Source organism: Akebia trifoliata, chromosome 4 (assembly GCF_017979445.1).
Source record: "Akebia trifoliata isolate Shusen 1 chromosome 4, ASM1797944v1, whole genome shotgun sequence".
Taxonomy (NCBI): domain Eukaryota; kingdom Viridiplantae; phylum Streptophyta; class Magnoliopsida; order Ranunculales; family Lardizabalaceae; genus Akebia; species Akebia trifoliata.
This window is the reverse complement of record NC_141378.1, coordinates 42,651,511-42,711,721: the sequence shown is the minus strand read 5'-3', so window position 1 is coordinate 42,711,721 and position 60,211 is coordinate 42,651,511. Positions and strand designations below refer to the sequence as shown.

Sequence of the window (60,211 nt, the reverse complement as noted above, 5' to 3'; positions counted from 1 at the left end):
GGGAAATGTTCAGCAACAAACATTTTGGCAAAACATTTTTCAAAACATGGGTTAGAGGTTTTGGAATGGGCTGATTTTTGGTGAGGATGATCTCTACGGTGAGGAGATCATCATCACCAAAAATCAGCCTATTCCAAAACTTCTAACCCCATCAAAAATGGTTTACAAAAAAATGGACGATCCATGATTTTTCAACTTGTAAACTGGGGCTAGAAGTTTTGGAATGGGCTGATTTTTGGTGAGGATGATCTCCTCACCGTAGAGATCATCCTCACCAAAAATCAGCCCATTCCAAAACCTCTAACCCATGTTTTGAAAAATGTTTTGCCAAAATGTTTGTTGCTGAACGGGACCATATATATATATATATATATATATATATATATATGGGTCCCGTTCAATGACTAACTTTTTGGCAAAACATTTTTCAAAACATAAGTTAGAAGTTTTGGAATGGGCTGATTTTTGGTGAGGATGATCTCTACGGTGAGGAGATCATCATCATAAAAAATCAGCCCATTTCAAAACTTTTAATCCCTTCAAAAATAGTTTACAAAAAATGGAGAGTCCATGATTTTTCAACTTGTAAACATGGGTTAGAAGTTTTGGAATGGGTTGATTTTTTGTGAGGATGATCTCCTCACTGTAGAGATCATCCTCACCAAAAATCAGCTCATTCTAAAACTTCTAACTCATGTTTTGAAAAATGTTTTGCCAAAAAGTTAGCCATTGAACGCTACCCTATATATATATATATATATATATGGGAAACGTTTAGCAACCAACCATTTGCCCAACATGTTTTGTCCTACATGGCGCAAAAGTTTTGGAATGGACTGACTTTTGGTGAGGATGATCTCGACGGTTAGAAGATCATCCTCACCAAAAATTAGCCCATTCCAAAACTTCTCACCCCATGTTTACTAGTTGAAAAATAATGGACCGTCTATTTTTTGTAAATTATCTGTGATGGGGTTAGAAGTTTTGGAATGGGATGATTTTTGGTAAGGATGATCTCCTCACCATAGAGATCAGCATCACCAAAAATCAGCTTATTCCAAAATTTCTAACCCATGTAAGACAAAACATGTTGGACAAATTGTTAGGTAAATGGTTGGATGCTGAATATATATATATATATATCATCTTCACCAAAAATCAGTCAATTCCAAAACTTCTAACCCATGTAAGACAAAACATGTTGGGCAAATTGTTGGGTAAATGGTTGGGTGTCAAATATATATACATGAGAAATGTTCTGCACCCAACCATTTATCTAACCATTTGCCTAACCATTTTTGTCCTACATGGCTTAGAAGTTTTGAAATGGGCTAATTTTTGGTGAGGATGATCTCTACGGTTAGAAGATCATCCTCACTAAAAATCAGCTCATTCCAAAACTTCTAACCTCATGTTTACAAGTTGAAAAATCGTGAACTGTCCAATTTTTGTAAATCATTTTTGATGGGTTTAGAATTTTTGGAATGAGCTGATTTTTGGTGAGGATGATCTCCAAAACTTCTAACCCATGTAAGACAAAAATGGTTGGGCAAATGGTTGGGTGTCAAACGGGACCATATATATATGTGTGTGTGTGTGTGTGTGTGTGTGTGTGTGTGTGTGTGTGAAGTATTCATAGGCTCTAAAGAGAATCTAATCTTGTGCCAAGCATTTTTGAAAATAGGGATTGAAGAATCGTGGACTGTAAAATTTTTATAAATCACTTTTCATGAGGTTAAAACTTTTAAAATAAACTAATTTTTTGTGAGGATGATCTCCATAATTCTAAAATCTTTAACCCATACATTGAAAAAAATGTTTGGCACAATGGTTTGACTCTCTTTAAAACCTCCAAATGTCACCTTATATATATTCATAAAATTATATTTTTATTTAAAAGATAAAATATTTAAATTATTAAAAGTAACTATTTTTTTAATAACCGGGTATCCTTATAGGCAGTGAAAAATAAAAAGAAAAACAAGTATTTTTATCAAAAAATTAAAAAAAAAAAATCAGCTGGCTGAATAGTGGCGTCACCCGAAGATGTGTGCTAATTCATTGGTGAGTTACCTATAAATTGAAGTAGCGTTAGCAAAAGAAGATGTGGCGATAGTATCTCTCTTATAAACAGCTGAATTTCTAACCTGACTCTGCGAAACTCAGAGTGACTCGTCCGAGTTAACTGGTCGAATTTGTTCAACGGGTTATAGGCGTGACCGCCGCCTGTGAATGAGATAGATAGATAGAGAGACGCCGCCACCTCTTCTGTTTTAGTGAAATTTGAAATACCCCCACCTTTAGTTTCAAAATGATTTGAGTATCCCTTGACTATGGTCTTATATGATAAGCTAATTGAAATGGACAAAATACCCTTGCCTTCTACCTCTTACCCAAACCATTATTATGTAGTCTCTGATAGAAGTTAAGGGGTATGGTAATGATTTGAAAATGTAAGGTATTCATCAACTATAGGGGGGTATATCTATATTTTATTTTATTTAAAAACTAATTATTATAATATAGAAATGGAAGTCAAAAGTAGTAGGTATGTTTTAATGGCTAAGAAATGGACAACAATGCCAAAGATGAATTAAAATAAAGAGACAATAAAGTCCACTCTATTTGATAAAATGTGTGAAAGCTCCTCCAATATTTCTCAAGAACAAGAAGAATCCAAGGTTGTAAATGGGAAACTTGCACCTAATGGAGCTCTCAAGCCCGACCCATTTATTATTGATATTGGATCTTCCATTATAATAATGAAGAAATTTGAAAAAAAAGTAATTTATGAAGAAATTTTCCGTGTAAATTAATCAGATAAGTTAATGCCATTGAAAAGATTATAAAAATTCTATTCAGACCAAAGATATGGAAGGAGACAAACATAAATATTATATGATCAAATGTTTGAATATTTGAAGATTTGAAGAGTCACCAAGTGAAGAAGAAAAAAAATGTACCACTTTCATAAACAGCACAAACTTCTTGGTCCCACTTGACCCTGGAGGTCCCGATTGAAGTTTTCTTACCATTGGAGTTGAGATTTATTCATTATGGATAGAAAACTAAACTATGGGCCAAAATATGAAATTTGACGGTTAGAATTTTGAATTACACCAACTTGTTTATTTTCATTGATGATAAATAAGTTGTTTTACTTATGAAATTACCTCAATAATTGGACTTGGAATTTAAAAAAAAAAATCAAAATCATTGTATATAGTAGATTTTTATTCTTGGTATTTGGATCCAAGCCAAAAATTTTCATCAGTTTGTAATATAAATTTTCAATCATGTAAAGGTCATTTTTGTGATTGACCTTGAGATTTAATTTTTAATAAGATCATTTACTAATAAATCATAAAAATAGTAGAAAAAATAACGAAAAAGAGAAATAACACAAAAAGATTTTTTACGTGGTTCAACAAACATGCCTACGTTCACGGGTTCGGGGAGCCGTTTAACTAAAGATCTCACAGTTATATAGCCTCATCCTCCTCTTCTTCCCCACCGTCCCCCCCCCCCCCTCTTTTTTTTTCCTTTTATAATGGCCTCAAGACTTTTAAATAGAAAATCCCTAAGAAGAATCCTAACCCTAATTAGATTGCAATTGACCATATTACCCCTATCAATTACATAAAAAAAGGGAAGAATCCTTTTAAATTGAGATTTTTTCTTAATAAGATAGAAAGAATATTCTTTAAATAATATCACGTGTCTTTCTCAGAATGCGTGTTGATAGTACAGATGAACGATCTGGATGATAGACGATTTTATTGCTCCACACATACATCTTGTATGGATAAGGAATGCAAGGATCACGGACTCACTAGAAGATGGGTCTATCTATCTCTTCACACCTAGGACTGTCAATGGATGCTTATCGGTTCGGATACAGTAATATTTGAATCCGATGGATGTTCAAAAATTCTATCCGAGTTCAAATCCAATTATCCTATCGAATATCGGATAATATCTAATTAGAATTTGAATAATTTGTATATTAAAGAAAAATACAAATTTTCCTTATCCAAATGATTTTTTATTATTATTAAAAAAACCTCTTATATATTATATTATGTGTATAATAAATAAATAAAATAAAATATATTATTTATATAAAAAATAAATCAAATAAAATAATAATATATTATATATTATTTCAAATTGGATATTATCGAATTCAAAATGTTAATATATGAATCCGTATCTGATAAGGATTCGAATATATAAAACTATTTGAATTCGAATCCAATATCCAAAATTTTCAGATAACATCAGATTTTTCAAATTCAAAATTTCTAGTATCCATTGACACCCCTACTCACACCACTTATCAGAAGGCCCAGGCCAAAACATTTAGAAAGTTTGAAATGGGCCCAACCAAATCCACCCTTGTGTTATAGGATACTGGGCTTGATCCTATCCTGTACCCTTTGAAGTTGTCCAGCCCATAAATAATGGCCCATACAAAGAATTTCTAGGCCCAAACCCACACCAGTGACAAACCTAAGCTATGTTTCCTTTAAAGTCCAAACCTGTTTGTCAGATTTTCTCATAATCACTTTTTTGGGTTCAAAAACTCAAATGCATAGCAAAATCAAATGTGATCACTTATAACATTAAACTATACATCTTCACTAACTCATTTCAAACATTAAGGTTGTAACTTATTTTCTTTATTTCCAACAAATCAATGTAATATTACGAAACAATGTAGATACTTATGAGATTTTAATTTATTTCGTGGTCAGAAAGAAACAGAAATAAGTTCTTGGTTCTTACTATTTTTCCAACATAGTTACCAAGTTTTGTGTGGCTTACATAGTGATGGGGTTTGATCCTTCGTACACATATTGACACAATATGGAGTTCACACTGCATAAAACATGGCAAAAAAGTACGATAAATTAGCTAAGTAACCAGACTTAGTTTTAAAGGGGTCAAGTGCCTTACCTCAACTAAAAGGATGGAGGGAGTGTGGAAGTACTTTGTAAGGGTTCAATTTCCCATTGAGATCTAATAACTTCTTGATGGAAGTCATAATTTGTATATGATCCAAACATACCACAAATGGCTAAGATGCATGCCTAAAAAGCTCGAAACATTATCACGGAACAAGCCTAGAATGAAACAACACTATTCTTTCAAATTCACAATTCCTTTTGAACCAACAATTAGCAATAATTGAATTGAGAAAAATCTAATGTCTTGATTAATTACAAAGTCTTAATTAGGCTTTAAAAAGATTACAAAGCCTAATAAGTGGAAAAGACAAAAAGGACAAAAAAGACAAAAGACATAAAATACTAAATAAAAATAGTTATTCAACACTCCCCCTCAAGTTGATGTATGGATATCAACAACGCTCAACTTGGACAAGACATCTTCAAAGACGGTTTTGCTAACCTTTAGTAAGAATATTGGCGAGTTGCTCAGATGTAGGAACAAAGAGAGTACAAATCTACCCAAAAATAATATTTTCTCTAATGAAATGTCGATCAACTTCGATATACTTCATTATGTAATGTTAAACTGGATTTGTTGATATGTTAATAGTTGATTTATTATCACAATATAGTGAAAATGGGGCTATTACAATAAGACACAAGTCAGCTAATAAAGTCTTGAGCAACAACAACTCACACACTCCAAGTGTCGTAGCTCTGTATTCTGACTCAGCACTGGACTGAGAAACAACATCATACTTCTTAGTACGTCATGTTACCACCAACTTTAGTACAATACTTAGAAGTAGATCGCTTATCAGTCACTGACCCAGCATAATTTGTATCTGTCAATACCTCAACGTGAAGGTGACCATGATTACTAAACAAAATACCTCGACCAAGACATCCCTTAAGATATTTAAGAATATGATAAACAACAATAAGATGAGGTGTTCGAAGTGAGTGTATAAACTCACTTACAATACTAACAGCTAGGCAATGTCGAGGCGAGTCATAAATAAGTAGATCAAATTTTTCACAATACGTTGATACTAACTAATATATCTAATAAACAGTCATCCTCAGAATCAGCCAACCTATGGTTCTACTCAATAAAAGTATCGACAGGACGAAAATCAAGCTAACCGGAGTCATTGAGTAAATCAATGACATATTTACGCTGAAAGATAAATATACCAGAATGGGACCGTACAACCTCAATATCCCAAAAATAACGAAGAAGTCCAAGGTCATTAATATCAAATTGACGTCCTAAGTAAGATTTTACCTTGGTAATGCCAGTACTGTCATCTCTAGTAATAACAATATCATCCACATAAATAATTAAAGCGACAGTTTTGCCCTATGAGCGACATAAGAAAAATGTGTGATCAGTTGAACCCTAATGGAAATCAAACTAATGCATTATCCTAGTAAAACACTCAGAGCATATGCGAGGAGACTGCTTCAGTCCATAGAGAGAACAACGAAGACGACAGACATGTGTAGGAGAAGCAGGTATGAGAAAAATCAAGAGATTGGACTATATAGACTTCTTCATGAAGATCACTATTGAGAAATGCATTCTTGACATCTAACTGAAAGAGATGCCACCCTCTAATAACGGCAACAGAAAAGAGAACTCGAATGATAGTCATCTTGGCATCCGGAGTAAATATTTCCTGATAATCAATCTCATAAGTCTGGACATAATTTTTTACCACTAGACTTGCCTTATAATGAGCAATAAAACTATTAGGATTATGCTTAAAGATGAAAGCCTAGCGACATCTCACGGTCTTCCTCCCAAGTGGAAGAGGAATAAATTCTCAAGTCTAAGTCGTTTCAAGAGCATTCAACTCATCAATCATAGTTGTTCACTACTCAGGATGGACAATAACATCTGCAATAATATTAGGAGGAGAAACAACTAAAACAGAAGCAAGAAAACTCTGATATGATAGTGAGAGGGCAGAATCAGATATATAATTAGAAATAGGTACAAGTATGCTTATCCTTGCGAATGGTGATAAGACGATAATCACAATGGACAGTAGGAGGTAGAACTGGAGACAAGGAAATAAGCTAGTCTGGCATATAAGTGATGGTAATATTGCGTGGCTACTAAGAGTAAACCTGCAATAAAGGAGGTAGAGAATGAGGAACAGGCATGGGAAGAGGAAATAACAAGGGAAATGGATCATCATTGAAAAAATCTATAAGAAATCACTCGGACTGAATACCAACTGACCCATTGTAGTATGGGGTATGCTAAAAAAAATGAAACATCCCAAGAAATGAAACGTCTTCAAGAAGGAAGATGATAACAGCGGTATCCTTTCTAAAGAGAGGAATAACCCAAAAAGATACATTTTACGACATTTGGATCAAGTTTAGTATGAGTTTGGTCAAGAATTTGAACAAATCAGACACACCCAAACACACACAGAGGAAGTGGAAACAAAAGACGATCTGGATGGAGTTAAGAGAAAGGCATGACAAACTAAAAAACCTTGGGCGGTTCAATTAATAATGTAAACAATAGTAAGAACTGCATCGGCTTAATAAGATTATGACATTTTCATACCAATAGAGAGGGTAATTCTAGAATATAATGATTTTTTCCTTTCTAATTGATCATTATGTTGAGGAGTCTTAACATTGGACATTTGATGTTCAATGCTAGACTCTAAACAAATCTCCAATACCTCACTATAGGTGTACTCAGTACCATAATCAGAATGAAAAGTCTTGACGGTACAACCAAACTGAGTATGAACCTATAAACACCCCATTTTCGTACTCGCTTGATTAATCAAATCATCAATCTGATTGTGACGGTTCTCAATGATAGATGAATATTCCAATGTTTTTTATTTGTTACTAGATATGTTTCAGAAATTCAAATGAGGTATCTCAAGCAAGTAAAATTTTAGAAACTACGCTACGTTAGGAAAATATGACCCAAAACATAGAAATCATTATTTTCAGACAAAAATAAGTTTTACAAGAAAAATTATAAAAAATGATTAAATTATCAAAATACCCCTGATATCAAAACATCCTTAGAGCCTACATTACGCTTAGAAAAATTCTTTCAAACACATAAAACAACAAACTAAAATCAAATAAACTATTTCGTCAATTTTCACAAAATTCGATAAAATTACGAAAACGTCTTAATAGGACACAATCATTTCATGCCAAAAATCTATGAATGATACAAACCAATACTCCCATTGAATTTCTTACGAAAAATAGATTTCAAAACGTCGAAAATCAACATCTCAACTCAAAAGCCCTTTTTGAGGGCAAAATGATAGTTTTTCGACCCTAAAATTCAAAATTTTGAAATTAATAATTAAAAGATTAATTAACGTAATGTGAAATATTAATAAGTCAAATGAAAAATTTTAAACAAATAAAACTAATCAATTAAGCCCACGAGTCAAATTTTAAGTAGTGACCCACTTATTTAAATGGGACCTACATATAAAAGACCCATCCACCAAGGGTTCTAAAGAATTCAAAATATAAGTAGGGGCTTTTCTAAAAACTAAAAAATATTCTCATTCTACGTAAGATTCAAAACCATAATTAAACAAATTAAAAAGACCTAGTCAAATTGAAAAAATCCCAAAAAATTCTATAAAAAGGAGCATCCACAACCTAAATTCATAGGTTAAGAAAAATCCTAGGAAAAAGAAGCCAAAAACTCTCCCAAGCCTTCCCAAAATCCTAAATCTGAAACCTCAAATCCCTATCTAACACTTAAACCCTATTTTTTACTCAAAAAACACATATAAATCATTAAAAAACACTTAGAAACCTTTAAAACACCAAAAAAAGAAAATATTTAGATCTAGGAGAAGAATATCTCATCTCGAAGATTGGAAGCGGATCTAGTGACGGAAAAAAAAATAAGAAAACTCACACGAGGAACGTTCTCCGCCAGTCTCTGAGGAAATCAATTGTTATAATCACCTAGGTAACAATGGTAATATTTTTTTTTGATTTTTAGATCGTCATTTTTACAATGTAATTTTTTTGGAAAAGTAGAGATCGGCATATGTCGAGTAGGATTAGTGCTTAACACCTTCCAATCTTGTAATGTGATCCCCAGACCCATTCTTTTCGTATATCAGTATTTTTTATCTGTTTTGAGCCATGTTTCAATTTCTAGATCGTAAAACTAGGTGGTGATTCCCAAAAATCAAAAGCGGATCTACACACGTGGATCGAGGACACTTTCAGAATCATAGAAAGAAATTACTTAAAGATCCCATATACTTCACTCTTGTATTTCATAAGATAGACCCAAATGGTACGACTATGGTCATCAATGAACAAAATAAAATAGTAAAAATTGATAGTGAATATGACAAAGGAAGGACCCCACACATCAGAGTGAATTAGGTCAAACATAGCAAGTGTAGTAATATTTATACTACTAGGATAATGAGAACGCACATGTTTAGCTAATTGATAAGTTTTATACAAAAAAATCAAGTAAATTATTATTATTAAATAAAGTAGGAAACATGTGTTTCAAATATCCAAAGGAAATATGACATAAGTGTAAGTATCAATGCATTACAAATGCCTTACTAGATTGACTATTACTACTAAGCTGAGAAACAGAATGAGTGGTAGGTAAAGCAAGCGTGTCCAAGAAATACAAGTCATTCACTTCATATCTAGTGTCAATCGTCATTTTCGACTATAGATCCTGAAAGACATAATGAGATGGATAAAATATTACACTGCAATTCAAATGTTTGGTAATGCTACTAACATAAATAAGATTAGCAATAAATTGAAGAACATGTAGTGTATTAGTTAAGAATAAAGAAGGTGTAATAGAAAAATGACCTTGACCAGCAATAAAAGATAAAAAACCATCAACAATGTGAATCTTGCAAGGACCAAAGTAAACACTATAGGTTTTAAACAGGAAAGACGTATAGATCATGTTATCTAAGGCATCATAATCAATAATCTATGGTGAGGAAGTGGTGGAAATACTGTATGCAAATGCAAAGGTACATAAGTGAGTAAAAATAGTGACCGATTGAAATGAAGTCTCCATTTGATTGAAAATTTTCTTGAACTTGTCAAACTCAACTTGGGAGATAGATACCTACTCCGATGAGGAAGTAGTAGTAGAAGAGAATACCTAATTAATAGTCGACTAAGAAAATACATGAGTAGGATCGATTAGACAGTTGACATTATTGATCAAGACGACCATGAAGTGCATACCAACAGGCCTTCATGTGACCCAAATTTCCACAATGATCACACTTGTGTTGTTGATGTGGAGGCAGAGATTTGCTAGAAGGCTGTGGAGGAGGTATGCGAGTAAGCATAGCAGAGTAGTCTCTTGAAAAGTAAAATAGGATAGCTGTACGACGACTCTCATCAGTTAAGACATAATAATAGACAGTCTGTAAAGACGGAAAGGGATCCATACCCAATAAATGAACTCTCACATACTTAAATTCATCTCGGAGTCCGGTTAGAAATTGAAAAACCTGATTCTTATCTAAAATCGATTCATATAATGCCTTATCAACAGAGTCCTTCCAAGCATAAGACGATGAGTAGAAGGTCAACTCTTCCTATCGAGCACGTAGCTGTGATATATAGGTGGTGACTAAAAAGTCACATTACGAAAAGTAAAAAATCTCACACTTTAAGTTAAAGATCCGAACATTATTTTTTATTGAAAGAAACAAAAATAATAGGGAAAATGAGAAAAAAAAGACTTATGTCTGACAACAATGATCGTCGAAGAAACAATGTACCAATATCGATGTGCTTAGTGGAGATCTTGAGCTCTAATTCCATGAAAAAATATGATTTATTGACTATTCTCAGATGATCATTACATGAACCATACTGGGATATTTATAAAGATTATATCAACTAAGATATTGAAAGTGACCGAATATAGAGATACCCATTATCTATAATAATTCATAATATAAAATATATTTATAGATATTGCTAAATATTTTATTCTCCATCACAACTTTTATTTTGTGATGAGATACATGCATCATAATATGATGCATCTTATTCTCTTACAATAAAGAAGAACTGGTTTTATTAAGAAATCTTGGATGAATATTACCATGAACCTTGATAGGATATTTTACAGGGATTACATCAACCAAGATAAGGAAACTAGTCTAATATAAATATCATAATTTATTTGTACTTCCTAATGTAGAATATTATAATTGATATTGCTACATATATTATTCTCCAACAATACCTTCCTTTTGAGATGAGATACATTGATAATGATACAATGTATCTCATGCATCATAATATGTTGCATCCAATTCTCTAACAACATCTAGATCAACATGGAAAAAATAATTTATTCAAGCATAATAATAAGCTTCGCATCCCATAAACATACACATATGACTAAGGATCGAAAGTAGAGATAAAAGAAAGTTTTTCAAATATATAATACCATGAAACATAAAAAACTAACGATAGACATCTCAATCTAAGGGAAATTTTCTTTGTCTCATAATAATCAACAAGAATCATATATTATTAAACAACAGAAATTTTGGTGAGAAAGGATAAAATTTCGTTTGTGACTTCTTGGGCTCTCTCTTGTTGTAAGAAATGGTGACCGTCATTTATGATGACTACTTCAAGATTAGGTACCAAGCTCTTGAAAATATCTCCCTCTACGTAGTCCTTAATACCACCAGATTGAAACCCAATGTCTCTATCACCAATTATGAATTTTGTTGGTACTGTAACTTTTGATTCATCCCATGGTGCAAGAAGCTCCCAATTCCTATATTTATAAGATTTAGCTTAGATTAGAGTGTTAATAGAAGACGTGAGTCTGGACAGAATTGAATGAAGGAATATGATTCATTCAGTTAACCCAAATCATTGATACAAAGATTCGATGATGTTGAATTTCAATGATGTTGACTTCAGGTATAAGCATGGTTTAAAGAGGGTAGCAAATCCTCTTTTTTGTAGCCCTATCGCACTTTTTCAATGATTGTGAGAGTATCACGTAGAAAAAATCTTTTTTAACTTAATCAAAGGCTTTGGAACTAGACAACTACTCTACTCCCAAATTTAAACGAAGTGACTTTGCTTTTTAACCACTCTCTCTCAACCCTCAAAAAAATGCTACAAGATGCTACGGGGAAAGACTCCCCCCCCCCCCCCCTCCTTTCTCACAAAGGATGTGTTCCCTTAAAAGGGGTCGTTATAATGGTTTTACTTATATCGACCTTTGTTATTTACCTAGTACTATTAGGGTTGTCAATGGAATGAATTAGATACAAAACCCGATATGTTTCAATCAGTAACTTCATGTCAGATCAAGGATTTGGGCTCCTAGAAGAGCTCAATCCAACAAAAATTCAATTTGATAACTTATTGGATATTTTTTGGATCATGCATGTCCCAATCCGACAATATGTTTGATAATACACAAATGATGTATTATATATATATTTAAATGAGCCGTACTAGAGTTACCTTGGGGGGGGGGGGGGGGGGAACCTTGACGCACGCATGTCCATAGATGTATCTCAGAGAAAACACATCTATGGGCATGCTCGCTATCATGTTAATATGTCTCCCGTGTCCCCCGGTGAGGGGGGGGGGGGGCACCTTGACGTGGTGACGCACGCATGTCCATAGATGTATCTCGGAGAAAACACATCTATGGGCATGCTCGCTATCATGTTAATATGTCTCCCGTGTCCCCCGGTGAGGGGGGGGGGGCACCTTGACGTGGAGACGCACGCATGTCCATAGATGTATCTCGGAGAAAACACATCTATGGGCATGCTCGCTATCATGTTAATATGTCTGACGTGGTGACGCACGCATGTCCATAGATGTATCTCGGAGAAAAGACATCTATGGGCATGCTCGCTATCATGTTAATATGTCTTCCGTGTCCCCCGGTGAGGTCATTTCAGCATTAATCTATTTAAATATATAATACATATTATATTCTATAAAGTAATTCTGGGGTGGCATTGGGATTTACTGCGATGCTCACATTTCTAAAGTGGAGGTGCGCACATAACCGTATACGCTTTTACTCATAACTCGAGGAAAGACATCTATGGCTATCACATCAATCGTGTGAGAATCACAGTGAAAAACAAAGCACCCCCCAGGATTTTCCTATTCTATACATACTTTTATCAACTTGAATTGAGTTAATTAGTATCAATCCAAAATATCGAATTTTTGGATTGAATTCAGAACAACAAATATTATAATTGATCAGTTTTGAAACTTCAATGGACAGATCCGATCGGGTCTGGACTGGGTTTGAGTCTAATAATTTTCTTATCGGGACCAATAGCGATTTTCTACCAATCCAATCCGAACCGATCCATTGACAACACTACTATAACTGTATAAGATATAACTAGGGCTGTCTTAGGATCGGTCAGAACGAATATGTGTAGGGTCTTAAATGGGCTGATATTTAAGTGGCAAAATCTAGTTCTAGACCTGAATTCATTTGGGCCAATTTCTAGGCCTAGCCAAGCCCCATTAAATGGTCTGCAAAGACTGGACTCTTGGTACGACAATGGCCCAACAGACCCGTACTCCTAAGTTCTAATCCAAGCCCAGCCCTCTTAATAAAAGGGTTCACTCAAACTTTCTTTGCAAAAGCCTAACCCAAACTATAAGTTATACTTACAAGTCCATGGCTCGATAGTAATTCAAGGGACCTGTGAATCCTGATTCTAGAAATTTATCAGCATAAAATTGGAGTTCTTCCTCAGTAATCCATGACGGGGACGATGATGGGGTCTCAAGAAAGTCAACAATCTCCATGCCAGGAGGAGCAATCAGAAGATCATCCTTGTTGATCAACATGAATTTCTTCATCACTGTTAAATAATCATATCGTGCAAAAGCCTTCTCTGCCCGTCCAGGTTCCTATCCAGCATCACAATTAACCAATTCATATTAACAGAAATACATGCACGCATAGATAGCTAGAAGTTGGATACGAGTCCTTAAAAATATGGTTCGGTCGAATCAAGTATATAGTTCCAAAAACCTTGACTGGTTGACTAAATGGCAATTTCAGACCGATAAGCAGTTAGTGCCCATAAGTCATGAGTTCGATATCTAGTATGAGCATTAATTCCTCATGGACCACCCCCAAGGGCACACTTTCACATACCTGGAATTCCTCATAAATTAATTTTTTTTGGTCAAAATTCTTATAATTTTGTCCTTCATAACCATGTTGCATCAAATCATGCTTTTTGATGCCACAATTTGATTCGGCTAGGATCCACTCCAAGGTATATTAAATAACAAATTAACCTTATAAATTTAAATTTTATGACGTGGATCCCCACTTCAAGGTTTGCTAGGTAACAAACTTGATAAAGTAAGGTTCGACTTGTTTGAATTCCAAGGGAGTTTTTGTAATAAAAATGCAACAATTAGGTCTGCCCAGTAAATCTCTCATGATATAATAGACGTCAAATAAAATAAAAGGGACACAATTTTAACTAATGAAATTATATGATCTCTATCATTGGAATTCTCCAAAATGGTCATTCATTTTAATTGGTTGTTTATGATCCTTGGATTGAACCTTCTTTATTTTTAAATTTTTTTAGGGACAACGTATCTTTATTTGATAAAATAATTAAGGGTGAAGATTGCACTGTCTTCAACCTATGAACAAACCTTAAATCCACAAGTAAAAGAGATAATACTTCTTTTGTTTATGTGCACGCCACCACATCATTTTTGTCACTTTTGTTTCTCCGTTTGTGTCATTCCAGCATTTTCCGAACTTATTAAGAAGAGAGATTTACTGGGCAGACTCATTTGTTGTATTATATTTCAAAAACTCCCTTATTTTATCAAATTTATTTCTCAACAAACATTTTTTTTTTTTCGGGAAGGGAGAAAGAATTACTTAAAGGACTCTCGCGGAAAGACTTCTTTCTAAATGATCCCTAAGTTTTGGTTGGTCTCTTCATAATCCATTAAGTAAACTTTTCGTTTCTTAATAGTCCTTGGACCTCATCTCCTACATTTCTCAGGACATTTCTTAGGATTGAATGTCCTGATCGTACAAACTCATCATTTTCATAAATAAATAAATAAATAATGATTTTTAGCATCTCAATTGAATTTCGAAGGTTCCATTCCTATATAAAAGATTTAAGAAAGAAGCTGAAGTCATTTTCAAGGTTTTTTCCAAACATTTTGAAGATATGTAAAAACTAGGGTTTTTTCACTCTTTTTTTCTTAGTTTTTGGATGAAAATCAATTAAAAGTTATTTTTTTAGGGTTGAAATCATCTAAACAAGTCGTTATCAATAAAAAAATGTCGAGTTCGATAGGAAATAAAAGTGGTGAACTCAACAATAAATAAATAAAAGTGGTAAGTTGGCCAATAATGAGAGACCATTTTAAAAAGAAAAATTTACTAAATGTCCCGCCAAGCTACCGTAGAAAATTTAGAGACTATTTAGAAAGAAGTCCCTCCACAAGGATCTTTTAAGTAATTTTCCCTTTTTTTGCCTTCTAAAAAATAGATTAACCTGAATCACTTAATAAGATTTGAAATCTTACTAAGGTTCGCTGGGCCTAGGGTTAGCAATGATCTGGTATCTAATTTAATCCAATCCGAAAAAAGTGGATTCGAATATAGAGTTTGGGGGAGATCGGGTTCGGTATTAAATGTAGAAATCTATTATATTTCGGAACGATTTTAGATTAACTTCCATTCGACACAATAAAACTCGATCTGATGTTTCAAATACAAAACCTCCATCTCTTAGAAAAAAACAAGTTTTCCAACCTATCGACCTCTATAATAACTAGGGTTTCTTCTCAAAACATATATTTTTCAAGCCCCTCCATTGCTCCACACACGCTTGATGTCTTTCTCTCTCAGTGGCCATGTATCACGGTCGTGTTCTTTCGAAATGAGGTAGTTCGGCGCAAGGGATGTTAATCCACAAGCAAGCCTATAAAAATAATCTCACACTATACAACGTAATTAGCAAGCAAGATAGCAAAGGTGACACGAGGCAAAGTACGGAGGCAACTTTGTTGATATAATATTCAAATTACATGGTGTAATATGTTACAAAAGTAAATAGATGTGTTACAAGCAACTGATGATCTATGACATGCGGGACTCCACGTAGCTTAACACGGGGGACACTAGACACCCTTCCTACACCCACATTGACTTCAAGCTCTTGCACCAAGTTATGTGGAGTCCCGTGTATCATAGATCATCAGTTGCTTGTAACACACCTATTTGCTTTTGTAACGTATTACATCGTGTAATTTGAATACTATATCAACAAAGTTGCCTCCGGACTTTACCTTGTGTTGCCCCCGTTTTCTTGCTTGTTAGCTACGTTTTGTATGTAGATATAATTTTTACAGGCTTACTTGTGGATTAGCACCCCTTGCACCGCACGACCTCGCTTCGAAAGAACATGACTGTGACACCATGGCTATAACAACTACTCCTCAAATTTGCAATATAGAAATGGAGATTCTTAAAACAAAAGGAAGAAATAGAGATTGAGAGTGCTCAATCATCTTTTTTCGTCCCCCCTTCTAATCTTCAAGATCAATGCCCAATCATCTCTATTATTGCTCTATTTCTTTTGACCCCAATCAATTTCTTGATATTTTATCCGAGTAGGAAGAGAGGGTCATTCTCAAAGAATACTAAAACCCTAACCCTTATCTTTCCATTGCCTTCTTAGATGATTCATTGGATTCCTCTTCATGTTTTCTTCCAGTTCCCTGGATCTTCAAAAGTGTTTTAAGATCAAAACTCTAACGATCTCCAATGTTCATAGCATTGGATTGGATCGGATTTGTCATAGATTGATTAAACTATTAAGTGGATTGAATCATATTTGGATCAAATGTCAAAAAATTTAGATCGGTAATAGGTAGGTAATGATTCGATATCAAACTGATCTAACCCTAATTGGGCCCAAAAAGATTATTAAATTGGAAATCCAATGGCACAACCTTCTAGATTTCATTAGAAAAATTATATTCAAAAGAAAAATCTTTTTCGAGTTTGATCCATGATGTTGAAAATGGACGACTATAGAACTCTCAAATTTAAAATTGAAATCCAATAGTGAAAATTAACTCTTTTCTTTTTAAGTTTTTAGAATTTTGTCTTCTACAACCTTGTGACATCAAATCATGTTTTTAGATGCCAACAATTGATTAGTAAGGAAGTGAATACCAAGGCATCCCTTCAAAAAGGTAAAGATTTAGCCTTACTTACCTGGAATGTGTGGCTTGTGGGGATATTGCATGACTCGAGGGATTTCGGTGAAGTTATGGTGGTCTAAGAGGCCAACTGCCTAGTCCCTTACGATTCAAAACCTCCGTCATTAAAAAATAATAATAAAAACATCTTAGTAAGGAAGTATTTTTCTTTCTTAACAAACGTTGAAGTGTGACCCACATTTATTTTAAGTTAAATATTTATAATACCCTCGGTAAATTAGATATATGATTAAAAGAATTGAGGGCATTATAAGTACTTACTCATTTAAAATAACGTGAATCTCACTCAAGGTTGTTGAATAACATTCGAAACGACTTTTCCAGGCCTTAAAATTAGCACTAATCAGCATCAATGATTACAACTAGATAATGTTCATAAGAGTAAACCGTATTCTTCTCAAAACCTGAGAAACCATATTGACCTCACTTCACGCTTTTCAAAAGGTATGACCATTTGAAGTTTTATGCCCTCATTTTTTCTTGGTTTTGGCCTCTTTCAGTCTTGGACCTATTGGGGTTCAAGATTTTGTTCCGTGAATTGTTCTACGTAGGAAAGGGGGGAGAGGTGATATCAAAGAGAAGAAAATCATCAATTAGACTGATTTTTGTTGTATAGGTCTGTGATATGATCTCATTCAGCCTTTGCCCCTTAGTTTATCATGTTTGGTGAGAAAGAAATAAACGACTCTTCGAAGGTCAAGAATCATCACCTGAAGGTATTCTTGATAGAATATCGGTTGAAATCAAATTATTCTTTGATGAGATAGAAATTTCAGATGACATCTCTAATGCAAGTGCTCATTTTCTTCGTGTGTGGAATCGCAATTTCTCTTGGAAGCCTAAACCTCTAAGGTGCACCTTTTGGTCGTGCCCAGACGCTTATGTTATCAAATTAAACATCAATGGATCTCTTTCTCCTATAGGTGGTGGTTTCGGCTTTATAGGAACGAATCATGAAGGTTTGCTAAATTTTGCCAACCCATCTGATTCAAATTTGAATGATATCATTTCTTTGGAATTGACAGCCATTCTTGAGGCCTTGAAGTGTGCAAGATCTAGGGGCATCTCTCACTTATCTTTGTGTTCAGACTCGCTCTATTCGATTAATTGTATCAACAGCAAATAGAGCCCTTCTTGGAAATTGATATGCGGATCAGTACATGTCCTATTAGAACTCTTTTTTAGGAGTTTATATTAGTAGGAGTTGTTCTTCAATTAGGAGTTTTTATTATTGAGTTGTTCTTCATTAAGGAGTTCTAATTGCTATTTCTGTCGAGAGTCTATATATTTCTGTAATCTCATTGAAATGAATCAAAGAAGTTAGTAATTTTTCAGTAAATATTTAAGAGGGTTTCCCCCTAGATCGTACCTGGAATTGACAAATGTAGAGTCCATCCCCAAACATTTGACTCACATGGCCAATGGTTGAAGTTGGTGACCGTGGTGAGAAAGGGACATTCAAATTAACAAGTCCTCGAACTCTGTCCGGCCTAAATAGACTGAGATACCAAGCAGCAACAGCTCCCCAATCGTGTCCAGCCACAAATGCCTACACAAACAATACAAAAGAATATATTTTTAACAGAATTGAAAAGTTTTAAGATAACTACCATAGTTTCATTAAATAGTCGTGCTGGAGTGAGCTTAAGATTGACCTCACTGCACACTTTTCTTATCTGGAGGTGCACACAAAACCATAGATGTTTTTCACTCATATCCATGCTTTTCTTGATGAAAGCATCTATGGTTAGTACCCACCTCCACATCAGAAAAGTGTGAAGTGAAGTCACTTCAGCATTGTTCTTCATTAAATAAAGAAGATTAATGTTGAAGTGGCCTCAAGATTGTACCTCATATCTCACTGTCCTGATGTGAAAGTGTGTTGGAACCATAGAAGTTTTTTTTATCAAGATACAACTGAAAAAACATCTATGGTTCCTACACACTTCCACATCAAGAAAGTGAGATATGAGGAACAATCTTGACATCACTCCAGCACGACTCAATAAAGAAACTTGCAAGGACTATTAACCACATTTTTTTGTGGGCCACAATGCCTACACATTTTAAGTATATTAATTGAAATTGAATATAATTAAAAAATGTTGATATTTTGGAAAATTCTAAAACGTTGGACTTAAAAAGAATCCTCGTTAGAGTTTTATTAGAAAACCTTGATGATGAGGAATCCTACTAAACATGAACTACGGTACTCTCATCTATATAAGAATGGAATGGCCCTCTATTATAGCAATCGACTAAAATTGTTGGAGCATTAATTCTTGTGACTTTAGTCTTTATTCATCAGGAACAGAAAAATCCTAGTCGATCCAAAGAATAGAGAGAGAAAGAGAAGAATGTGAGTCTAGTATTCAAGAAACGAGTTTATTCGTTCCCACAAAGGGGAGATTATTTTTTTTACTGATTTTCTCTAATACAGATTATTGATCTCAATAGCATAAGGTACACTTCCTTATAACCGTTTAAATTTTAGATCATAAGCATGATGAGATCTTGAGATATTTTATAGATTCTAGACGATGAAATTTATGTTGAATGAATTTTGTAATCAATAAAAATTCTAACAAGGACAGATAGCTACAACTATCCTAGCATAATTATCAAAGTAATAATCCTAATCTTCATCAAATATGATTTGATATATATATATATATATATGACAACGATTTTTGTCTTATATGAGTTAGAAGTTTCAGAGTGAAGTAATTTTTGGTGAGGTTGATCGCCTCACCATGGAGATCATCCCCACCAGAAATCAACTCAATCCGAAACTTCTAACCCCATCAAAAGTATTTTACCAAAAAATTAGCAATCCACGATTCTTCAACTTTTAAATCAGGGTTAGAAGTTTTGGAAGGAGCTGATTTTTTGTGTGGATGATCTCTATAGTGGTTTACAAAAAACCGTTATCATAAATCTTGTCACAATTATATATATGGTTCGGGTTATTTTAACAAAATCCTAAACAACATTCTAGACAAAGTTATGACTTATATGCCTAAAAAATTTCGAAATGAGCTGATATTCTTATGAGGATGATCTTTATAGTGAGTAGATCATCCTCACAAAAAATCAGCCAATTCTGAAACTTCTAACCCCATGAAAAGTGATTATAAAGTAACAGTAAAAAATTGACGATTCACGATTCTTCAACTTATAAACTATAGTTAGAAATTTCAGAATTTGTTGATTTTTTATGAGGATGATTTTCTCACCATAGAGATCATCCTCATAAAAAGGCAGTTCATTCAGAAATTTTTAGTCCATACAAGACAAAATGTTTTTTCTAGAATGTTGTTTGGGATTTTGTCAAAAAAGAACATGTGTATGTGTGTGTGTAATTTACCATTTTGTTTCAAGACATTGAAGGCAGGGGTACTTTAGTCATTTCAAATGATATATCATTGTAATTGATGAGATTATAGAGGAATTCACTACAAAAATCGAATTACATTACAAGGATAAAAGATTAGAGGTGTTAAAAGTCCAAGAGCTTTAGAATTAGTGTATATGGAGTCGTAAATTTAGTACTAAAATTCAGGAAGAAGTATATATATATATAGATGAAAAAGAGAAATAAAAAAATTGATGGTCTAGAAATGATTCAAAATGATAATTTTTGTTATTTCGATTCCATTATATCATTCAAATTGAAAGAAAAATTCTATTAAACGATAATAAGATTACTTATGATTTATGAAACTAAATATTGGATAGTAAAGAAGCATCACATTCAATCAAATCGAGTCGTCAAGTTGTAAATTAAATGAGAGAACGAGAGAGAGATGACCTGTTGTTCACCGAGTTCATCGAGAAGGCCAACGAGATCGCCGACGAGATGAAAAACAGTGTACGAGGAGTGATGAAGAGGAGAGTCTGTATCACCATAGCCTCTCATGTCAGGTGCAACCACATGGTAACCTTTGTTGGCTAAATGGGTTATTTGATGTCTCCAAGAGAACCATAGTTCAGGGAATCCATGAAGAAGAAGAACAAGAGGTCCACTACCTTTCTCTGCTATATGCATCCATATTCCATTAGTTCTCACCCTTCTATGATTCACATCCACCATTATTTCCATTCTCTCTCTCTCTCTCTTTCTCTCTCCCACCCACCTCACTTTTGACTATATCTACTTCAATTGCTTACACGGGACGAAAGACAGATTTGACTATTTTGAAACTCGACTCGTATTCCACCGAGTCGAGTCAACTGTTTGAATCACGCATTGGTACATAATTTTGAAACTCAATATTTCTCCTCGTCTCATATCAAGATGTCGATGTGAATCGGCCAAATTATTTAATTGTATATGATATAAATCATTTAACTCGCAATTTATATATATACAAAATTATATTTTACTTTGTAAAATACAATGGATTAAAAGATTTCCAGACACAAAATTATATTTTTATTTAGAAAATAACAAATATAGTGGACAAAAAAAAACACCAGTATTTTTATCAAAAAATCAGCTGGTTGATAGTCTCGCCACCCCAAGATACGTGCTAATTCATTGGTAAGATGCATAAAAATTAGGGTGGCGTTAGCAAAAGATGATGTGGCAATAGTATCTCTCTTATAAACAGCTGAATTTCTAACCTGACTCTGCGAAACTCAGAGTGACTCGTCCGAGTTAACTGGTCGAATTTGTTCAACGGGTTTTAGGCGTGACCGCCGCCTGTGATTGTGAATGAGATATAGATAGATAGATAGATAGACGCCACCTCTTCTGTTTTAGTGAAATTTGAAATACCCCCACCTTTAGTTTCAAAATGATTTGAGTATCCCTTGACTATGGTCTTATATGATAAGCTAATTGAATTGGACAAAATACCCTTGCCTTCTACCTCTTACCCAAACCATTATTATATAGTCTCTGATAGAAGTTAAGGGGTATGGTAATGATTTGAAAATGTAAGGTATTCATAAACTATAGGGGGGTATATCTATATTTTATTTGAAAACTAATTGTTATAATATAGAAATGGAAGTCAAAAGGAGTAGGTATGTTTTTAATAGTGAAGAAATGGAAAACAAAGCCAAAGATGAATTAAAATAAAGAGACGTTGAAGTCCACTCTGTTTAATAAAATGTGTTAAAGCTACTCCAAGAACAAGAAGAATCCAAGGCTGTAAATGGGAAACTTGCATCTAATGGAGCTCTCAAGTCCGACCCATTTATAATTGCTATAGGATCTTCCATTATAATAATGAAGAAAGAAATCTTAATAATGATTTTTATCTTTTAAAATTCTTTTTTTTTTTTTTTAAAAGGAAATTTAAGAAGAAATTTTCGGTGTAAATTAATTAGATAAGTTAAAGGCCATTGAAAGATTATAAAAATTCTATTCAGACCCAAGATATGGAAGGAAACAAACATAAATATTATATGATCAAATGTTTGAATTTTTGAAGATTTGAAGAGTCACCAAGTGAAGAAAAAAAAAAAATGTACCACTTTTATAAACAGCACAAACTCCCAGGTCCCACTTGACCCCAGAGATCCTGATTGACGATTTCTTGTCATTGGAGTCAAGATTTATTCATTATGGATACAAAACTAAACCATGGGCCAAATATGAAAATTTTACAATGATGAATCTACACTACACTAGGTTAGAATTTTGAATTCCCCCCAACTTGTTTATTTTCATTGAAGATAAACAAGATGTTTTACTTATGAAATTACCTCAATGATTGGAATGGGAACTAAAAGAAATCAAAATCATTGTATATAGTAGATTTTTATTCTAGGTATGTTAATAATACCCGAATAGGATCCAAGCCAAAATTTTCCATCAGTTTGTAACATAAATTTTCAACCATAAATCTTGTGTGGACAAGGAATGCAAGGATCAAGGACTTACCAGAAGATGTGGTCTATCTATCTCTTCGCACCTATGGCTGTCAATGGATGCTTATCGCTAATCGGTTCGAATACAGTAATATCTGAATCCAAAATTTTTATCTGATATCCGAATTCGAATTCGAATCCAACGGATGTTCTAAAATTCTATCCGAATTCGAATCCGATTATCCTATTGGATATCAGATAATATCTGATTAAAATTCGAATAATTTGTATATTACAAAAAAAAAAATACAATTTTTCCTTATCCAGTTGCTTTTTCATTATTAAAAAAAAACAACATATTATATATTATACTATGTATATAATAAATAAATCAAATAAAATAATATATATTATATATTATTTCGAATCAGATATTATCAGATTCGAAATGTTAATATCCGAATCCGTATCCGATAAGGATTCGAATGTATAAAATTATCCAAATTCAAACCCGATATCCAAAATTTTCGGATAATATCCGAATTTTCGACTATCCATTGACAACCCTATTCACACCTGTTCACTTATTAGAAGGCCCAGGCCAAAACATTGAGAAAGTTTGAAAAGGGCCCGACCAAATCCACCCTTGTGTTATAGGCTACTGGGCTGAGTCCTATCCCGCACCCTTTGAAGTTGTCAAGCCCATAAAGAATGGCCCATACAGACAATTTCCAGGCCCAAATCCACACCAGTGACAAACCTAAGATATGTTTCCTCCAAAGTCCAAACCTGTTTGTCAGATTTTCTCATAACCACTTTTTTGGGTTCAGAAAGCTCCAATACATAGCAAAATCAAATGTGATCATTTATAACATTAAACTATGCGTCTTTGCTAACTCATTTCAAACATTAAGGTTATAACCTATTTTCTTTATTTCCAACAAATATGTGTAGCATTACGAAACAATATAGATACATCTGTGTTTTTAATTTATTTTGTGGTCAGAAAGAAACAGAAATAAGTTCTTAGTTCATACCATTTTTCTCAGCATCATTACCAAGTTGTCTGGCTTACACAGTGATGGGGTTTGATCTTTCGTACACATATTGACAGGATATGGTGTTCACACTGCCTGAAACATCGCAAAAAAGTATGATAAATTAGCTAAGTAACCAGACTTAGTGAGAAAGGTTCTAAGGGGGTCAAGTGCCTTACCTCAGGCAGAAGGATGGAGGGAGTGTGGAAGTACTTTGTAAGGGTTCAGTATCCCATTGGGGTCCAATAACTTCTTGATGGAAGCCATAACTTGTACCTGATCCAAACATACCACAAATGGCTAAGATGCATGCATAAAAAGCCCGAAATGCTATCACGGAACAAGCCTAGAATGAAACAGCACTTTCTTTCAAATTCACAATTCCTTTTGAACCAACAATTAACAGTATTTTAGCTTGGTAAAATTGGATTATATTTATTATCTTAGAACGTCGACGGCAGAAGATACCCTAAAATTAGCAAATACAGCTAAAATGACAAGGTTAAAGGAATTTATCGGCATATTAATAGTCACTAATCTCATTGCCAGATGTTTTGGGCCAATAAATCGATGATTTTTTATGTTTTATTTTTCAATTTTTCCCATATATATAATGGGAAATGTCAATGTACAAGACCTCGTGAGAACATTAACAATATCCACAATCTTGGTTTTTCCAAAAAAACATATCTAAAATGAATTTATTGTCGTCATTTAGTGCAAAAAAACAAGGGTGTCTTTGACATTGTACAATGGCACTTTCGTAAATAATGTTTTCGAAGGTTCTTTTATACTTATAAAAATCATTGGACAATTTAAAGAAAAAAATAATAAAAAATTTAAGGGTACTTTTGGAGAATTCAGTATTGCGGAGGTTGTTAACGTCCACATTAGGTCTTGGATGTTAGCATTCCCCCATATATGAGAGAAGGCTTAAGTACTTTATGCATTAAATTATAAGAACCAAAAATTGGAACCTAATAATATTTTGCAAAGTCATCTTCAAGAAGTCATTTAACCTCATTGCAAAGTAAAAAATTTCTTATCACTGCTTTAGATCCTGGATAATGTTGCTAGATTTTTTCAAATATCACAAATATGCATAGCAGACACCACCTAAGTGCTGGAGCAGTGGTTCAATGACTTGGGTGTACTCCCCAGGGTTGTGAGATTGAGTCTCCTCACCTGCAACTCCCCGATACTCCAATTTATGGTGGCTGGGCGTATCAACAGGGATTAGTCCCATTTCCAAAGGGGTGGGGACACCGTGTCGCATAAGAACAAAAAAGATAGGGTATTTTAGAAACAACCCCTTTGTTAAATTGGTCATATTAGATTTACCCCTTTGCAAAATGCAAGATTAGTTTTAACCCCTTGACCGTAAACCAACTTACTTTTTCTTGATGAGTTTTTTTTTTTTCTACAAATTTCAATTTAGTAATTTGAGTATTTGAAGAGCATTTTGAAAAAAAAAATCAAAATCAAAATTTCACCATTAAATCATCAAGAAAAAATAATGTTGATTTACGGTCAAGGGGGGGTAAAACTAATCTTGCTTTCAAGGGAGTAAACCTAATATCACCAATTTAACAGGGGGGGAGGGGTCATTTCTAAAATACCCAAAAAGATGCATAGCCGATACGTACAGTTTCAGGTGATTTGCTGTAGTGAATTTCATTGGCTTTCATCAGTCCAAGGCCATGCTCCGCACTGATACTTCCTCGGTGTTTGGATGTCCATTCATAAACAAAAGGTTCAATTTGTGCTAAAATCTGCAATGTTCAGTATAAATGAATGACTGAATGAAAATTCAACAAAATGTAAGAACAACTCTGCGAGTAAAGTAGGAACAAAATATTTACAGCGTCGTCGTATTCTGGTGTTGAAATATTCAGGTGCAAGTTAGCATCTCCAAGGTGACCATATCCCAATACTTTTGCTGACTGACCTAGAAAATCCAACTAGACACTGAATGTGATGCATTTGGAACTATTTTTTTTTACGGGTACGATCATGATAATGGGTTTCTCTCAGATAACTTATAGATAAGCCATCTTAGACAAATTGGGGACATAAAATAATATATCAACATCATTAAAAGTGGATATTATAAGATCAATTACCAAGCCGTAGTCGCATTTCCTCAACAAGATTGTACATCTGCTCAAGAGGCAATGACAAATCATATTTGTAGACGGCCCCTGCTTTCATCAATGCTTCTGTTATACCCTGACACCATATTAAAAGGGTTCGCTTACATACAAGTCATGAAGCTAGTTTCAAGAGCCATGATAAATAAACTACAACACTTCAACTGTCCCTAATTTATTAATAGAATGTCTATTGCCACACCAACTTTTACTAAGAGCACACCTAGATGTGTGCTAATTCTTTGATGATGTCATATGAGATGGTGTGCTATTAGTAAAATTTGGTGTGGCAATATAATCCCTTTAAGGCTATGTTTGGATTAAGAGAAGTGGAGAGAAGAGAAACTCATTAAGAGAAGAAAAGAGAAGGGAAGAGAAGAGAAGAGAAACTCAATTTCTCTCCACTATGTTTGGATTGACATGAGAAAACTTGGGACAACTTTGGAATTTTAAAATATCTTAAAAGAGATCTAGGGGAAGAGTTTGAATTATAAATTTTTTTAAAGGGTTTCTCTCCTCTTCTCTCTACTTTTGGAGAGAGAAAACTCACTTTTTTTTTTCTCCTCTTCTCTCCCCACTTAACAATCCAATCAAGAGAAATGGAGAGAAATTCGCTTATTTTCTCTTCTCTTCTCTTCTCTTCTTTCAATCCAAACACAGCGCAAAGGATACCACTTACAATTTGATGAAGACCCCTTCAATCACCTCTGTAGCTTATGCAGGTCTGTGCTACATTCATGCTTTCTTAATGGATAATTACAAGCAAACAATACGGAGGTAGAGGAAGTATCCTAATTTACTGGCAGTTAGATGATACAAAAATACCTTCCTAGTACATAGCATAGTAATAGTATTTTTAAATTCTCAATACGCATATAAAGTTTTATGAGATAGAACCTCACGGATACGCCAGAATGAAGATGCCTGGTTTATGTCTTGTGCGATAACACCATCAGATACCAAACCACCTTCCATGGAGCGAAGTAGGAATGCCTCGAGCTTCTCTCTAGGAGAATGAACACAAACTTGAGAAGTCTTAGTAATATTTTTTTTTTTAGTACAGAATTTATTAAGGAGAGAGAAAAATAATATAGGAATGAATCAAGGAGGTCCATGAGACCTACCAACAATAAATTAAGACAAAAAAAAAACTACATAAACATCCCATCCAAAACCAAATTCTTGGGGGAAAAAAACCTGCAACCCTAAGAGAGCTTAAACCAAAAAAGAAAAGCTTTGATATTAGGAACAACCTCATGAAAAAAAAAAAAAAAAAAAACTCATGTTTCCTTGCTTCCAAATCCAAAGTATCCTTAGAGTGCTTATAAACCATTCAAGTGGGGTATAGTTCCATTAAGGTAAAATATATTCTAGAATATTTTCACAAAATTCATCTTGCTGACTTGAATATTTTTTGGGGAATTAATATTCGATCAATCGGATATTAGTTTCGATCAATCGACTGCCAATCAATCAGCTCGTATTTCCTTAGTCTATATATTTCATTTTATTGAATTATTGTTGGTCCTTCGAGCCCACATAGATTTTAATTTAGGGTTTCTGACCCATTTAATATAAAAAGAATGTGATAGGAAGCTGAACCATAAAAAGTTCATCTCCTTTTTCATCATCCTCTTTCCTTAGTTTTCTTCTCCTCAATATTCTGATTATCTTCTTCAAATCCTTTTTTAATGGTTATAACCTAAGAAGTTCAACATTGTATCAAAGCTTGTCCATCTGTCAAGGGAATCTACCGTGAGTTGTCAAACCCTAGATGCACCACATAGAACAAAAAAAAGCTAGTAGATGTCACAGACCAGCTCTGCAGAAGTCATCAAACCCTAGATCCATTTGATTTTTTATCTTAGATTTTGATTCAGGTGTTTGAGAGATGTCTACATCATAGGAAGTATTTAGTGTTGTTCCTCCTTCAGATCCACTACCATACATAAGTTCATTCTCACATAGCACTCATGCAGAGTCACAGACTATAACCCTCAGTTATGCATTACCACTGTAAAGTTTTGAAAGGACGGAGGCAATGAATCACATGGCACGAAATTATATATAGGGCGTTGTGTTCATTTTTAGGTACGCCCTTATGGAGAGAAATGGGGAAACATTAAGTCCTTTCTCAAATTCGAAGTTCAAGGTATCATTGAAATGGACAATCTAGAATATTGACAAATAGTAATCCCCTGTTCACTATGCTATGTAATTGGCAATGGACTGATTTTTTTTCAGAATGGTGGGGTCACATATAGATTAGATATAGATACAAGTCCATCTAAATATATTAACTATTCTTATTTGCAGTGGTGGGATACATAGAGATCACGTTCGAAATCCATATATTAAATTTTCTTTATCGTGACCTTATCATTAACAAGATCAGTCTAATTCAACATTACGAGCAATATCAAAAGTTTACCTAATGTAACAGTTTAATTGGAGCGTAAATTTTTTAGATCCAAGTGAACTTTTCATGAGATTAGGTATGTCAAAATGGACTTATTTCTTTTAAGGATAGTCCACGATATAGACAATATACTGTACAATAAGGATTCAAATATTTTGAAACGTAATGTTTCTAAAAGAATATGGATAATGAATTATCTAGAATTAACATGTTTTCAATAAGGATGTGCAGCCTTCAACTTTGACCAACAATTAGAACTTTTCCAAAACTTCAGCAGTAAAGGGGAGCTCGTTTAATGATACTGTAGAAAAATTGAATTTATTGATAATTCTTGGATTATCATTACAAATGCCCCAATAGTGGTATTTATAGACCAACTATCCTATTACAAGAATAATCTAGAACTTCAAGAATAATCTAGAATAATAAACCAACTATCCTATTGTAGAAGATTACAGGAATATTCGAGAAAGTTAAGAGTAATCAAGAATAATCAAGAAGAATATCCTATTTTCTTGATTCTATGAGATTAGATTTCCGGATTCTTCTACACTCCCCCTCAAGTTGGTGCATAGATGTCAATCATGCCTAACTTGCTTATCAGATGTTCAAAGTTAGGTCTAGCAAGCCCCTTAGTCAAGATGTTGGCTGTTTACTGATTAGAAGGCACAAACGGCAAGCAAACAATTCCAGCTTCAATTTTTTCCTTAATGAAATGTCGATCAATCTCAATGTGTTTCGTCCTATCATGCTGGACAGGATTGTGAGCAATACTTGTTGCAGCCTTGCTGTCGCAGTACAGCTTCAGAGGAAGTTCCACAGTCATCTTGAGTTCTTCGAGGATTCTGTATATCCACAATACCTCACAGATCCCTTGAGTCATTGCTCTAAACTTAGCCTCTACGCTACTTCTGGCAACAACATTTTGCTTCTTGCTTCTCCAGGTAACCAAGTTTCCCCACACAAAGGTGCAATACCCTGAAGTAGATCTCCTGTCATTCACCGAACGTGCCTAATCTGCATCAGTAAATACCTCAACACTCCTTTGATTTGTCTTTTTGAAAAACAGACCTTTTCCAGGAGTAGACTTTAAATATCTCAAAATTCGGTAGACCGCCTCGAGGTGTTCTTCATAAGGTGCGTGCATAAATTGACTAACAACACTGACAGAGAAGGCAATATCCGGTCGAGTATGAGATAAATATATTAGTTTTCCAACCAATCTCTGGTATCTACCAGTATCAACAGGAACACTTCCCTCTTCCCAAAGCTTTACATTGGGATCCATGGGAGTCTCAGCCGGTCTACAACCACTTAACTCGGTTTCCTTCAAAAGATCAAGAATATACTTTCGTTGAGAGACAACGATTCCTTTCCTTGAACGAGCAACTTCCATGCCAAGGGAATATCTTAGCGCTCCCAAATCCTTAATCTCGAATTCTAAAGCAAGGCTCTTCTTCAGTCTCTCTATTTCGATCACATCATCACCTATGAGAATAATATCATCAACATAAACTATTAGCACAGCAACCTTTCCTTCATGAGAGAACTTGAAAAACAAGGTATGATCAGCTTGTCCTTGAGAATATCCTTGTTTTCTGACAGACTATGTGAACTTCTCAAACCATGCCCTTGGAGACTATTTGAGACTATACAGAGACTTTTTTAGTTTGCATATTCTTGAGCCAAACTTTTCCTCAAAGCCCGGCGGACTATCCATGTACACTTCTTCCTCCAAGTCACCATTGAGGAAGGCATTCTTCACATCTAGTTGTTGCAAGGGCCAGTCCAGATGAGCAGCAATAGATAAAAGTACTCTCACCGTGTTTAATTTTGCAACAGGAGCAAAAGTCTCAGAATAATCAATGCCATATGTCTAGGTGAATCCCTTTGCCACCAACCTAGCCTTGTATCTTTCCACTGAACCATCAGAGTTGTACTTCATAGTGAAGACCCATTTACAACCAACAGTGGTCTTCCCAGCTGGTAATGCCTCAACACTCCAAGTATTGTTCTTCTCAAGAGCTCTCATCTCTTCAAGTACTGCTTCCTTCCACTTTGGAATCTTTAGAACCTCCTGTACACTGTTAGGAATTTCTACACTGGACAATTGAGAGGTAAAAGCAGCAAGAGATGAAGACAATTTCGAATATGATACATATTTAGACAGTGGATGATTAGTATAAGATCTAACCCCTTTACGAAGAGCTATAGGAATGTCTAAATCAGAAGGCTTAGACTGACTATTGGGAAGAGAAAGAGAATTACCTGTAACAGACTCAGATTGTTGATTCATCCTTGGTTCAGAATCATGGCTGTGCTGTAGAGTCAATTCGTCTTTCCTTTTCTTATGATTCTTCTTCAAGTAAACAATCCTTTTCCAAGTTCGGTCACCATCCTTGAATCTATTATCATGTTGTGACATTATAGTAGGTTGTTCTTTAATTTTCGGTTTCAAAAAATTGTTGTTCAGAATTCTGATTTTTAGATTGTTTTTCAAATGTAGGCCTAGGCTCAGGGGAAACATTACTCATAATAGGAGGAGTTTCAAGAAATGAATCTTGGCCATTTACTGTAGGTGCAGAGATACTAGACTCAGACTCCTACAAGAAAAACACATCATCTGAGAGAAAAACATTGCCTGAGTTAAATGAATCTTCCTTAAAAATCTCCCCCTGAAGATGAATATCCTTAAAATATGGTTGTTTTTCAAAAAATGTAACATCCATTGTGACAAAACATTTGTTCGATATCGGGTCAAAACATTTATAGCCTTTCTGAGTTGGGGAGTAACCAATGAAGACACATTTTATAGCTCTGGGCTCAAGTTTTCCAATTTTTCGATGTTCATGAACAAAAACCGTACAACCAAATATTTTTAGAGGTAGATCAGCAGAAAGTCTAGCAGTTGGAAAACAATTTGTGAAAACTTGGAAAGGAGTTCGAAATTGTAAAACTTTGGAGGGCATTCTGTTTATTAAGTACGCAGCAGTTAAAACAGCCTCTCCCCATAGATACTTGGGAACTTTAGTTGCAAAAAGTAACGCACGAGCCACCTCCAACAGATGTTTATTTTTTCTTTCTGCAACACCATTCTGTTGGGGTGTATCGATGCAAGAACTGTGATGAATTATTCATTTTTCAAGAAAAAAATTTCCCAAGGTCATGTTAAAATACTCTTTCCCATTATCACTCCTGAAAACTTGTATGTTAGTTTGAAATTGAGTCTGCACCATATTGTAAAAAATTTTAAAAACGCGTTCGGCCTCTGATTTTTCTTTCAATAAATACACCCAGTAGAGTCGAGTATGATCATCCGTAAATGTGATGAACCATCTCTTGTTAGAAGGTGTACTTATCTTATTAGGACCCCAAACATCACTGTGAATAATAGTGAAAGATTTTGATGGTCTATATGATTGTGAAGGAAAAGATGTACGGTGGTGTTTTGCAAATTCACATATTTCACAGTGAAACATAGATGGATCTTTATTGCCAAACAACTTAGGAAATAAATGTTTTAAATATTTGAAACTTGGATGACCTAATCTTAAATGCCATAACATAATATTATTATTGGAAACAGAAATAGATTCAAAGCAGGAACTTATTTGTTGAGATTGTCGCCTCGATTCAGATCCATGATCAAGGAAGGAGAGTCTTACACTCTGTTTAGCACTGCCAATCATCCTCCCCGAGGTCAAATCCTGGAACACACAATGAGTTGGGAAAAAATTAGTTTGACAATTTTGATCACGGGCTAGCTTGCTGACAGACAAAAGATTACAGGAAAGTTTGGGAACGTGAAGAACATCGTGAAGAGTGAGTGATGGAGATACTATAATAGAACATTTTCCTGCAATGGCTGAAAGAGAGTCATCTGCAATCTTAATTTTCTGATTACCTGCACAAGAATTATACGAAGAAAAAAGATTTGACAACCCTGTCATATGATCGGTTGCACCTGAATCGATGATCCAGGTGCGATCAGGGTTAGCTAATGAGAGCTGTTTTCAGGAAATTACCTTTTTGAGCCAAAGAACAAGAAGGATTTTTCTGAGACTCGAGAAACTTGTACAGTTGGTCTATCTGCTCCTTGGTGAAAGGAAACGAACTTGAAGAAAACTGCTGCTCTTGATCCGAGACACTAGCCTGAAGTGCACGCCCCTCTCCACCAGACTTCTTCTTCCAATTTTGAGGCTTGCCTTCCAAAATCAAACGAACGATTTGCGACCATTCCGTGTAGTTTTTTTTCATTTAGACGGTGGATATTTAATTGGAACGAATTCGTAGACCCTTCCGAACCACTGAATGAGATGGAGGAGTTCAGGTTCGAACTTGCGGTGCTTTCCCTTGACGCCGCTGAGTCCTTGCTAGTCGCACCGGTTAAAACCGTCTTCCACGGATTTTGGCCCGCCATAGGTAATCCCTATATCAGAACCTAGTACTCTAATACCATGTAGAAAAATTGAATTTATTGAGAATTCTTGGATTATCATTACAAATGCCCCAATAGTGGTATTTATAGACCAACTATCCTATTACAAGAATAATCTAGAACTTCAAGAATAATCTAGAATAATAAACCAATTATCCTATTGTAGAAGATTACAGGAATATTCTACAAAGTTAAGAGTAATCAAGAATAATCAAGAAGAATATCCTATTTTCTTGATTCTATGAGATTAGATTTCCGGATTCTTCTACAGATAATAGGTTGCCATCAAGTGTTGTTGGGAGATTGCTGATGTGTGGTTATAGATGGCACTCAAGAATTGGCTGCAAGATGAGCACTGAATTTTCATATGCCCCAGTTATCTAGTAGATGATATTTTGCTAAAGTGAAGCAAATATAAACTTCTTCTTTTTATTTGGATGGATATATATAGGGTCCCGTTCAATGGCCAACTTTTTGGCAAACATTTTTCAAGACATGAGTTAGAAGTTTTGGAATGAGCTGATTTTTGGTGAGGATGATCTCTACAGTGAGGAGATCATCATCACCAAAAATCAGCCCATTCCAAAACTTCTAACCCCATCAAAAATGGTTTACAAAAAATGGACGGTCCACGATTTTTCAACTTGTAAACATGGGTTAGAAGTTTTGGAATGGGCTGATTTTTGGTGAGGATGATCTCCTCACCGTAGAGATCATCCTCACCAAAAATCAGCCCATTCCAAAACTTCTAACTCATGTTTTGAAAAATGTTTTGCCAAAAAGTTAGCCATTGAACGCTACCCATATATATATATATATATATATATATATATATATATATATATATATGGGAAATGTTCAGCACCAAACATTTTGGCAAAACATTTTTCAAAACGTGGATTAGAAGTTTTGGAATGGACTGATTTTTGGTGAGGATGATCTCTACGGTGAGGAGATCATCATCACCAAAAATCAGCCCATTCCAAAACTTCTAACCCCATCAAAAATGGTTTACAAAAAATGGACGTTCCACGATTTTTCAACTTGTAAACATAGGGCTAGAAGTTTTGGAATGGGCTGATTTTTGGTGAGGATGATCTCCTCACCGTAGAGATCATCCTCACCAAAAATCAACCCATTCCAAAACTTCTAACCCATGTAGGACAAAAATGGTTGGCTAAAATGTTGACCAAAATGTTTGGTGCTGAACGGGACCCTATATATATATATATATATATATATATATATATATATATATATATATATATATATATATATATATATGTGTGTGTGTGTGTGTGTGTGTGTGTGTGTGTGTGTGTGTGTGTGTGTGTGTGTGTGTGTACCCTAAAGTGAGCCAGATATTGTGCCAAACATTTTTCAAAACATGGGTTAGAAGCTTCAGAATGGGCTGAATTTTTATGAGGATGATCTCTATGATGAGGAGATCATCCTCACCAAAAATCAGCCTGTTCTGAAACTTCTAACCCCATCAAAAGTGGTTTACAAAAATAGGACGGTCCACGATTCTTCAACTTGTAAACTAGGGTTAGAAATTTCAAAATGAGCTGATTTTTTGTGAGGATGATCTTTTCATCATAGAGATCATCCTCACAAAAACTCAGCCCATTCTGAAGCTTCTAACCCATGTTTTGAAAAATGTTTGGCACAATGTTCGGCTCTCTTTAGGGCCTCCGAACGCTCCCCATATATATATATATATATATATATATATATATATATATGTCCAAAGTTAGGGAGCCAATGCCTTTGTCTTATATGGGTCAGAAGTTTCAGAATGGGCTGATTTTTTGTGAGGATGATCTCTATGGTGAGGAGATCATCCCCACAAAAAATAAGCCCAATCAGAAAGTTCTAAACCAACCCCCCCCCCCCCCCTTCCCACATCAAAAGTGGTTTAGAATTGTGGACCGTCGATTTTTTTACTGTTAATTTGTAAACCACTTTTGACAAGGTTAGAAGTTTCAGATTAGACAGATTCTTTGAGAAGATGGTCTCCTCACCATAGAGATCATCCTCACAAAAAATCAGTTTCGGAACTTCTAAGCCATATAGGACAAACTTTGTCTCCCTAACGATGGCTGCCAGATGCTACCCATATATATACCCTTCTTGTGTGTGGAAAATTATCTTTCCTGATATTTGTATTTTCACTTCTCCTTTGTATCTTGAAGACTTTAACAAAGAAATTAATTATCAAAGAAAGAGGGACACCCAAGCAACTCATATTTAGTTTAAAATCGTGAAATAGGAGCTACTATGGACCTAAACCTGAATATGAAGAAAAAGTATTTTACAAGTAACATAGAATTATGCCAATAAGCAAACATAAAATTACTTTCGCTACATGATAAATGCAAATAATAGGGAAAGAGGTTACTTGTCATAAGATTCGTCACTGCCTGTTGTCTCAATAAGAACATAGAAGTTGTACATCGAGGGAAGCAATGGATTGCGAACACCGTCTAAGTGAGTCAAAACCTGTTAAATCAAATATAAAAATAGATGTGTGAAAGCATAAAGATGACAAACTGATAATGCCATCATTTTTTCTTGAAACTGCACTAAGTTCCTCACGAGGGAGAAGTTACAACTAATTTAGAATAAACATAAACTAATCTACTCCACGGGAGAAAACCATGAATCAAAAAACAAGAATTATATATACTTTAAACAATTGCTTGAAACCACTAAACCTTGTCATAATAACTTAGAGCCCGTTTGGATAGAAAGTAGAAAGTAGTTTCCTTTTGCTTATTGAAAAGTAGGATTTTTTACTTTTTAAAAGTAGTTTTCTAAAATGAATCCAAACAGACTTTTTAACTTTTTTACTTTTTAACTTTCAAAAGTCAAAAAGTTACTTTTTAGTGTGTAGCCAAACGGGCTCTTTGTCAACCTGAGAAAGATGACCTTTCATAGACCTCCTAAAAATAAAGAAAGCTATACTATAACGAAAATATATCACTCTATCCTACTTTGCAATTAAAATAAACATATTTCACAAACCCCGCTGTTATTGGCATACCCATCAAAATTAGATTGTGAAATACCTCCCATGAGCACTAACACCTAAAAAAGAAACAGAAGGTTGTATTTGGAAACATTTTTGGGGACCAGATTTCCACTTATGGATTCCCAAAAGAGAGTTTGGACTCGAAATTGTGAGCAATGAAGTTCCCACAAAACAAGTCAAAAGTTGGGACAGAAATGAAAGTGGCTCAAACCCCCTTCTGGCTTCCCGAAAAAGCATTGGGACTCGAAATTCTGAGCGATCAATTTCCCACAAAATAGGAAGTCAAAAGTTGGGACAGAATTGAAAGTGGCCCAAACTCTCTTCTGGCTTCCTACACTTGCAGGAAGCAGGATAGTCCGCTAAACAATATAGTATTTTTTTAGTCTAAATTTTTTTCCCTCTCCATTTTCGAAAGTGACAAACTACCCTGTGTAAATCATCAAATGAATATGTTCTTATGATTTCACCCCCTTTCTTTTTAATAATTCCCAAAATTACCTCTTTCAACCAATGAATTTTTTTTATGGATTTTTCCCTTACATGTTTTATAATTCCCAAACTACCCATTTACTTTTATCCATGATCTTTTTGTCTACAACAGATAGGGTTTACATCCATTTCCATCTATCTCTAAATATATGTGACAAGAACCTCATCTCTCTCTCTATATGTATTAGACAACAACCTCATCTTTTTTTCACTCTATATGAACAACAATGTCTCTCTCTCCCAACCTCGTATCTCTCTAAGGGGCATTATGGTCATTCAATATACTGTACAAAATATATTGATTCTACTAAATGATTAACACGACTTTAAACCCCAAAAAGCACTTCAAATGTCCAATTGTCTAACCTTGAATCTTATAAAAAGTCAACGCTGCCCAAATGAGTCCACAACATCAAGTCAAAGCCCCAGTGTACAACATGAATGATTGGGCGGTCGATTTGGTTGCAAATCTCATTGAGCTATTTTTGATGTCCTACTTCTCTAACAATTGAGGGTGTTTGTGAGTGGAGGGACCAAGACTCTTGATTATTGCGGTCAAATATTTCTCTCAGTCCCTTTCCAATTTGCATGTATCATCCTTTCATGCACATTTGATTTGGGGGACAAGGGTTCCGTCTAAGGATTTTTTCATATGGATAGTGGCTTTAGATTAGACACTAAACTGTGGACCATCTCATTTTAGAGATTTTTTCTATTTTAAATTCTCCTCCTCATGTTAAGCAAATGGTGAGACTGTGAATCACATTCTTATTCATTGAAATCTCACTAGAGCTATCAGGTCCAATTTTTATTTTTTTTCATCTTACGGTGGTATTGAGTGGATCATTCCTAAATTGGTTATGCACCTTCTCCAAAGTTAGATTACTGATTCCTTTTAGATCAAGAATATTGCGGATTTATTACGTTTGCAATCTATTACGGCATTTCGAAGGAGTTGGACAAGAGGGACTTTAAAGGCAAGGGCCAAGGAGTGCTCAGAAAGGGAGATCATTACAAGTATCTTTGGTGGTTGTTTTATTGGTGTAAGACTTCTTAGGAATTTGGAGGATTCTTTTTTAAGCTTTCGTATTTAGGTGGGATTTTGTGATCAGCACGAAGTTGTAGTCATTGTTGCTTCTTGTTCTATCATATTTTTTGGTTCTTTCTTTAGGTGGGATTTTATGATCAGCGCCATATTTGAAGACTATGAACTATTGATGTCATCTCTTTCTCTTGATTGATATATTTTTCTTCGAGAGTCTTCTCGGACCTCCTTCTGATTATACAGATTATTTTCACTCACTGAAATCTTATACTAATCAAAAATAAATAAAAGAACAAGTAATTCAGTTAAATTTCATGGTTGGCTAACATGACCTCAGTCAAAAGACAAACCTTTTGTTACACTCATTGAGATCTGAGGGAGATATTTGACAGGTGGGTGTTTTCATTATCTTAGACTTCTTCACGGAAATTGTAGTATTCCTCAACAGTAGATAGTTTTAGTAGGAACTTTTTGTGAAAATTAAACAAAGTCACAAAATAGTATCCAACAATAATTATGACTTCTAATACACAACATAAAACATGAGGTTATGATCTTACCAAGTCCATAGATTGATTATCCAAAAACTCAAACGCAGAAAGAACCTCTCCGAGTCTTCTCTTGGCTTCCAATAGGAGTTCCTGTTTACATGATAAATGAGAATTAATTGTCAAAATTACATATAATTATTGCTTACAAACTGAGAAATCAAAACCATAAAATAACAAGCAATGAAAAATGGAAACGAGTGTTTATGAATGTCATGCGTCTTCATATCTGTATGTTATACACACAAAAGTGGCGATGGAATATGATTTATGAGTTCTCAGCCCTCCAATGTAGTGAAGAGTGGGCTCTTGTTCCACCTCCATCCAACATATCATCCAAATTAGCTCCTCCTCATGAATGAAGTATCCATGTAGGGATTCACCATGCAAATTTCCCATGTACGTCTAAGAATTTAGGAAATCCTTTCAACCAGCCTAGATAATAACAGATGATAACACAACTACACAAGTCGACCCTTCCTTTCCTTCAAAGAATGGTCAACTCCAAATCTTATTATTTCTGTTTTGGTGGTTTTGTTCTTCTGGTCCAAAGTCCATAAGATGTTTAAGGGTATCTTTTTTTAGGACTTTCTTGTAAGGTGGGATAGAGTCTTTAATCTTTGTGAGAATTAACTTTTGGTTGGGGTGGTTGTCTGTGGTCTGTTTTGTCCTTTGTAAGGTCAGTCATCTCGACGACCATTTCTTTTATCTTAATATAATTAACTTTACCAATAGAAAAAATAAAAAAGGAAGAATAAAAAACAAGTTGTGCTTCTCTCTTTAATTGAAACTAGAAGGTAGCATGTGCAAATGCACATGTATCAAAAGGGTTTATATGTAATTAAAACATTGATTAAGGGGTTGGTGAATATAACATAAAAAGCGTATTTTTGTTATTTTGAAAACTAACCAACATGATTCTTTAGGGTCATGCACTGCAATTTTCTTGGTTTTTGATCAAAATGACCCTGATTATATTAAGTTTAAATATAAAACCAAGGGTATTTATGACCACTCAAATTTTGGTGCCAAACCACTTCTACTCCGCCTTCTCTCATTATAATGGTAAAGATAACCAGAACAAAGACCATATAAATGCATAAAGATTTGCACTTTGTTAGCACTAACCAAGACTTAGTGTTGGTTAAGCCATATGCAGAAACCGAGCAAAGAAGCTTCAGAGGAAGTAGATCATACCTGGCAGCTAAAATAATCTTTACAAGCAAGAAAAGCTAGATTTGTTGAAGAAAGCTTGGGAGGAGTAAGTATTGAAACCTTAGTTACAATCCCCAATGATCCTTCACTTCCTACACCAACAAGAGTAGAGTTGCACGTTGTTACATCATTTATTAAAAAGTTAAAACATATTATATTGGATTAGCAACTGATCATTAATAAGTAATTGCATACCTATAAATAATTGTTTCAAATCATACCCTGTATTGTCTTTGCGTAGAGTCCCAAGCATGTCAAGCACGGTACCGTTTGCTAGGACAACTTCAAGACCTGAAAGACAAGTAAAAGATAAATATGAAGGAGAGGGATTTATACAATATCCCCAACTATAATAACTTGTCTTCAACAATTTTACATGTGCTATGGCTTATAGAGGGGACTGATAGAATACAACTTTGGAATACATTTTGTTAACCAACCAACTACTCCAAAAGACTGATCTATTGGAGAGGGGGAGAACTAAGAATATAAGAGGTCATGGAGCTTAACTGGGGTATGACACACCCGAGAGTGGAGGAAAATATACAGTTGACACATTTTTTGTGTTAGGAGGTGAACATCCATATACTTCATTTTAGTTGTAAGGTCAAAGTACTCCTTTTCTCACTTAGATGATGTCCTTTTTACCCAATTAAGAAAAGTGCCCTTTTGTCCTTATGCCTAAATTTCCTTACTCAGCAAGATAAGCAAGGTTATACCGCTCAACTCTATTAGAATTTCATGGAGGACCATGAGAAGTATGAGTCAACTGATGGCCTTATGGCATGTGAGTACCCATTGTGAGACTCCATGGAGCTCCATTTCACTATCAGTAGTAGGGGAAAGGTGGGTAGAACTTGTTTAAAGAGTAGGCACGAAGGTGACTTACATGCTAGGTACTTATGAAGATTTATAGTTGCAACTTAAAACAGGTTCAGTGTCAAAAACTGCTTCTAAAAGCCTCGACAATGATATTCATATGAGCTCCCTTTTGTCCATCTTGATCATCAACCTCATAGATGAGATGCCTACAATGTGATTTCATGGGTGATTAACTACAAAAGTGTCCTATGCAACCCCAAAAAATCCACGTGTTCTCAATACAGTGGAAGATGCTAAAGAAATAATGTTCAAATAGAAGCAGGATATATCTCGGTGGTTCACAAAATAGATGCTTCTTTGGATTGTTTTTGTTTCTTCGTCCGTGTGGATGTGCTGCTCAGGTGTTCTATGAAGGTCCTCCCAATCGTTTTCAAACTAAGGTCCCTTAATAACTTCCCTTTATTTGCGTGAAAAAAGAACCGAGGTAGGTTATACAAATCTTCTCGTATGATACTTTATTTCAGTGAAATATCATACAAGAATATTGCATTTTACATTTGTCATTCTCATAATTTTATCTTCTTCTATCTGAAAAAAAAACCATAAATGAAAACTAACTTGGTAATTGCTAGAGGTACTTAGCGAGAACATGGCATAAAATATTTGTAAGAGAAAGATCCCAAAGACAATCATCAGAATAAAATGACTAATTATAGAAAAGACAGCTCTATGCAATACTTCTTAATTGTTTGGGTCGTATGTCCACATTTATATCTTCCAGAAGCCCTAAAGAAATGCAGTCTTTCCTAAAAGAAGAAAAGAAACAAAAAAATAAAGTTACAATCTACTCACCCCATACTGCCTACATGTATTAAGCATTACAATATTTACTTTAAGCAAAAAAGAAAGAAGCAATTGCATTGCATGGTACGGACTAAGGAATATACCTAGCTATGTATCTAAAACAATAATTAAAAAGAGATAAATAAAGCATAATGAGGCCTAACTAACATAACAAAATTTTACGTTCACGGGCACAACAAATTCTTACCAAGGATGTTTCCATGAAGTGATCCATATCGTACAAATCGCAAGCCACCAGCATTGGTTGAAACATTTCCACCAATTTGACAGCTTCCTTTGGCACCCAAATCAAATGGCATAATAAATCTGTATAAAATCATAAATAATTTTAACAATAAAAAATAAATATCAAAATAGACTAATGCCACATGTTCTATAAAACTGTTGGCTTTCATTGAGCCGGTCGTGGAACACAAAAGCTAACTTGAGTCAACTTTCCATTCAGAGAGCTGTTTTATTGGGTGCCATCATCTTTTCCGAATTGTGTTGCCTCCAACAGCAATTGATGCTTCATTGCCGGAGGGGGCAATACGGACGGCTGTAGAAAGTGAGGCACGGGAGCTGATAGAGAGTCATCATGAAAAGATTTTGACGAGTTGATAGAAGATCCCCAGAACTACACGAGTAAGAACTACCCCGGCACCATAATTCTTCAGAGTAAATTCGAAGCCGGATCGCATCACCCATTCTCTTATAACTTACAGTGATCGACAGGTTATTGAATTGTTATTTATAAAAGTTGAGAGTATTATGGAATACACGGAATGTGTCTATATGCACAATGGGTAGGGATATTATGCAAACTAAAGCTCAGAAAAATTAGCAACAGATGATCCAAAAGAAACGATATTAGGCAAGAGATCCAAAACTAACAAGCTCAGAAATTTTGGCAAGAAATGATAAAAAACAAATACATCTCCTCATGAGTGAGATTTTGGAGACTTTTAGAGGGGAGCTAATTATCCCTATTACGACCACCAACTCCGAAAGCAGATCCTCTATAGCACGCTTTTCCTATAGCACCCTGTAGCATTATTTGGACCATTCAAAAAACATCATGTGACCAACAATTTAACCCAACTCTATCAATTAACTACGGTTAATTTTTTTTTTAATCTAATAATAAAAAAGAAATATAGTCCTACACGTTTTTTCACGCAAAACTCCATCTCTCTCATCTCCTTTGTTTTCACCATAAAAGGTGGGACAGTCACAGAAGAGAATCAAGCACCGGCAGTGGGACATTCTTGATATCAAAATTCTCTTCGTGAGAACTTTGATACCAAGAATGACACCATAAACCATCTTAAAAAGTTCTTTCAATTTGAACAAATCTCATCCACAAATCTCTCAAAATTTTCATTTTTTTCTCTTTTTACCTAAAATCGACTATTCTAATTTTTAGAATCCAAATGTGTTTCTATGCAATTGAAGTCGATTTTTCAAATCAAATCTTGAATCTTTTTTTACATATGTTTCAAGAATAGAGGCGGTGGATTAAGATCTGAAGAGCTTGCCAGTAACAGTGAAAGGTGACTTTGATCCTTCAAAACTGGTTGAATACGTTTAGAAGCAAACATGCCCCTCTCTGGATTTGGGTCTTCTCTTATCTCTAAAAAATTTCCAGAACACTACCTTAGGTCCATTAAAAAATTAAGAGTGGACAGTGATTGATTCGCTTCTGGCGAAAACAAAAGAGATGGGAGAGATGGAGTTTTGCATGAAAAAAATGTGTGGGACTGTATTTCTTTTTTTATTATTAGATTGAAAATAGAAAAAAAAAAAAAATTAACCGTAGTTAATTGATAGAGTTGGGTTTTTAAATTGCTGGCCACGTAGCATTTGTAAATGGTCCAAATAATGCTACAAGGTTCTACAGGAAAAGCGTGCTACAAAGAATCCGCTTCCAGAGTTGGAGGTCATGATAGAGATAATCCGCTCCCCTCAAAAGATCATCAAAATCCCACCCATGAGGAGATGTGTTTCTTTTGGATCATCTCCTGCCAAATTTTTTGAGTGTCATTTTTGGATCTCTTGCCTAATATCGTTTCTTCTAGATCATCCCTTACCAAATTTTTCAAGCTTTAGTTTGCACGACATCCCAACCTATCATATGTGCAGATACATGTTGTGTATTATGTATGCATTCAACTTTTATAAATAACAATTCAATAACCAGTCGATCACTCTAAGTTATAAGAGAATGGGTGATGCAAGTATGACTATGGTGCCGGAGTAGTTATTATTCTTACAATTTTAGGGGTCTTCTATTGACTCATTAAACTTTTTTCACGATGGCTCTCCATCAGGTATGTTGTTGAAGGCAACCCACCAACTACCATAGATCATGCTACTATGACCTCACTTTCTGCAACAGTCCGTACTACCTCCTCCGGCAATGTAGCATCAATTGCTATCGGATGCAATCATTTAACTGCTCCACATGTGAACCAAGATAGGTTTCTTTCAATCAAATTTCTCACTCAATTTCCTCAACTCAACTTCCATCACTTACTACAAAGAATTAGGAATTGAGCCACTCTGGTACCAAATTGATACGACCCCCTGCACCTTATCCCCATTACAAGGGTTTACAACATGAATCCCATTTCGCAATTTAACCATATCTTCAATCAAGGATTCTAAATCCCAATAAAAATATATATAAATAAACAATGAGAAGAGAGGGAAAACGATGGAAAGAAAGAGAAGAAAAATTGATATCTTCGAGGAGATCAGGACCTTTAGACCACTTCAAGGGTAATCAACTTACTAGGCCAAAGCCAAACTCTTCTTCAATTGTAAACTATCAATATTACCAACTTTATATGGACTCTTGTACTCTAACCCTAAGGACCTATTTGATATAAATACAATATATATTACAGTAAGAACTTACACAATAAACTCTTAGAACAATTATTTTAGGAAAATCAAAACACCACAACAACAACAAAAAAACCATGGAAAAAAAATGATAAAACATACTAATATAACTCATAACCCTCATAACTAAAATAATAGATGAAATCACCAAATAAGGAAAATAGATCTAGGTACACCTCTTAAAAATTCTCAAGAACAAATTATGACTCCCAAATACTTCTTGTTTACCTGGGGCATAAAGCAATTTGACCCATATTTACTTTGACTGGCTATATTTTCGACATCACCATGAATCTATGACCAAGCTGACCACAAATATTTGGATAAGGCTTTGATGAGGACGATAATGTTTAAATATTCAACGTTATTTTTTGTGTCACAAATGCTAGACAAGTAACATATGTAATAGCATTCATAGAACTGAAACCTCCTTTTATAAGAATCCATTTCCCATGAGAAACAATGTCAGAAAATAGGTTTAATGTCATAGATCATTTCATTTATCTTTCGGTCTTACCTCCCTTATTATATCTTGATATACCAAATAGTTTGTCAACTTTATGGATCCCCTCTATCTTTATAACCTTCTAGTTTCCAGTTTACAATGGACAATGTATAGACCATCCAATTATTCAAAAAGTATAATAAAAAAGCTAAGCACTTGTGACTAAGCTACCAAATGTCAATAATCAGGCACTCAGAGACTAATCATTGATTTCAAAATTTTATGTGAATTTATAATTTCCTTAGTAAGTTGTCATAGGATTTGTTGGATGGACACTACTGCAAAATAGATTAAACACCCTTGCACTAGAATGTTTTAAAAGTACAGGTTTTTGCTAGGTTTTTTTTTCCAATAAGTTTAATTAAGAAGGCAGGGTTTAAGAATGGGCTTCAATAATATAATAGTCAAGTATGTATTACCTCTTTGTCCCATCTATATCAATTGAGACTGGTATTTCGTCGATCTAGATAAACTTTAACCATCTGATTAAATGTTGCTTATTGCATTCCTCCCTCCCCTGCAACTTTATCCTTTTTACTCTCCTCCTCCCCATCCCCTTCCCTTTTTCAATAATGCCCCTCTAACTTTACTATCTTTCCTCATTTACCCCATCATCTTCAAAGATTTTTTTAATAATATATCTCTAATTTTATTATTTTTCCTCATTTACAACCTTAACCCCAAAGAGGATGCATTTGCAGTAGGCATGAGCGAACTCTAATATACATATATATGACTCCAATCAAGATAATTGAATGGAGCAGGGTACTTTTGCTATAATTTGGGTTTAATCTTACACTGTCTACTTGTTACTTTGTACTTGGCTTCTTCTCTATACAAATGAGCTTAGGTCTGTTTAATACATCTAATTTAATAAAACTGGTTTTACTAACATGGTATCAGAGTACCTGGTCACCCAACCAATCTCAAAGTTCTCACTACTTCTCCGACAGGTGGCATCGTTGTTGTTTGTAGGATCTTAAACCTGTTTTTCTCTATTTGTTTAAATTTTCTTCGAGCATTTACTATGCAAAAAATCTCATTGTGATTACTGTTCACGTTAACGCTATTTATCACACAACCTATAATTGAAATAATATAGAATTATCAAAATTGAAGCTAATGACATTGTGCATACTCACACAAGCTTTTGAGTTAATACATGCTTCTCAACAAAGATAAGTGATAGAGTAGTAGATATTTACCCTTGATTAAGCAAGAAAGAATCCAGATTCTCCAATATGCATCCAGCTTCACATACGAGTATACCACTGACCTAAAACATTGTGTCAATAAGCAATTCATAGAAAATGTGCAGCTATTTTAATGCAGCCATGGCAAGTACTGACCTTTAGATCAGGTAATAAGGGAAACACAATACCAAACATAAACTTTCAATAAGAAACTTGTGTGTAAGAAACAAACTACTATGGAATTTCCAAAGGATACAATGATATGATAACCAATCCCACCTGAGGTGCAAGAGGAATACGCATTAAGCTATTGAAGCTTAATCCTCACTCTATTGAAGCTTAATCTTCGAGAAGTGTAGCAAAATAAGGTATAAGCTTGTACATTACAAGCACATACACAGTCTATCTATCTATATATAGAGTGGCATTCGGCTCACAATCTTATTCTCAAAAAAGGCTCACAAAAGTTCTGTCCTATGTGGCTTAAAAGTTTTGGATTTGGCTGATTTTTTTTTTGTGAGGATGATCTCTATGGTGAGGAGATCATCCTCACCAAAAATAAGCTGAATCTGAAACTTCTAAGTCCATCAAAAATGGTTTACAAATTTTCAGTAAGTAATCGACGATTCACAATTCTAAAATCACTTTTGATGGACTTAGAAGTTTCAAATTCGGCTGATTTTTTGTGAGGATGATCTTCTCACCATAGAGATCATCCTCACAAAAAATCAGCCCAATCCGAAACTTTTAAGCCACATAGGACAAAACTTTTGTGAAAATAAGATTGTGAGCCAAACGCCTTCCATATATATATTTATATTTATATCCTCACAAAAAATCAGCCCAACCCGAAACTTCTAACCCCAGTTTACAAGTTGAAGAATTGTGGACGGTCAGTTATTTGTAAACCACTTTTGATGGGGTTAGAAGTTTCAGAATGGGGTTGATATTTTGCGAGGATGATCTCCTCTGATTTTTTGTAAGGATGATCTCCTCACCATAGAGATCATCTCACAAAAATTCAGCCCATATCGAAACTTCTAACCCATATAGGACAAAACATGTTGGCAAAATGTTTGGCCCTTGAACGGTCCCCATATATATATATATGGGTCATGATCCCTCAACTCATGAATGGCTCATGGAAAAAACACATGATCCCAACAATTTAAACACAAAATCCAATGGTTGAGATTTATCCTCTAGATACGCAGGAACGGACCCAAAGAATTTCATTTGCGGGGCCGAACTAATAGTATGAAGATGAAATTGAAAAAAAAATTAGAAGTAATAAGAGGATTTTAAAAAATTGATTTTCTATATATATAAAAAATATTTAGAAGAAAAATCTTAGTGAAACAAAGGGGATAATTTATTGGCTTCTTGCAATGCAAATTCTTAGAGTAAATAAATGGAGAAGACGAACTAATTACAAATCCTAACAATTAGTCTTAGAGAAACATTTTCCTTACTAAGTAAAGATTTTAAGCCTTACTAAGGATCGTCTTTGCTCAAATGGATTACCACATCATCAATCCAACACCATAGTCCTCTAAGTTTCATTGAAAAACTCATATCCAAAAAAAAAAAAAAAACCAATTTATTTTGAGCTTGATCCAATGTTTTTAAAATGGACGAGACTACTGAACTTCCACATAACTCCTAGACTTAAAATTGAAATTCAACGGTGAAAAATAATATTTTTTAGAATTTTATTTTCTTCAGAATTCAAAGAATTTTGTCCTCTAAAACCCTAAAGAATAGGATCATGTTTTTGGATGCCACTAGGTGATCCCAAGGACCCTCAGTAAGGGTGAAATCCTTACATATCTCCGAGATATGTGTTATCAAAATAGGATAAATCTCAACTTTTGGATCTAAATGGTAGGGATCATGTGTTTTCTCATTAGTCATTCTTAATGAGTCAACAGTTGGATCTTGTCTTAAAATACCTCTTATTTTTCTTACATCATGAAAACAACCCTCGTGGATATGACATACACCTTATTCTTTTTATTTATATTAGTTAGGTGTGTTTCCTTGTGACTAAGTGTACATAGTGGTGGAGAAACCAAAAATGCTACTCTTAAAATTTTGAGCTCTATACAAGAAATACAAAGATTACTGAGGTTAAAATCAAGAACCTCGTAAATAAATCAACTCTCACCATTGATTATTATAAACGAGATTATCATGCTTATTAAAAATGAGCCTTGTTTACTGGGCACGGTCAAACAATGGAGAGGTATTGTCACATTAGTAATATACATTACTGGATTGAAAATGATAAATAGAAAATATAATAAAAACAATGATAATGAAAGTGTTGAAATGATTTTAAAAAATAAAAAAAATAAGCTCATTGACATCTCATATCAATTTAATAGTATTAGAAAAGCCTAGCTTGAGACTAATCACTTTTATGGTAAATCATAAAAGAGAGCTCTTAACTTCTTTTCTTATTTAGTTTTTAGCTGATTCAGTTACTTTTATTTAAGTTGCTATATATTTTATATGAATGTTCAAAGATTTTTTTTTCTAGAAAAAATTTTAGGCCTAGAACAAAAAGGCTCATACATGCCTCATATTTTTTTTAAAAAGTGATGATAACTTTGTGGCATATTTGAGAAGCAACTGTGAAGAATAAACGACGGAAAAATTGAGTTAAATATTCATATGGCTACCTTGTCAAAGGAGATGATGTTATTCATAGAACCAACATTGACAATCACCTGCAGATTATTTCATGAAAAATGATGTTCAGACATGGAAGGAGAAGATTGGGAAAAAAAATACCAAGAACTTCTGAACTTTTGAGGTGTGAGTTTGTCTATGTCCATGTGCACTAATGTGTACATATATATGACTGCTGCGTGTGGAATCATGCTGACGTCCATAATAAGTAAGAAAACAACGATATTTTAATGTAAGCAAAGTCAAGTCACTAGACAAATCAAAGGGTATGTACAGCTTAGCGCAAACCTATAAAATCCAAGATAAGGTGGTACTTTCCGATGACACACAAATAGGAATGGAAATATATGTTAATGTAAGGAAAAAAAAACAAGTCACTAGCACAATTGAAGAGCAAGTGCCTACCCCAAACCTATAAATCCTATGGTAGTACTTTCCAATGATACACAAATAGACAGATAAATACTTATCCTTAAATTTAAATGAAAAAAAAAATCACCGCAATAGCTAATAAAATTGCATCATCATTGTGAAAGCCTTATCCCGAAAAATTTGAGGTCAGCTGAATGAATGTTGTCTATCCATTCAATTCAATCTAAACCATCACTTCTACTTATTCAAGGATATTCATATCTACTCTCTCTCAGAAGCTTCGACTTGCACATTCCTTCTAACTGGGCTGTGATTGGTCCTAGTTACACACAATGTAACCAAGATTAGAGTCGGAAATTATTCGATGAAGGGACAGTCCGGTTAATTTACACAAATCTGGGAAAGTTTTGGAAAAAAATTGGGAATTAACCAAGGTTTTCATTTTAGAAACAAAAATAATAAAAAAAATGTTTATAAGAGTTTGGAAGAAGAAATAAGAAATGGGATTTTAGGAAAAAATAATGATCCCAAAAGAGACTAATAAGCCTTGAAGAAGAAGTCGGTCTTCCGCTTGCAGGAAGGCCGCCACTTACCAAAGATTCATCGAAAGTGCTATGGACAGTTAAACAAGTTGCCGAATTGATAAGTGATTTAATCGGCTTGTATCCATTTTAGTGAATTTTTGGAAAGATTTGCAGAATTTTTTGTGATACCGGTTACACGTGATAAAAAACATCCCAATTACCTTTTCCATAGTTTATCAACCACTTGGACTAGTACTACATTTTCACGAACACATTCAATTATAATTTTAGCTAAGTCTTTCAGCTCACCCACCTCAACATCCTCATCTCTGCTATCAATGAACATGTTGCTTCTTGATTGGCCAACTTCATAAAGCATAGTCAGTCCAAATAAGCTTTAGCACATAAACTTAACGCTGAAGAAATAGAGTAGCAGTAGAAACAACCAACCATGTAATACACAAACTTCAAGCAAATAAAAGATCAGAAAAGGAGTATATCAGTTCCAATCTTTGAGTTTGAAATAACCACATATAAACCGGTTCTCCAAGCTAAATGTTTACTCAAAATCCGAAGCTAACATTGCTAAAACAATTCTATTCTTGGTGTTTCTATCTGCTAAACTAAAACAAAATAAGAAATTTCAAAAAATATCCCATTTTGACTCTTTTTTTTTTAAATACCTTAATGAGCTTCTATTCTACAACTCCAATATCTGTACATATCCTAAAATAGAAAAACAAAATAAATAAAACTAACAGGGAAACAAGAACATAGGTCCAAATTCAGCTTAGGATGCTCACATTTTCTTAGCATTATTTTCTGCATTCAGATCTGTCTTTCCGTTGTTCTTGAGGTTTTGAACAGTTTTGTTCCCACACCCTAGGTTCAAACCCCCTTGAACCCAACTTCATTTGCTAACCACTAACCCTATCCCTATTATAAAAAAAAAAAGTTTTGTACAATTTTGGCCAAGTTTGAATAGTGTTGACTGGATTAATTCGGCACTTTTGACCTTCCTCAATCGCAAACCGTATAATTCAGCCTAATATTACACCTACGAGAATGTGACCTATGCAAATACCATATATGTTTTCAAGAATAAAGTAAAATGTCAATTTTTTCCTAAATTCATGTGATAGATCAGTGGAAAACAAAGATAAAATGTATGCATACAGTTTCTAAAGACATCCACTTAGAAAGGAAATGATGAGGAGAAAGAAAAATTCAATCAAAATTTCTCAAGATTCTAGAATGCTTCTTTTCACATGACAGCATAATAAATCATAATGATAGTAAAATTGGTGGCATAGTTATGATCCATGTGAAACAAAAACTATTGACCATTATGCTAGAAATTGCATTACCTCATCGAAAACAGGAACACTTCCACCGACAAGACCAGTATTGCCACCTTGTGGAACAATGGCCAAGTTTCTAGAATTACAATGTTTAAGAATTTTTGAAACCTGTAAAATAGGTATATTTGAAAATACAAAAAAAATAAATAAATAAATAAATAAAAATCCATAGTTAGCCTTCATATTAAATACCTTAATAGTCTCAAAAAACTACCCTCAACAACAAGAATGATCATCAACAACTAATTTTCAAAACTAAGATAGCAATAGTCCTTTAAATTGTGATCAACCAACTTCCAAGAGCAAAGAAAAATTTTACTAAGAAAGAAAGGAAAAAGGAGGCCGAGGTGGCCCCCAAAACAAGAATACAAGGAAGCCAAAAAGAGAAAAAAAGAGAGCAGAGGCCAATGGCCACAAACAGACCCTCCCAAGACCAATTACAAACCACAAAGTGAGAACCATTAGAACACAAAATTCTCAAAAGAGATTCCATAAAAGTTTTCTACGGAACTCAGAAATTTGATCTACTACATTATGTGGATTAAAAACGGTGATTTCAACCTTATTTAGGAACTAAATCATAAAGTTTTCAGAGAAATTTGGTAAAGTAGAAGACATGAACCTCCTCAGTGCACCTTGGTTGGAGCAAAAGCTTACTCGAGCCTTTGTATTTATGCATCCAATCTACATTTGCAGCAGACAGCCTATCTTCATCCTGAATGACATTTTTCTCCCCCAAAATCTCCTTAAAATAGCTTAAATCATCAGAATTTATTGTTGAAAACAACGGATTCTTCTGAACTTTAGATGCTGCGGAACCAAAAGATCGACATTGGATTCTGCAAGTTTCGTCCACATGCCTTGCTACAGAAACTTGAAAGTTTCCTCTGTAATCTCTTAAATTATGGAAATGCTTTTGAAGTTCAGAAAATGATTTAACATATGAAGTGCAAGTTCCTCCATATGCAAAACTCAAACCTGGCAAGAAATGTATGAAATAAGTATAAAAATGAAAAGTAGAAAGATAGCAACTCGTTGAATTCTCAGGATATCAAAATTTCATGCATACGAATACTTATGAAAATACTAAGAATGAGGGACAATGTCAAAAACAAAGAAGTGCCTCTCAAAACTGATTATTATTGGTGTGCAAGATTTAGGTAGGCTTTGAAAGATTATCAGTTTTGAAAGTCCCTCCCTCCCTACTTATTTCTATTTTTTTGTTACGAAAATGATATTTGTAGTCTTTAAAAAAAAATTCCCTTTTCAAGGATAATTCAAGTCCTTTAGTGTGCTTATATGTGTTATCTCTGTAGAAATTTGAATTTATTGAGATTCTTGGATGAATATTACAAAAGTCCCAATAGGGTATTTATAGGCATTACATCAACCAAGATATATGAAAACTACCTAATACAAATATTCTAGAATATCCTAATTGATATATTCTAAATATCAATATATATTCTAGAATATCTTTCGTCACAACCTTCCATTTGGGTAAGATACACTAACAATGATATAATGTATCTCATGCATTTTAATACAGTGCATCTTATTCTCTAATATCCTCCCACAATTGCATGGTCCTTTGAAAAAGGAATATGCAATTGGTTTTGTTGAATAATTGCTTGATCTCAATAATGGATATGTTTATTGATCGTCGAAGTGCCAATCGTGCTTGCTGGAGGTCACCGTCTGTCTATGAAGTCCATCACTGTCGCATTCCGCTCGTTTTGAGTCTGTCGGAGCCGGTGGCTTATTAGACCAAATCTGTCATGATCTCTCCCAGAAGCATAAAAAGTAGGATTGTGCCATTTAAATGAAAAAACTCTCGTTGGAGAGATTTTATATAGGAAAAAAAAAATGAGATCATGTAACATGAATGTGTGAAATTGGGAGATTTGTAGAGATATAGAAGGAGTTGTGATTTTTATTGGAAAAACAAAAAACCTAGAATAATAGAAAAGAAGAGAATAAAAGATATCTAGATCCGAAACATAGAGAAAGACGGTATTTTTATTGAAAAAAATACTAATAACATAACAAAATGATTAAGGTTCGGCGATGGCAATGGCGCCATCGCCGAAGAATGACACACCAAGATCGATGTGCTCAGTGGAGCTTGAGCTCTGATACCATGTAGAAATTTGAATTTATTGAGATTCTTGGATGAATATTACAAAAGTCCCAATAGGGTATTTATAGGCATTACATCAACCAAGATATATGAAAACTACCTAATATAAATATTCTAGAATATCCTAATTGATATATTCTAAATATCAATATATATTCTAGAATATCTTTCGCCACAACCTTCCATTTGTGTAAGATACACTAACAATGATACAATGTATCTCATGCATTTTAATACAGTGCATCTTATTCTCTAATAATCTCCTCAACATCAACATCAAAGCCTTATCCCAAAGATTTGGGGTCGGCTAAATAAATAACGTACCTCCATTCAATTCCATAGACCCCAGCTTAGGCACCAAACTGTTAAGTGATTCTTATTTTTAGTAGTTTTAGAGAGTAGAGACACTAGTTACTTTGAGAATAACTAACCTCCTAGATAATTCTGATTTCTTGAAATTCAACTTCCATTTTCATTCCAATAAGAGATATAAATACACCACAACTCCTTTCCTATGAATTAGGAACCACTCCTATGCTTAAGCAACTACCAATAAAATGATAACTCCTACACAATTCATAACTAAACTACCTCTACACAATCACACGTTATGTAGACTCCCTAATTAATTGGAAATCTAAAACAGTTACAATAAAATGCATCAAGATGCTAGAGATCTTGATGCATAGAATCCATACAAGAGGGTAATTTTAGGCACGTAGCATTCTCTACCCCTTGTAAAAAACCTTGTCCTCAAGGTTTAGATCTAGAAGTATTCCCTCCCCCTTCATCTTCAATTTCATCTAATTGGGACATCAAAGATTGAAAAGTAGATTTTATTTTTATTTAGTTTTCTTTTTTAGGGTATTATTTTTATATTATTTGGACTTATTTTCATGGTTTATTGGCTCGTGGTCTTAGTATAATATTTAAGGGCAATTTAATAACTTTAGTTCACCATTCATCATCTAACTCAGGAAATTTTCCTTCAAGAGTAGTAAATGAGTTTTAATATTCAAATATCCATCACTTAAGTTGAGTGATCATTTGTTGTACATGAGAATTGTGAAACTAACAAGGTGAACAAAATGTATTTCAGGTTAGAGTAGATTTGTTTTGAAATATTTTATTATACATTAATTTCAGATATATATATTGCTTTTTTTGGGTGGCTCAACGCCAAGTAAATTAATGTGTACTAGTCTCTAATTGAATCAAATTTACCTAAATCCCAAATCTTAATTAAACTATTAACAAATGTTCGTAAATTATTTCCCTAAATCGCAGTTATTTCCTTTGTTTCACTGTTTCAGATTGTTAAACATCTCAAGCTTCGAAAAATCTCGATTAAATTAAACGAAATAAAAGAATAATAAAATCTTAAATTTTCTTCCACAGATGAAGATCTTGCAGATTCAAAGATCGGTTCCGATGTTTCGTACAAATTCGAATTTCAAATCGGAATAAAATAAAATAAAATAAAAATAAAGGAAATATAAGAAGAAGAAGAGATTACCTGAACGTGAATTCTTTATAAAATTATCCAAATAAGGGTTCGATCGATGCCCGAGAAGAGATTTTGATGAGAGTTTGAGAAAACGACGAGAGCTTCTCCATTTCTCCATTGTTGAATTATCGTTCGAAACAATGTCAGCTCTGGTGCTCTCTGACAGTCTGACTCTGTTAGAGTGGATGAAGCTAGTCCGAATTTGATGCGAAGACTTCACATCAAAAAAGCTACGAAGCTTTCACGATCCCACGCGTAAGCGAAAAAAATAGGAATGAAAATTTGCTACACCTTAACTCGATAAAAGATTGATGAAATCCAATGGCAACTATAAATAATTGAGGGCTTATATTAACCAGCAAATTTTACTTATAACACACCAATCATTTTGAAATTAAAGAAGGGAAAACCCTAAAACGTGCCCAACTTAAGTCCAAATTTTGGTTACGGTACACGGTTCATTTTAGTTCTCGAAACACAATTTTCCAGTGATTTTGTCACTTTCATAATCAACTAATTTACTGATAAATTATTGATGAGATCGTTAATAAGGTAAAATCGTTGGTATTCTATCAATGAATTTGAAGATTTTAAAAGTGACGAATTCACTGTAAAAACAAATTTTGTGAACTAAAATGAACAATGTACCAAAATCGGAATTTTGTTATATTCATCATGAGAAATGGAGATTCACCCGTTAAAAAACTGTTTACATATAGATTTGTGTGTTATAAGTAAAAATTGATGTGCCCAATAGAATCTCCCTTTTAAATTTTCATCAAATATTTTTGGGCCCAATGCTTATATAGGCAGGTTTTTTGTGGATCCACCAAGAAGGTACTTTGAAGCCCACAACATAAATATGGGCTGATGCTATGGATTGTTTCAAATTGCATAAAAGTTTATGTCTTCATACTCACTTCGCTTGCCTCATTGTCAATCATGGTTTTTAAATTCATTTTGATGTCTCATCTCATCCAAGAATGAGACCAAGTCGTCTCAGACGAGTTTTTTGATACATTTGAGTCCTCTTGTTGAACAATGAGAAAAATAAACTAATGATTTTAAACATCGTCTGATTCTTGTGACTTGTCTATCTATCTCGTTAGTGGACGAAACCGAGACGTATTAGACGAGTTGTCTCGGTCTCGGACGAGATTTAAAATTTTGGTGTGGACTACTTATAAAATAATGAAGTTTTCAAGCATCATTAATTTTTTTTCCTTTTTATTGATAACGTATGAAAGATTATTAAAGAAAAAATAATAATACATGCAATTAAAGGAGTTCAAAGAGACTATCCAAGTAAATGTATAATTTCAAAATAAGGAGATCAAAGCACATCACCACAACTCGTTAATTGTAACGCCATGAAATTTATTACATATATCGAGAAATTAAGTCAATCATATTAACTTATTTTTTTATTAAGAAAAATAAAAATAAATAAATTATTAAAAATAAATTATGATATTATCAATCTAAAATAACAATTTCTAGAAGGAGAATTTGCTAAATAAAATGTACAATTCGGAGAAACTTATCATGATTATGATCAAAGAATTAGAACATTTAATTGAAGTAGATAAAATTCAAAATTTTATAGGAAGTTCTTTTAGTCAAACAAACGTTACCATTGAATTCAAAGCATCAAGAAATATAGTTTAGACGTCACTATAATTAAATCCGAGTTCAATATGATAAGTTATGAAAATATTAATTTTATCAAGAAAACTTAGCGTGTAAGAATATTTTGATCAATAGAGAAAAATCGATGAAGAATTTCGAAAATCCGAGACATACAATTCAAATTTATCTAATGTAATGGACATAACGGAGAAAAGAAAAATATATAAAAAAATATATTATTATATAATTATTTTTTTTATTATTAAAATATTAAAATAAATTATTTTATTAAAATTGCATTGAATTATAATTATTTGTATAAAAAAGATATATTTGAAATTATTGAAGTTTTAAACAGGTAGAGTGCAATTAATATAAATATAAATATTATTATATTATTATATTATTATATTGTATAATATAATATTATAATACATTATAAGTTAAGAGATGTTACAAGATTTGATACACAGTTGTATTTCGTTTATATATTATAATATAAAATATTATATTATATTATTATAAATTAAAAACAAGTTGATGCTATGGACGAGTGAATTCAAAAGTGGGTTTATCTACGTTGCGTTCAATTAAGATTTAAATATATTTAGGATGTGAATTAAGATCTGTCACTAAAGAAGAAAAAATCCATGACTTTAAGATCTACTTAGTCACTAAATTATTTAGTCGAATCATAAAGGGAATTAACTAGAAAAATCATTTTAATATCGTAGGGACGTGTAAAACTCAGATGCAAAGGTAGGAAATTTATAATTTCAAATTCATAGTATAGTTTTTAATTAAATCTATTTTATTTCAATTTTGTTTGCTAGTTTCAATTTTATTATGAGCTAAATTCAAAATTCATACATCAAATTGTAGAATAATTCGTTTTATATCTTTTCTCTGATATTTAAATATTGTGAAATAAAAATAAATGAATTTAGGTGAATGTAACCAGAAAATTAATTTGTTTAACAAATTAATTCCCATAGTAATTTTCATAGAGTGTTCATTTAAAAAAAATATAAAAACGCCCTGTTTTAAAAATATATTTTCATTGGTGATTATCTATAATAAAAAAAATGAAATATTTAAGTTTAAATTTGAAATCGAGAATAAAAGTCCTGATTGTTTATAATCGAGAATGAGATTTTTGACTGTATGTGCTTGTATTGAGAAATTTTCAAGTTTAGAATGCTTTTAAGCAATGTATAATAGAACATAAGATGCAATTAAGATAGTGTACCTATATGTTTACTGCTTTCAATATACTGTTGCATGTTTATAATTATAAAATACATGGGAATATCGTCACAATTGCAAATTTATTTTAAATGAATTTTAAAAAATATAATTATTATTTTTGTTATCTATTAAAGAAATAATAAATGCCCATAAAATTGATTGATATCTCTTTCCAGAAGCAATCAATTAATTTAGAATAATATGAGTTTGATATTCTCTTCGATAGCATGGGAAATCACTTGAAAATATCTTTGTACCTATTATTCGAAAAAAATTTATCTTATCTTTATTGAAAAATAACAAATTGTATTATAAAGATGATTTGTAAATGATTAGATTGATTGATGATACATGCATACCACAGATGTACAATGAAGTTGATTTGTCAAATGATCATTTACAGTCTATAGTAATCAAATGATTGATCTCCGTTAGGGATCAACGGTCAACTAATTATGGTAAATTGTCAGACTGGCTATAAAATCAGGAACTAACGGTGAGTTCCACATTGGTTAAATACTGGAACATTAATGTTCATGTCAGTACTTTTGTATCGGTCATGTACCTCGTCATTTTTATCACATACATCACTAGGATTGATATTTGTATGATATGTTTATATTTCTTTTTTCTCTTTTTCATTATGAGATGCAATTATTTCATTAATGTTTTATTAAAGTTTAATCTATTTCGAGTGTTATTCATTTATTTAAAAATCTATATTGTTTATAATATATTAATTTGTTTATCCATTTATATTAGGACTATTAATTTGAAATGTGAATTTACTATTAAGTAAATTCCATATTACTCACCCTATTAACAAAATATTATAGATGTCTCAGCTATCAAGATGTCTATTCCCGATGAAGGACATTATATAAATTGATCATAAGATCAGGATGATGAATATTATTTTTGTTATATGTGAACTGAGATTTGAGTTTAGTGGAACCATTTGTGTAATTTTGGACTTCCTTGTATATATTAGCATCATGTGTATTGTATATTTTTATATGTATATGTCTAAAGAGTGAGAGTTAATATTTATGACATTAACAATTGTTGATCAATACGAGATGTGTAGTTGATCTATATACACTTTTGTGTTGTAATTATAGTATATTTTTTTGAAGTAATGTATATTCGTTATGATATAATAGTTGGAATGTAATGGATATATGGATTTTGATTATACAAGTATAATGTTAGATATGAATTTTTTTCATTAAGTGCAATATTTAAGGGCAACTCGTTAACAATCACAAACTTCCATAAAAATGAAATCATAAAAAATAAAAAATAAGGTGCGTTTGATTTGCACATGGAAAATAGGTAGAAATTCCATTTTATATGGAAAATCATATTTTTTTATGTGATTTTTTCCATGAAAGATAAATTCCACCATCATCTAAAAATTAAGTAAATGGTAGATTTCATTTTCCTACTTGGCCCTATGGAAAATAAAATCCACCCCCAAATCAACTCTAATTGTCTTTTTCTCCTCCATCGCCATCATTGTCCCTCCCTCGCTCTCTGTCTCCACCTCTTCTTCTAATTTTTTTTTATTTCTTACATGCAATCAAACACTGAAATTTGTTTTTTCCACTCTTCCCATTTTTCATGGACTTCAAATTATATATGAAAAATGGGTAGGAAAATGTTTTTTTACACCCATATCTTAAAATCTACTCTTGGCTCATTTGATTTTCCTATCCAACCCCATAGGAAATCAAGAACATTCCTCATTCATCTTTCTTTTCAATCTATTTTTCCTCTTTTTTAATTTTTTTATTCAAGTTTTTTCTAGATGCAATTAAATAATGGAATTCATTTTTTCGACTGTATTCATTTTTCCACGATCATTTCCCATTATGGATTCCAATTTCCCTGAAAAATGAAATTATAGGCAATCAAACAAATCTTAAAATTCTTGTGCTTCTTGGACCAATAAAATACATACCCCAAAATACTTAAAATAATCTTGTTTCTGTCGTACTCCTTCCCATTCAAGATCCTCTAATTTTTCTCCTCTCAAATATCCCAATATTTTGTTAACATGAAGTATCCTACAAAATTCTTTTCCACGTGATCTAAGTAGAGCAAGGGATCTGAATTTGGAGGAATAATTTGAAAAACTTATGAACCACAATGCACCCACTCAAATACTCATCACAATGAGGAAATTAGACCACTAAAACGTCTAGATTACTCAAATCGTTAATTCAAATCTTTTTTTTCTTTTTTAAGGTAACATCAAATTGATCCCTCAATCTCATATCATCCGATCCGATGGTTAACTAATTTTCAATTAGTCTACATTCAAATCACCATCAAACCTCCTTTTAAGTGTTTCTTTTTTTTCTTTTTTTTTCCTTATAATGCTTATGAAAGTCTGGACTATAGGATGAAACCTTGAAAGAGAAAGGTTGCAAAGGCACAAGGAAACATGTTGGCCAACCTAAAGTTGGGAGGAAAGCACTTAAGCCATTAAACAAATACTAATGCATCCCCCATGGGTTACATAGGATCTAATCTAGTAGGTCCCACACCAAGTTATAAGTTCTACATCATGACGACACCAAAGATTTATATGTTGTCTTGTTGGTTGCCAACATGTGGGGCCCTATTGCAAGTTGGAACTCATCTTTTAAGAGAATCCCTTGTGAGCCCCACCTTAGATTAAAAAAAAGGACACATATATTCCCATTCTGTATATTTTACAACAATAGTTCTTTTGATTGGATTTGTGGGACTTATTAATAAATTCAAAATCCTTAAAAGTTAAAGGTAAAAATTGTATATTTTTTTCTTTCTATGAGAGTCTTTTATTAGGTAAGGTCTGATTCACCACTCAAAACATATTTTCACCGTTGGTTTCACATGATGGCATTGTTGATATTATATGTAGAGTACCGATTTTCTGTTAGAAAATAAAGATGATAAGATGTTAAATCAATGGTACGTTGCCACGTTTCTACTAAAGATA

At 33.6% G+C, this 60,211-nt stretch overlaps 2 protein-coding genes across 6 annotated transcripts; both read right to left on the bottom strand.

The window, feature by feature from the left end:
- Window positions 1–9,527: 9,527 nt before the first annotated feature.
- LOC147405083 (epoxide hydrolase 1-like) lies at window positions 9,528–21,419 on the bottom strand. Of its 2 annotated transcripts, none has more exons than XM_086441217.1 (4): window positions 21,094–21,419; window positions 18,652–18,831; window positions 13,672–13,913; window positions 9,528–9,681 (listed from the first exon to the last, which is right to left on the bottom strand). In XM_086441217.1, the coding sequence occupies exons 1-4, from the start codon at window positions 21,382–21,384 to the stop codon at window positions 9,663–9,665; spliced, it is 732 nt and encodes a 243-aa protein (XP_086297343.1). In that variant the 5' UTR covers window positions 21,385–21,419; the 3' UTR covers window positions 9,528–9,662. The 2 variants fall into 2 exon arrangements, with proteins under 2 accessions (XP_086297343.1, XP_086297342.1); XM_086441216.1 differs by lacking the exon at window positions 9,528–9,681 and adding an exon at window positions 11,405–11,778.
- Window positions 21,420–24,002: 2,583 nt separating this feature from the next.
- On the bottom strand, window positions 24,003–54,514 carry D2HGDH (FAD-linked oxidases family protein). Of its 4 annotated transcripts, XM_086441213.1 has the most exons (16): window positions 54,355–54,511; window positions 51,321–51,676; window positions 50,705–50,806; window positions 48,432–48,479; window positions 45,760–45,830; window positions 41,351–41,469; window positions 39,673–39,768; window positions 39,460–39,569; window positions 38,275–38,355; window positions 35,548–35,648; window positions 27,187–27,295; window positions 26,263–26,368; window positions 26,002–26,087; window positions 25,786–25,911; window positions 24,319–24,415; window positions 24,003–24,235 (listed from the first exon to the last, which is right to left on the bottom strand). In XM_086441213.1, exons 1-15 carry the CDS (start codon window positions 54,461–54,463, stop codon window positions 24,320–24,322), a joined length of 1,716 nt encoding a protein of 571 aa, XP_086297339.1. In that variant the 5' UTR covers window positions 54,464–54,511; the 3' UTR covers window positions 24,003–24,235; window position 24,319. The 4 variants fall into 4 exon arrangements, 3 of the variants coding, with proteins under 3 accessions (XP_086297339.1, XP_086297340.1, XP_086297341.1); XM_086441214.1 differs by lacking the exon at window positions 50,705–50,806; XR_015178061.1 differs by lacking the exons at window positions 24,003–24,235; window positions 26,002–26,087 and having other exon boundaries at window positions 54,355–54,514.
- Window positions 54,515–60,211: the final 5,697 nt, after the last annotated feature.

Bases quoted from the DNA above. Each gene is read 5' to 3' on its own strand.
- LOC147405083 (XM_086441216.1), bottom strand. From the start codon at position 21,384: ATGGAAATAATGGTGGATGTGAATCATAGAAGGGTGAGAACTAATGGA. The intron at 13,914-18,651 runs GTACGATCTAGG...GATGCTGGATAG, and splicing joins TCTACATTTGTCAATTCCAG to GAACCTGGACGGGCAGAGAA. The intron at 11,779-13,671 runs GTAAGTATAACT...TTATAAATATAG, and splicing joins TACTATCGAGCCATGGACTT to GAATTGGGAGCTTCTTGCAC.
- D2HGDH (XM_086441213.1), bottom strand. From the start codon at position 54,463: ATGGAGAAATGGAGAAGCTCTCGTCGTTTTCTCAAACTCTCATCAAAA. The intron at 41,470-45,759 runs GTAAATATCTAC...GATTTTATACAG, and splicing joins TCTTTCTTGCTTAATCAAGG to ATTTATTATGCCATTTGATT. The intron at 27,296-35,547 runs GTAACCTCTTTC...TCATTCTCCTAG, and splicing joins AGTGACGAATCTTATGACAA to AGAGAAGCTCGAGGCATTCC.